The sequence below is a fragment of the Juglans microcarpa x Juglans regia genome, chromosome 8S (genome assembly GCF_004785595.1).
Source record: "Juglans microcarpa x Juglans regia isolate MS1-56 chromosome 8S, Jm3101_v1.0, whole genome shotgun sequence".
Lineage (NCBI taxonomy): Eukaryota > Viridiplantae > Streptophyta > Magnoliopsida > Fagales > Juglandaceae > Juglans > Juglans microcarpa x Juglans regia.
The window spans coordinates 1,148,168-1,220,256 of record NC_054609.1 but is presented as its reverse complement, the minus strand read 5'-3'; the positions used below and the strand labels follow the sequence as shown (position 1 = coordinate 1,220,256).

Sequence of the window (72,089 nt, the reverse complement as noted above, 5' to 3'; positions counted from 1 at the left end):
AAAGCTCAGGTGGGAGGCTAGCCCAACAGCTGTTCTGGACTACCAGGGGCTGGTCATGCAACTCATGGACTGAGCCATGTGATTTCCCCCTGGGATGACGGGGCAGCCTCACCTCAATACTTCTCCTTGATAAGCTTCCTAGTCCATCCCTTACATCACGAAGTATACTTCGGAACGACATCTTCTCCATTATGCCAATAACCACAGATGTAATATATCTTCAATATCGTCACATATATTTTATTCCACTTGCATAAAAGTATGACTAGTCACCACAAACCCATAAGTTCAAGTACAGCTGGAAATCAAATTCATTTATTCAAATTCCAATCACCATGCTTGATAACAAAGAAAAGATAAAAAGAAGACACATAGGGAAAAGCACAAAGCAAGAAAAGGAGATTCTCAGACAAGAAGGAAAGCTCACATGGACCTAAAGCAGCATAAAATACCAGGCTTTTATCAGAGACATCTTTTGGCAAATTTTAAACCGATCCACGAATTCTAAAAAACCATTAATTCAAAAAAACTTCTTATTGGTACAACGTAATTTAAATGAAGAATCCAGCCAAAAGAATTATGCTCACATGGTAAAGCCAGATGCAAATCTCCCCCAATTACCAGAAAGCACGCACCAAAAATATTAAAGCATTTTCTAAACCGCATCCCTAATTATTAAATGCAAAACCTTCACGGCAGCATAGAGATAGACGGAAAAAATTAATGTTAAAAAAAAAAAACATTGCAGGCCCAATATCTAGAAGCCAATAACGTGCGAGACACATACAGTTCTGTACAGCCATACTAAATTAAATTGCTTGAAGTCCTGACATCGTGTTTTAGAAGCAAATGACAGGGTCAAAAAAGGAACCTTCTGGGAAAAAAAACCTTAAAACTTAAGAATCACCAAAAGAGGAAACTGATCGAAGATCCATTCCTCCACTCCTAGGGCTCTCGGAAATCGGTGAAAGCATGCAAAGATCAAGTCTTCCAGGTAGAATTCTGCAAAGGAAAAAACGCAAAATTAGAAATGTGACGTAAAAATGATTCATTTTCTTCCTAATTAAGCATCAAACCATAGAATTCAAAAACAAGAAAAAGGTACGAGCAAATAAATTTCAATTAGAAAATAAAAAACCAACCACACAACAACAACAACAATGTTATACACCCAAAGTCACAGAACACAAATTGAAATGTGATGCTACAAACACCTCGAAGAAAAAATTCAAAAAAGCGAAACAAATGTTTTCCGAATTACAGCATCACTGAGAAGATTTACAAAATTACACTTCTCGTCAGCTGAACAAAGACTATCAGAATCTTTCAAATACCGAGACTTTTTAACACCCTTTTGCCCCTTCTATGCAAACCTACCCACCACTCAGAGAAACAGTGGAATTTAGCCGAACACCCAGCGAAAACACAAAGAACCCAGAGATAGACTTGCCCAGAACCGAAGATTATACATGGCTGACCATCTTTCTTCTCTTGTCCTCAGACTCAAATTCTCCGGATGGTTCGTTTCTTACTACACAGTCTCTCTCCGTCTCCCACAGAGACCCGGACTTAAGGACTTTATAAAATCCAACCACGAACGTAAAAGATCAGCTGATCAAAATTACCGATCCACGGCTATAATAAATAGAGAAAGTGTTCAAACATTATTAGTACTAATTAATTACTTCATCGTTATCTTAATGTTGTTTGTTTATGTCCACTTGAGCCAGAGACTTTTCTTTGTTTTCAATATTACCGTTTTGCCCTTAACAGTTGACCTTTAAGTTAGCCTGGTCTTCGTTTACCTTAACTTCCGTTCCGGTACCTTCGACGGCCCGTGCATTCTACGGTTCTACCTGTCTGAGCTAAGTCTTCAGCATTCGCTTTCCCCATGATTCATGTTATTTTTTTCTATAAAAAGGAAAATATTTTTTAATTTGTTTATTTTCTGATATAATGTCAAGTAATTAATAAATAAGTTAAAAAAAAATACAGTGTTTTTCATACTTATATATATATATATATTATATATATATATATATATATGGGTGATGATCATTGTCAAGGGAGCTTTTGGGGATGTGGAGGAGGTGTGAAAGGCCATGCATGATTCATAATTGCTTCTTTAATTGGGGACGACATGCAGTAGGTTCATGTGAGAAGAATTATGACATGGATCAGCACGCGGCTGTAATGATGGAAGCAGAAGACATGCATACAGAACTGATCTGTAACATGAAGAACGTGTCCACTTTGAGGACTGCATGCATGTCTTTGAATATACATATTGCAAACCCCAGCTGAATAATTTGCAAATGAAAGCTTAATTAGCAGAGAGTAACGAAGATATTTAGGAACTGTTTAGAGCACTTTTTGATCTGATGAAGTTATCAAAATAGTGCTTAAAAGATCTTTCTGGCGGCAGAGAGATCACCAGCAAAGATTATGCAGAAAATAACAAAAATGGAAGTTCTTGAAAAAGATACAAGGATGATGTACAGTTACCGTTAGTGTTTGTCTAAGGGCGAGATTCAGAAATCTTTTTACTTTATTTTAACATTATAATTTTTTAAATTTTTACATAAAATATAATAAACAATTCAACTTTTTCAAATTCTAAACTAATAATAATATTATAATAATATTTTATTCAACTCATTCAAAATCATTTCATTTCATCTTATTTTATCTTATTATTCAAATGACAGGTACTCAAAATTTTTATTTCTTCATTAATTTAGTATTGCAATTGATTGATGTTTGTTGATAAACAAGATATACTCAGACAATTTTATCTGAATTGACCTGACATGCATGCACTGACATGCATATTCTTGTTGGTTACCTACATGCAGCAACAACGCATGCATTGTATGAGGTAGGCGAGTTTCTGCGTGTCGGGATGGAACTTAAAAAATGGGGAGGGGAACTCATTTTTACGAGCGTTCGGAAAATCGATCTGAGATAAATTGGCGTCATGATCAATGGCGTGAACATGCATGGTTTATTCGACTGCAGGCATTCACGTGAACTTTGATGATGTTGACCTTTATTTTATTTTTAAAGCAATTAGTGATGATATCTTAATCGCACTAAAAACTTATAATAAAAAGTACGTGGGTCAGGCAATTCCAGTTTTAGGTATGAACATAGTTGGAGTATGAGGCTTTTGGCAAAAGAAGACCACTTAGAAATAATGAATCAACCGATACAATATTAGATAATGTTAAATATAATTTTAGGATGTAATACATTAATTCTTTTTAAAAAAGGGACGTGAGGGAGGGGCCCATCCCTAAAGGGCCCAGACCCAAAGAGGCTAAGCCGATGAACTCCAAGCTTAAAGATAAAACCTTTTTGTAAGCTAAGAGTCTGGGCCAGAAAATCACGTGCTGAGCCTGTGACTGCAAATCTATTCGGGAAGGCTTTTTAGCGTCGAGCTAGGATATGCCAATGAGATCGTCTCGGGGCTCAACAGCTTACTGAAACCTACTGTAGGATGCCAGGCAAGATGCCCAGCTACACGCGGACGGTTGAACGTGCCCTGTCACAGACTCATCAGACTCAAGGCACGCCATACTCAAGTGTATGTGTCAGGAAACCCGGCACACAACAGTGCACGCCACGTACGAAGGACAGCTCGCACACAACCTAACATCCAACCCTGGTAGAAAGCAACAGGATAGGCCTAGCACGGCTGACATACCACGATCTCCTTCAGCCGCAAGAGCCGCAGGCTGACACATTGTGGTAGCAGGTCTGACACTTGACATGCCAGGACCTCCCTTAGCAGAAGGACCAGAATCAGGTATAAATAATGGGCATCCCTTCTACGGGAGCTCTCTCTCAACTTTTGATTGTTCTTACTATTCTTCAAAGTTGTTCTTATCACTAGAGAATCTTTCACTGACTTTGGCATCGGAGTGACCTCAGACGTCATCGGAGTCCTTTCTTCTTGGTTGTAGGTGGCGCGAGCTTGGCTATCTCAGAAGTGCTTATGTTGCGAAACACAACATTAACACATGGCTGGCTCAATGGTAAGGCCTTTTAGACTATTGCCTAAACCTACTACCCTATGTAAGGCCCCCAAAAATAAAAATGAGGTGTTTAAAATTTTAAATAATTTTTTATAGTTTTCAATGTGGGCAAGGCCCCATAATACTAAATTTAATATTTAATGCAATGAATTTGTTTTTTGATAAGTAATACAATAAATTGTTTATATTTTAAATATTTTTTTAAAAATCTTGCTAAATTGATATACAAAATTGCATTGATGACTCATTTTAAGATGTTGTTGTAAATATAAATTCACAAAAATTATATTTGAAGATTTTAAATAAAATCTCATTTTATTGTAAAGTTTGAAAATATTCCATATAATAATTTATATTTTATTATATTATAATTAAGAATAACTCACTTAAATCTCATCTTAGGCCTCAATTTGTATCGAGTCGGCCCTCAAAAATAGACACACCTTAACCGTTTTATGCAATTACGATCTACAAAATACATAATTTCAACTTCACTTAAAAATTAATTATTTACGTATCTTTTTTATAAGATTCCGATCGAATTTGTCTTTCAAGCAATATGTAATTACATGGATCAATCTTGTCATGTGTTCAAGATGTGTTTCCACCACTTGTTGACCTTAATCGTCAACTTGTGATAAGAAAATACGGTGGTCTGGTGTGCCTGATATGCACTTCCAATGCCTAAATTAGAAATATACGTGTGTTGCCTTATAACGAGAGATCAGGTAAAAAAAGTTACATTGGATCGCCTGCCCTAGCTCTTTATAGACATAAATTCTCACCGATAACGGCTTGATTTCTTCCCTTGACCACGGGACTTCGATTATCGAATCCGATTTGAATGAAGAATGAAGGAGTTACATTTCTTAGGTGGATATACCGCTATTTCCTTAGCAGGAGACACCTCCGAAGGTTACCACTGCTAGGGGGAGCGATTTCCCGACGGCAAGTGAACAGCTTGCCCCTAGATCTTCCAACTTATTGGGCTTCCCGTATAGGCCTTAATCGGTATTGTTGGGCTCGCCTAATGGGGCTGGAAAAGCCTCTTCATCATGCATTAATCAACATTTAACTTGCTATCATATAAAGACGTGCCAGCATACTATTGGCTCTTGAATATATTTATATATATATATATATTTTTTTCTTTTGGATCAACCCTTTGATCATTCAAAGCTTGACAATTTAATTTCCACTATCCTTTGAATATATATAGATGTGACCCAATATATATATATATATATATATATATATATATATACACCTGGCATCTTATTATTGGGTGAATCAAACGGCATGGACCCTGACTTATGTTGGTTTAATGTGGCAAAATTCTGTTGTTGGTACTCTAATATTTGTCGAACACAGGTTATAAATCCGATCATATTAAGATTATACCAACAACAGAATTTTGCACATACTAGCCTACAATAAAATTACTTATTTATAACCAGTTATTTTTAACAAAAAATAATTATTTTTTATCAAAATGAGTCTATTTTATCATAAATAATCGTTATCGTTGTAAATAATTCGTGATTGTTTTACGAGACGGAAGTAAAGAGGGGACACGTACATGACTACTTGTTGCAAAATATTGCACGTACGCAACTTGCCTGGCCTATTATAATATTAGATAAATGACACATACACTTGATATATATAATCACAAGAGGGGGGAAGAAATTAGATTATCAGTGGTGCAAAAAAAAAAAAAAAAAAAGATGTCTGGAATATTAAAGATGGGTGCATGGCGAAAGTTTGAACGAAAAAATATATAAATTTAGTGTGACATATTACAAGCATGAATCATGCATGATCATGAAGTAAATAACACCAATTAATAGTACTGTAGTCTATATATATATATATATTATATGTTGGGTACGTCACTGCAAGAAAACTGTTTATCTGTGATCAGTTAATACCAGCGAAATAACTATTTACAGCTAAAATGAGTCTGTTTTAATCACAAATGATATTTTCACCGCAATTAAATGACTACAAAAACTCATTTTTCTTGTAGTGGTGCATATATATATATATATATAATTGTCCCACTATATATAGCAGCTTGGAGAGTCAAAAGAAAATGAAAAAGTGCATAATTGTGCACAAATTTCTCATTTGGATATGCTGGTAAGTAACCATAAGAATCTTAGCTTGAATTAAGGAGATGTTCGCTTTATGATCTTCCAATGATCAAGTTCCAACTCATGATGGCCGTAGATGGGGTTTAGTTGATCATGATTAGTATATATTGCTTATAAGAATCAGAGTGTTAGGTAAAAATCAAGATTTCCTAGCTAGGTTGTCTCTTTTAATGATTCACTTCAAATTAAATGAAAAGAAAAATGCAAAAGGAAATTTGTGCTTAATTTTCTAAGAAGCCAATCACACTTTGACCTTACCTGACAAAAACTAAAACTCATTAGCTGCAAATGAGTTTACAAAATCTAATACGTTGGCTAAACTGTACGTTGGAACAAAGATATATAAACCCACACTTATAATAAATATTTTATTTTGGTCATAATCAAATCTTATCTTAGAAATGATTTGATTTGTTTCATGTCGTCATCATCGTTTATCTCATACGTAATCAAATCAAATATTTCAATTTGATACTATTTCCATATTCTATTTACATCCACCTACCACCTTCAAAATAAATTTTGTGTAGATATTTTATAAAAGAGCGGATTTGAAAAAAGCGATTTTTTTTTTTTTACACTTTTTCATGATGAGATTCACATTTTATAAAAAAACATGCATGAGACTCGTATATTTAAGATTTGTACAAATCATTACTCTTGCTAGTATGTGTATGTGCATTTGTTTGGAAGGAGACTTTTATATCGATATGGAATTCAGGAATTTAAATGCAAAAAATGAAGATAAAGTAAACTACAAGATCACAGGCATTCGTGGCGACAAGCAAGCACCATGGAAGATCAGGTGAAAGTGCTAAGTACTTCTATGATCAGTTTGTCTGCAATTTTAGAGTGCCTGCAGACTAGCAATTTAGTAAGCAGAAATATGTCGTTCATGACATGATTTAAGGAGGATTTCAATCATTTCAGGAGGAGTATCGTTTTAACTAAGGATTATGAGAAGTCCCACAAGATATGATGGTATTAATCTTTTTCAATCTGCAGTAATACTGCTTCTTTCTTGTCTTTTCTTTTTGTTTCTTCTCCAACTTTAACATCACACAACTTTCTTTTCCCATCTCTCTCTTTCTTTGCTTGGTAGGTAAGCTAAAAGATTTAAAAAGATCTTCCTCAATTGAGTAATATTACATGTAGTCATAAAGTATGTAAGTATTGTGCAGTCGCTTTAAAAAAAAATATAATTCTCTATTAAAAATTTATTTTTCATGTACGTCTCATATTTATTCACTTTTTAAAAGTGATTATATAGTGTTTGTATACTCACAACTGTAACTATTATTTTTCTTCTCTATTATATATGTTGGAGAACCTAATTAGGCCAGCATTATAGGCCCATGAAGAGATGGTACTATACAAATTCAAAGGTTAATCTCCAGGCCATAGTTATCTGCATGTTATTGCAGAGACACTTAAGACCGTTTAGGTAAGAAACATGTGCATGGCCTCAACGCTGCCCCTGCTTAATTACTTGAGACAATTAGTATTAGATGATGCAAACTGCTTAGTTTGCTAGCCAAAATGAATGTAACACACTTGCTTTTGTTCTGATCGATCTTCAACCTGATCACTTCAACTCTTGAAGCCAAGTTCTATTTTTCTGGTGATAGTTACTGAAAAATAATAGTTATAGTCGTGAATATATAAGTGTCGCATAATCACTTTACAATGTGGCCTCCTACAATAAATATGGTCATTTTTCAATGAAAAATAATTTTTACAAATTTCAAATAAATAAGCTTTGCTCTTTATAAAAAATTAGACTTGACCTTAAAAAAATAAAAATAAAAAATTACTCTTTATTAGTAAAATTCACTTTTTTTTAAATGATTTTCACGAAAGTTATACTTGTCATTACTATTTCAGAAAATGTTATCGTCACTCCCACAAGAATGCAGAAATTGTTGCTGTAAAAGGTGTCAGAGTATTACTGGAGTACTGGACATGAATGCTGTGAAAACTTGACCTTCCTTCTAATGTCTGGCCCAAACATGCAGCCTAATATTAAGTGAGCCCAATAAACAGGTTTTCATTAAAACCTGTTTATGCGTGCCATACCAGAGCTAAAGCTTGTCTTTTAGTCCATATAATAGGCGTATGTATGCACTTAAAATGACAATGTATTTTCCTGCATGGCAATGTACTCATGTCGATGATGACGCAATAGCGTAGCAATATTTTCATGTCGTTATCAATTGGCCATGAAAATAGTTATGGATCTATAATTTATGAGTAATGTTAAGTACAAGTTTTAAATAGATAAATTTCATATAAATTTTTTATAAAAAAATATATTTCATTGATCATAATAATTGTTTTTTTAATATGAGATCTACTTTTTTACAAAAATTTATGTAAGATTTGTTTGTTTAAGATTTATACAAATCATTTTTCGTGTGTATATATTATATATATATATATCTTTTGGACAGGAAATTGAACCATATGATTTGGCCCTAAAACCTCGCTTTGACATTCTTTTTATGCCTAATTTAGAAAGAGATTTGCTATACATCAACAAACAGATTCATTTTGCAAGTTCGTTATTACGGGTAGTTCCTACAAAGGATCGGACTAATGACGTATACAATATTTGAATTCTCGATGTAGATGCTACATAGTTGGTTCTCATCCTTCAGATACTACGAGTGTAATAGGAGCATCCGTCGACAAAAGGATCGGACTCTTCTCACGAATTGGATTTGAACCAATATCAACCTACTTGCCCTTTAGTAGATCGTGAGTGGGTCTGTCGTCCTCCTCATTATAGTCCTCCTAAAATCAATAGCATTTCGTCTTTTTCTTTAAAATTCGAATGAGATCAAAAAGGCCATCATTGAGGCAAACAATGCAATAGCTTCTGTTAGAGCAAAGCCCAAAATGGCATAACCAAATGATTGTTTAGCCAATGATGGATTTCGCGCCACGGAATGGATCCCACACTACACATACTTTTTATTTTTTATTTTTTTTAAATGTCAGACAAATTATCTACATCTCTTTCTCTCTCTCATCAGCTCTCTCTCATCTACGTCTCTCTCTCTCTCATTAGCTCTCTCTCATTCTACATCTCTCTCTCTCATCAAGCTCTCTCACTCCTCATGTCTTTCTTTGACCTCTCTCTGTTCAAGCTCCCTCTCTCATTAGCTCTCTCTCCTAAAGATTTCTCTCTCATCAAGCTCGCTCTCTCATCAACTCTCTTTCTCCTAAAGTTCTTTCTCATCAAACCCCTATCTCTCTCTCCTCAAGGTCTTTTTGTGACCTCTCTATCCTTAAGTGCTCTCTCTCTCTCTCACTTCAAACTATCGGTTGATTCAATGAGGAGGGAAAAATTTAAACTGTAAAATTGATCGACACGTAGGTATGAAGTGTGAAATTTGATACAATAACTGATGAGAATATTTTCTCACTCAAATAATGAGTTGAGATAGAAGGATCTGATTTGATCAATTAAATGAGTTTGACTAGATTAATTAAACTTTAGCTGGAAATATGCGTACAAAGAAAATATAGTACTCTTTGTTGTTGGATTCCTTGAGAATAATGACGCGTGTGCCAAAGTACTCTTGTAATTATTGAGGAGAAAGAAGAACAAAAAAAAAAAAAAAAAAAAAAAAGGAATGATTATAAAAAGATCAGTATAAAAAGATCAGTACTGAAACGTAGAAGAGAATCATCATCAATTAATGTGAGTTTGCTTCGCTAATGCCAGATAAACTCAGGTTTTTTGTCCACGTGGCTGCATGATATACATTTATACATACGTACGTACATATATATATATATATATATATATATATTCGGTATTTCAATTAGTGTAGTTTGGCATGATGCCCTCCATGTGAACAACCAGCTTTTTGTCCACATGAAATTTTTCAAAGTATGGGCCAGCAAGAAAGAAATTAGTCGGATCAAACAGCCTCACAACTTATAATGACATCATGAATACCAATTAATGATCTATTGTACTGTACATGAATGGCCAGCTGATCATGGTGATCTTGGAATTATTAATTAATCGTTTTCATGATCTCCAAATTGCGGTGAATAAGTTAGTTTACACCTCCCACAAATTAGTAATAATAAGGATATGATCCATAACTATTATTTATTGTTTTAAAAAGAGATAAGACACATAATATAAATATTCACTATAAGAAAACTACTTATTTACGATCAGTTAATTCTAACAAAATGATTATTTATAATAAAAATTAATTGTAAATAATCTTTTAGTTAATGTAATAAATTGGTCATAAAAGTTAGTTTTTCTTATAGTAATTATAAATATATTTAATATTCTTTGTATAAAATTTTGAGAAAAAATGAACTCGATCTACACGTATATTTATTGTTATATTTATCTCTAGGCATTGAATCATTTAAGTTAAACAAAATATTAGAAAAAAATTATAATTAGTATGTAATTTGCTTGTGTATATATATATATATATATATATATGAAAATTACTACAGCCACAAATATTTCACAAAAATAAACTCACAAATTGATATGACTTTACATCATGATATGTTCGATCTATTTTATAATAAAAATAATTTTATATTCTAATATATCACATTATGTCACGTCAGTTTATGTATTTATAACTTTTGTGAGATGGGATGTTTTTATAGTTAAAATATTTCTCACATATATATATATATATATATATTAATTACCTAGCTTGGGACATCTTCGATCCTTGATAAATATTAATTACTACTTGTAATTAATGGACTCCTTGTAGATTTTACTCCGACATAAACAATCATTTCTTTATTATAATTTTAAAACCCTCGGATAAGCATGAATTATCCATAATTGGCGTATACGTCTAGCTTTTAGCTTAGCCATAATATTAATGGCAGCATACTTATCCGTACGAATAAGTTAATATATCTCTCTCTCTTTTTTTTAATAAATTAATATATCCATATATATTCATCCAACAAAAAGGGTTATATAATAAGTTTAATATTATTGAATGACGATTTATGCATAATATCCAATTGATCGGTTAGGTCCCACTCATTGCATTATAGCTCGGGTTGCCCCCTCCAATATTAGTCTTTCACCTCCATAATTGGGTCAATGAAAATGCACAAACTAATGCTTCTGATGATCATGAATATCATAATCAACCTTCCTTTCTTAACTAAACTACTTTCCCTCGATTGAACCCCTTTGACGTAGTGTATATATATATATATATATATATATATATAAATATTAGAGATTAAGTGCTACAGAGGTCACAAAGAAATTTTACAGAAGTAAACTCACTAAATGACTTACATTCATGTGATATGTTAGATTTATTTTATAATAAAACTAACTTTATAATCTGATATATATATATATATATATAATATTTTTCTTTCATAAAGTCCACCACATGAAGCACGACGTTGTGGGGTCAGCTTGCATGTTCTTGGAGTATGATCAATTAATTTAAGTACAAATTTAGGTATGTGTCATTAATTTACCAAATTATAAAGATAAGCACCGAAATAACAAGAAAAGCTGGCCACTTAATTTCATGAGCAACCAAATTAAGCTGGATATCTCGCCATGAGGGAGTATAAATTAATTTAATTAGCATGCATGGTATCATGAAATGTAGCAATCAAATCAATTATGCCCTTGGAATATGAAAACTAAGTGGAAAGCAATTGAACACACCAACAACAGCAACTCACAATAAGAAGCTACCACGGCTGGCTATGGTCCCGGCCGGAATGAATCTCAAATAATTACAAGAAAAAAATCATCACAAATTATATATATATATATATATATATATATATATATATAAGACCTTAGCCAACGGAATTTTCATTCCCATTTATTACGGTAGGTCACAACCTAACTGAATAATTGGTCGCAACTAGTTCAGTGCATAAATGGTAGCTCAGCTTTCATCTAACTATATTATTACATGAGAAAAGATATTAATTTCCTGTACTATGGTGTGCAAGTAGTTCTACGCGATACTTTCTTTAGAAAAGATAGGTTAATTATTTGAGACTTATATAGAAAAAAATATTTTTTAATAGTACGTAGATCTTACTTTTTTCAAAGAGAGTGAGTGGATTTGTACATCTTAAGGTTTGTTTGGATTGAGAGAACCTCTTATCTCATCTCATCTCATTATTATAATTTTTCTAAATTTTCGCACAATATAATAAACAATTCAAAAATTTTCAAATCTTAAAATATAAATAATATAGAAAATAATATTTTAACAGTATTTTATTTAACTTTCATCTCATCTCAACTCACTATCCAAATCTTTCATTAGAACTGTATCCAGCATTACTCGAGATAAATTACCATAAGTACATGACTTAGAAATTAAAGCAGTGAGATTTGTCAATATTAAGGTTTAGAATTTTGATGCAACATTTATGATGATTGGGAGGGTCTGTTCATAGAGCATATAAACGAAGCTCAAATGAAAAAAAAAAAAAAAAAAAGGGAAAAAAAGAAGTAAATATTTTAAAGAATGAAGAAAAAGAATCCCATATTAATGCTGATGACATGATATTCCAATAAAATAGTAGCAAGATTAGCTTGCATGTGGATAGAGGTCAATGGCCTTCATGTTAGGGGTAGCCAACGGCCACTGAAATCCAAAACTCACCCTAAAAGCAAAGCTGGCCTACAAATGGGCCAACTTATTATCCCCCATCGTCGCTATCTGCAGCTGTTGCCACTGCTACCGATCATAAGATTTCCATTACCCTAAATATAATGTCCTCCCTTCCAAGCAGTACTGCTGTTTTCACTGATGTGATGATGCATATAAGAGAACCCAAGTGAGTATTTTGGTGTTCTTTTTCCCAGCCAACAAAAAAGAGAACAACTATAACGTCTGAAGATTCCATAACTAAGATATTACAGAGAAAGAGAGAGAGAGAGAGAGAGAGAGTTTTGATTTCTCTGTATTTCTTTTCTTTGTTCTCATTTTTAAAAAATTATTTATCTTACTTCCTGAGATCGACCGGCAGATCCCACCCAAATAAACAAAGAAAATCACCCACATGCCTGTCTTCATTAAACCCTCGCGACTTCAGTACTGGCTCTTGTGATATTATTCTTTTTTGCAGCTTTAATCCGTGGAGATCGGCTCCATGTCAGGCGATTCAGGTGTTTTGGCAATCTCTGTTGACGGTGACGTGGTGGCCACCGGAGCTGATCATGGCAATATTGGGACAGATCACGTTGTTGGGTGTAATATTATTTCAGGTGATCATCAAGACGATAACGACGGAGGTGATGATCATGAGACTGGTGATAAAGCTAACGGCGGTGGAAACCGATGGCCTCGCCAAGAAACTTTGGCACTCTTGAAGATACGTTCTGATATGGATGCTGTGTTTCGTGGCACAAATCTTAAAGGTCCACTATGGCAAGAGGTTGCAAGGTGATTTGATTTCCTATACTATGGTTTCTATTGAAAATTATATATGCAGTTTAAGATCCAGAATTATTTTCCACGGAATTTTGTTCTTTTGTTTTTTTTTTTTTTTTTTTTTTTTGTGGACTTAATTTTCTGAGTCATTCACGACATAATTTACTAGGACATGCATTCGCTGGTCTCCTTGAATTTTCATTGCTGATTTTTTTAAATTAATTACATGAAAATTCGATATCCACAAGTTTTGGGTTTGGTGCTCATGTTTCCTACTTAGATAAATTAGACAAACACGTAACCCCTCATGACATGATCAAAACCAGTACTGGTTTCAAGTTTATAATTCTCTGCTTAATTGTTCAATTCTCATGTTCTTATAATTCTAAGTGGAAATTAAATGAGTTTGCTATAGTTTCAAGAAAGATAAATTATTTACAATTAATCTCCATTAATGGTCATGATCATGATTCTTCTTATTCTTACTGATCTCATCTTCTAGGGTCGGCTTTCTTCCTTTATGTCCTCCTTTTACATATATAGTTTTTGGTAATAAATAGTCTTCACGTTTATCCAACACGTAAATCAATGCAGCAGCTTTGTTCAAATAATTAGTAATCTTTCCAAGGGACATGAGAAATATATATATTATGGATGTTTTTTTCTTGGCAAATGTTGTTTTCAGGAAACTAGCAGAGCTTGGTTATAATCGAAGCGCCAAGAAATGCAAGGAGAAGTTTGAGAATGTCTACAAGTACCACAAAAGAACAAAAGAAGGTCGAATCGAGAAGTCAGAAGGAAAGACATATCGGTTTTTTGATCAATTACAAGCGTTCGAGAGTACTGTCCGACAGCCTAAACCTCGGGCTATCTCAGTGAGTACTCCGGCAGGACTTACGGCCTGGACTAGTACTATGATCAGCAGTACTCCAAGTGTCTCTCATATCAGTACTGTTCCATTAACAGCAAACCCTATATTCATATCCCAGAATGCTGTCCCTCCAATATCAAACTCTCCAATTTCCCCAATACCAGCAAAAGTTCCTGTAATTTCTACAGCACAAACAGACAACCCAAGACATGTTTTGCAAGGCGCCAACATGTCTGGAAATCTTTTCTCCAGTACTTCGACCTCGTCTTCAACGGCGTCAGATCAAGAACTCATGAAAGGAAGATACAAGAGAAAGAGGAAATGGAAATACTTTTTCCAGAGGCTCGCAAAGGAGGTGATAAAGAAGCAAGAGAAGCTACAGCAGGAATTCTTGGAAACAATCGAGAAGCATGAAAATGAACGAATGGTTCGAGAAGAAGCTTGGAGGATGCAAGAAATGGCAAGAATTAACAGAGAACACGAAATCTTAGTACAAGAACGATCCACAGCAGCAGAAAAGGACGCAGCAGTCATCGCATTCTTGCAAAAGATATCCGGACAACACCACCCAACACAAGCACATGACAAAAATATTACCACAGGACTGCTGTCACTGCCAATGTCTCGGCAACCACTGCCACCTCCACTGTCGGTGAACAGTTCCGATATTCATAAAACGAATAGCATTGAGAATAGTTCTCTTACACCGGATAAGAGTTCTTCTAGATGGCCAAAAACTGAAATTCAAGCTCTGATAAGGCTTCGGACAGGTCTCGATCTGAAGTATCATGAAAGTGGGCCAAAAGCACCCATGTGGGGGATATCTCGGCAGGCATGCGCAGGCTTGGATACAACCGGAGTGCGAAAAGATGCAAGGAGAAATGGGAAAACATTAACAAGTACTTCAAGAAGGTGAAGGATAGCAGCGTGAAACGGCGCGAGGATTCAAAGACGTGCCCGTACTTCCACGAGCTGGATGCCCTATACAAAGAGAAGAAGAAGAAGATCCATAGCTCGGGCAGTCCTGTAAATGAAGTGAAACCCAATAGCCTAATGGAGCCATTGATGGTGGAACCAGTGCGGCAGTGCCGGCCTCTACAAGAAGACAATTACCATCCACAGACGGCGGCAATAATGGGGGTTATCGATCGTACGGAAAATGGTGAAAAAAATTATGATGAAGAAGACAATAAAGTGGAGGATAGTGATCACGAAGAAGATGATCATGGCGACGGTTATGAGATGGTAATAAACAAACCTTCTTTAATCGAAAATGTTGAATGAGACAAGCTGATACGGAAGCTTCTTAATTATTAAAGCGAATCAAGTCCTTTGTTGCGTCATTATATATAAAGAAAAAGTCTAAATGCTTTGAAAAAGAGTTATTAATTTCCCAAGTTCAATTCTCAATGACTGCATCTCCTGTTATATGTTTTCAGTTTTGAGTCTGAATATTGGGATATATAGCATGACCGTGTGTTTAATATGAATTTGTGGTATTTAAGTTGTTAATATTTACAAAATTAATTAAATAAGTAATAATATTTTTCTATTTACTTAGAAGCTGGGGGCATCAAATAAAGGACGGTTTGGTTTCGTTACACAAAATCAAACTATCTCATCTAATCTCATCTCATATAATCATTACAACTTTTCTAAACTCCCACACAAAATATAATAAACAATTAACTTTTTCAAATCCTAAAACAAAATTAATATTAAAAAATAATATAATAAAAATATTTTATTCAACTTTCAACAAAACATCTCATCACATCTTATCTGAACAACATAACCAAACAAACCCTAAATAGTAGTCATTTTGTTTTTGCAATCGTAAAAACTTTTGCAAAAATAAATAAATAAATAAAAGAGAGTTGTAAGAAGAAATAAATTTAAATATACTTGGAAATTTAAAAAAAAAAAAACTTTCAACCAAAGTGGTTCTTTGCCCACATCTCAGTCTCATGAACAGCCCCGCTGCCCCATTACTAGTGGGGCGAAAGTCATGATCAGTACTAGCTATTTGATTTAGGCTGCATTTGAATGTTGAGTTAAGTTCAGCTGAGTTGAGTTCTTTATGAATAGTAGTAAGTTAAATAATAGAATGAGTTATGTGGGATCCATCTAAACTGGGTTTAAAGTGTGTTTGGATTTAAGATGTGTTTAGTACTTTTTATGAAAAATTAGAAAATATTGTGAGTTCCACGTATAAAGATATTTTAAGTTAAAAAAAAGTTATGGGTCACACGTGTAAAAAGATTTTGAGTTGGAATGAATTTAGTAATTTGAGAGTTGGGTGTTTGGATGTTAAACTAAGATTAAAGTTAGACTGAACTCAGCTGAGTTTGAGAACCAAACGTAGCCTTACACTTGAATACTCTTAGTTCATAACCACGTATTATAATTTACAAATTAAAAAACACAAAATGAAGAACAAAATATATTAAAACTTAAAATTAATTAAATAAAGGATTTTAAAATCTAAAAACTAAAAATGTTAAAATGACTTAAATTTAAAAAAGTTTGTTTGACAAATTTTTAAATAAAAGATTTTAAAATGAAAACTAAGAATTTTTAAAAAAAAAAACAAGTAACTGAAAATTAGGAAATAAATTAAACAATAAAAAAGTAAGGATGTTTCCTTTAATTAACCATATATAGGGCACGAGTACCACTCAATTATACTCAAGGAGCTGGGAAGACTCCACGCCCACGGCTTCAAGGGTACTGGATCGAGGTCACTTCCACATGGGAAGGCCTCCAACCCCACAGACTTCCACCACCCACGTGTGTGGAATCAATCCACCCCCTCAAAGGGGGAAGCAGGGCGCCCCTAGCCTAGCGTGGGGCTGCCCCCTCAAGATCGAGATGAGGTCTCCATGCACCTCAGGCAAGCCATTGTTGGAGGAGCGAGCGCTGGCTTTGAATTATTTAACATGGGATGGATCCATGGGGCTGGAGGTCAGTTGGCCACCTCTTTGCTTGGGGAGGCCTAGCTAATACCTCGAGGATGGATCCCGATCAACCCTAGAATATAGGGGAAGGCAGGATCCACTCTATTTACCCTCTTCAAAGGGGTTACCATGAGAAGATTTAATTATGGGTGTTAAAAATATAATACAACTAATAAAATCTATATTTTTCTATCAGCTTAAACTTTTAGGACAATTGATGATTTTTAAATGATATAAGTCCTGAGTTTGAACCCTGACTATACACTCTACTTCATTTAATTAAATATTTCAAGTGTTGTGTCCAATCATTGAAAGAGAGTCTAATCCACACGTGAGGTGGAGTGTCGAGAATATAATTCAAATAATTAAATATTAATCTTCCTATCAATTTAAGCTTTTAAGATAAGTAGTAATCTCACAAGGATATGGTATTCCTACATGCATTTGTTATAGTGCATAATTGAAATGCTGCAATAAACTTCCCATTATAGAATCCATGTACTTGAAGAGTAACTTTAGTAAGGAATTTTGCTACTCATCATCTTCACACACCACACTTATTTTTTCTTGGTTTTATTCTTCATAAACTAATTGAATTTTTCTACTCATAATTTATACACAACACATTTGATAAGAGAAAAAAATAAAAATAAAAAGAAGTGCTGTGTGTGATGTGTTGAGATGATGAATATAATTTTTCTTTAGTAAGATAAAAGGCTAGTATGAAGTAAGAGATCGAGGGAGTTGAGGCCATTGTTATTGTAGTAAATTTGTCGATGTTGTAAGCTCGAAGCTGCCTTTTATTGTAAAATGCATTGCTATGATCTTATATATAAGCGAGAACTTAGAAATAAAATTAAAGTACCGTCCTTTTTTTTTTTTAAAAAGAATCGTTCATCTTAACAATTAAATTATTTTTACATAATTTATTTATAAACCAGATATTTCTTTTTTACTTGATACGAGGGTGATAATTATCCGGTACTAACCCTTCTCTTATCATGTCTTAAGAGATGAATCAAAAGAATATTATTCAAAGAGAAAAACTACAGCAACAGCAGCATCGCATATATAAATATAGTGTTTTGGGAACTTCACGACTTTAACCCTGGTCCAAATGGTTGTGAGCAGTACCAAATTTGTAGGGAATCTTAGGTTTGATTTGGATAACAAAATCATCTCAATTCATCTATCTTAATATCTAAATATTATAAATATAAATATTTTTAATTTCAAATCTTCAACTTTTTAATTTAAACATTATTAAACTTCTGAATAAAATATAAAAAATAATTCGATTTTTTTAAATTTCAAAATAAAAATTATATTTTAATAATATTTTTATTTAATCTTTATCTTTCATTTTTTAAAATTTTATAAAATATATTAACTTAGATTATTTCACTCTTATTTAAAAATTATTTCATTACTGTTTATAAATGATCGATCTCATCCTCACCTTAATTTTGCGGACCGATCTGGCTAGATTCTGGCATTCTGCAGTACCAGCCATTAATAATGGTAAAAAAAGGAGGCCCAGAATTTGAGAAGTCGTGATCTGGGGAAAAGGAATTGATATCCCGCCAAAAAGTTGGTGTAAGAAACAGATCAGAGAAGCTGATCCGGTTGCCATCACTGGACATGCACTCCATTTCACACCTACTCTACCCACTTCACAGCTAATATCTCTCGCTGAGCATCTCTTATCTGAGTCTCAAGTAGTAGTACTGCTAGCTACTACTGCCTCTAAGTTTAAATTATCATCAGCGCTTTGCATTCCTGGTTAATTAATTTGTGGACGCCGACACGCCCGGTGGGTCGAGAGTCGAGACCAAGGGATTCTTTACCTAGTGTCGTCCCCACCAGCAACTTGTTTGCGTACTGCATTCTAGTGCACAAATGAATGGTGTATGTGAAATTGCCGCCAATTGACATTTCTCTTTTGAATAATATATTAAAGGAGGAGATCAGGGGTACGTAATTATAGACGTAGGTTCCATACTTGGACGTGCTCATAGTAGCATTAATAATAGCACATTTTTTGCTGAGAATCGAATAGAAGGGACTTAGATAGCATGAAGTCACAAGCGCTAGCTGGCTCACTCAAATCGAATTTGAGACATAATTTAGGCTCCCTCAAGTCGGATTTAAGTCATAGTTCAACGAATTTGTGACTTTTCAACGAAAATGACTATTTACGATGAAAACAGACTCATTTTAACTGAAAATAATTATTTCGTTAGAAATAAATAGTCGTAAATAATCAATTTTCTTGTAATGACTCTAAATTAGTTGAATTCATATTTGAATTTGAATCCGAAACCTAGTAGATGAGTTCATATTTGTTGTAGTCCTAGGTGCAGATCGATGGTCGATTTTATGCGTTGTAGAAAAACGTACAATACAATATTATGATCATGATCAAAACGCTAGCTTTGACCACCTGGCTTGTTAATAATAATAATAATAATAATAATTATGCAACATCTGGTAATTTGTAACCCGGCTATGGATATTTTTTTTTAATAATTATCCGTTTTAAATATTTTTTGTAATTAAAAAAGAGATGGGCACAATATATATATATATATGACCTCTTCAAACTGATAATAATAATAATAATAATAATAATAATAATAATAATAATAATAATAATAATAATAATAATAATAAATAAATAAACGGAGGATAAAGTATAAACAATATATACACCATGCATCAATCATTTTTGTTCAATAAATGTAACCATGCATGCCAACTGATCCTTGCAATTATTTTTGCAGCAAGCAGTAGTACTACTGATCCATAGGCTAGCATGCAGAGACTTGTACAAAACTCACATGCAAGTTGCAATTGCCAATCGACTTAAGTACGAACTATATCTATATTTATATATATATATATAAATAGTGTTACATATACTTACAATTTTACTTATATTTTATTTACAAGATTTATTTTATTAGTTTTCTTTTGAAATTTAAATTTTATGATTTTCAACACATCAATAACTGACATGTGAATAAGTAAGTTTTTCTTAACTACATTTAGTATTTTTTTACAAATATATATTGATGTGAGGAACCTCCCCAAGGTAGGACCTTTCGAACCCACTTCTGCAAAATAAATTCCGATTTCGTTTACCGTATTCTTAGAAGTTTCTCAACATGAAACTAATTAAATCGTTGACTTTTCACTAAGAGATGTGATCCTAAAAAATTGTTTACACGCATGAGATGTTGAATCTTAGACTTTAAAGAGAGTGATATCTCAAAACCAAAGCTTTCATTACTTGGGCCAACTTCCTGGGATTTATATATATATATATATATATATATATATATATGAGTTATTATATTATTAAATTGTTACAATTTGATTTATACAATTTAAATTTTGAAATTTATTTTTGAAATTAAATTATATTAAGTAAATTACAATATATAATATAAAAATTTTAGAATAACAGTCATGTTCAATACATATATAAATATAAATAGTCATAATCAATATTGTTGAGACGTGCAATAGATCATATATAGTTAAGTTAAATTGATGTGATGTGTATATCAATAATTGGTACGCCAATGATGTTACGCGAGTCTTTAATTGTTAATTTGTTAAGAGTACTGCTCCAATAAAAGTAGCCTTTTGTTTTTCATTTCAAACTTTTTATTTACTTCTACACGCAAATTGTCTGAAAAATGGGTTGATAGTCTTTTACGGAAGGAGCAAGATCAGGTGCCAGCATGTGGACAAATTCAAGATAGGTAGGAGCCCAACCCAAGCTTCGCCTTTGAAATATTAGGGCCCAACTTTAGTGTGTTCGATTGATTTTATTAATGAAGTAATGATACACGTACAATTTTAAAATTTGAAATTCAGATCCGATAGAAAGAATAATATTAATTTAGTGATAACGGTGATGTTGATTGATTATAAAATCGGTCGTAAAATAGTTGTATTTATATGATTATTCTTACCCATGTTATGTATTTTTTTAATTTCTATCTCGAATAATATTAATTTAGTGATAACGGTGATGTTGATTGATTATAAAATCGGTCGTAAAATAGTTGTATTTATATGATTATTCTTACCCATGTTATGTATTTTTTTAATTTCTATCTCGAATAATGTTAGGGGTATCAAGAATGATGCTCCGCATTATACCGACAAGTGTGATTGACTAACAATAATATGATTCATGCTCAAAACTTAAAAGTTTCATTCGAGAAGTGTTATAATTATAAAAAGATTCTATAAAAGTAAATATATAAATTGATACGATTTCATATAATACGTTAGATATATTTTACAATAAAAATAATTTTATAATTTAACGTATAATATCAAAATCATGTCAATTTATACATTAATTTTATGAAATCTTTTTATAATTAAAGTATTTCTCGTTTCAAAATACTAACTTGTCAAAGATACTGAATTCACAACATGGGCATTAGTGCTCATTTTGTTCTATGGATAATTGTGTCTCTTTCTCTTTCTCTCTTTATTTTATTTTATTTTATTTATTTAGATTATTATTTAATTTAATGGACAATACATTCCAACTACAACTCCATTAATAAAAGCTCGAGTCAATCTGATGATGATAAGTAGTACTATAAACTTTTAACAAAAACGAAAGATCATCATAATAAGGTAAATCATAAGGGTACCCAACTTGGGACGGAAAGTACAAATAAATCCTGAGCCATCTAACCAGATATTGTCTTTGTTTTGTTTATGTTATTAGTTAAAGATCGGCAATCGCGCTGACACTTTAATATTATTTTTTAATATTATTTTTATTTTAAAATTTAAAAAAATTAAATTATTTATTATATTTTATATAAAAATTTTTAAAAATTATAATGATAAGATGAGATGAGATTGGTTGAAAGCCCTCTCAATCCAAACCGAGTCTACAATTTATTTTTTCATCTCGAGTTTTTCAAATTTGAAGATTTTGAACCAAAGAAATTTATGCATAAAGTAGAATTTATAAAAATATTTATTAAATATTTAATATTATTTGATAAGTTCATACAAGTAAAATAGAGTGCACTACAGTCATCGCACGAGAATCCTCTTGACATGTATATTTTTTTCACGTGTTTTTTTAATCATTTTAAACATTTTAAAAAAAATCATAATATTATTAAAAAGATATTTTCTTAATCACTAAAAAAAAAAAATACTATCGAGGACCCATTAATATTGAAATCCCTATCATTTTCCAATGTAGAATTCAATACATATACCTATCTCTTATTCGAGTCTATCCAAATTATGCGATGCGATTGTATTAATGTATATATAATGATCGATTAATTGTCTTTAACCTTTCAAACCCATATTGGAAATATTATATTATATATATATTGGTGTTTAATTAATATATAATTAGGCATTGAATCGTGGCTTAAGTAGCGCAATTATGGACGCGGCTGGCCGCGGAAACCCAATTAATTAATAAAAGGCAGGCGATCGAAGTCAACTAAATATTGGCTGGACATGACTTGGATTATTCCTTGGCCTTGATAATGATACCCTTATGATTATTCCTCATGTCGGCCTTTCTTACAATTAGCTTAATTGATTATCTCTCTAAATATATTGTATACAAACATCTCATCAGAGTAAATTGGATTTAATTATATATTTAATTTCCTTAATCTTAAATACCTGATCTGATCTATATATATATATATATATATATAATTCAAAGAGAAGTACTATGAAATAATGAGTAGTGATAGAGTTACTATCTTCTTACTACTAATTTACTATTTTTTATCATTTTCTTTTAAGTATTTTTTTAATATCCTTAATCATTAAAAAAATTAAAAAAATATATAATTTTACTAATAGTCACTTCATTAATCATTAAATAAAATAAAGAATTAAAAAATAAAATACAGAAAGAGTAGTAAATGAGTAGTAAGAGAGTAGTAACTCTATAATTTTCCTTTCAAGAAAATAAACTTATAAATTGATGTACTTTCATATAATTCTTTAAATTTATTTTATAATAAAAATAATTTTATAATATGATGTATCACATTAAAATACGTATATTTGTGAATTATTAATGATGAAATAGTTTTATATCCGGGTCAGAATATTACCCAATCTTTTTGTGGTACTGATCATCATCATTCATCACTATAATCATTAGTTTTAGATACTTCTCTAATCATTAATTTTTTTTTACAATATTGGATCATATATACATATATATATATATATATATATATATATATATATATATCGAGCGATCCTTCTCTAACAATATATATATACACCAACATGAACTACTACTTTGAAAAAAGAATAAAAAATTTATGTACAATCACTTTTACGCATTCTATTAATGTGATTGATTGCGTCATTTTTTTTAATATAAAATAATTATTTTGACTAATAACGTTAGTATAATACGTAAAGTAGATGTATATAACATAACTCTATTATCTGCACTTCTCAATGTTCTAGTCATATATAAATATAATATAGTTCAACCTAACATTAATTATATAAGCTGATGACATGAGAGACCCATAAAGAAAAACAAGAAGTACTTTATAGTGAAATTGCTAAGGGGAATTAAACGTCGTATCTTTTGAGGTCGTTAATTAATGATAACGAGAAGATGATCATCAAGAGATGAAGACTTCCCCATATACATGCATGCTATTGCTATATATAGGTCGTACGTTGAGCAACCTCAAGAACAAATATATAGCTAGCTAGCTAGCTAGTTTATAGCTTTAACTTGAATGTATATATGTATAGGTTCTTTATCAAGAGTGGATCAATGTCTTGTTCGTAGAAATTAATGTGTGTAGTTCGTTTGATGGATCAACATGATGATTAGGATGTTAATGAATTTGTCCGCGGAATTCATTCAAGCGGTTGGTCGAGATGATTGGGACCATATAATTGCCATACATGCGTGTCTCGAGCAGATAACTTTGTCAGAGAATAAATGCGCATGAAGTGGTTTCGATAGGGGAACGTCGACATACCTGCAAAAATGACCGGCAACTGCATATGCACGCATCGACTCATAAAAAGGCCGGAGTTAATTGGGAATCAGATCAAGCCGCGGCCAGCTTACTAGGAGATATTGATCATGACTTAGCATTGTCCGTACGTGCATGTGTTTTTGGCGATCAGTCTCTGTTGCATCTTCAGTAATTTGCCTGGCCTGCCATGTTTGCGTCCCTTGGGGGTACGTATCTCATGTTGTGTTTATCAATTATTTATTTATTGGTATCTCAAACGGTGGCGTAGTCATGTATATCTTGGATGGCGTAGTCATGTATATCTTGGATTTGGTGAAAGATATACATCCCTTGGGTATGTACGTGTGTATGTATGTCTATGTCTCTCTCTATATATATATCAATTGAACTGAGTAATATTAGATACACTCATAAATTGTGTAAGCGTCGTATATTTTCTTTAAAAAATAGTGGAGTTCAGTATTATTAAAAATTATTATTTCTTCATATAAGTCTTATATTTACTCATTTTTAAAAAAATGATATGCGATATTTGCACACTCTACGCAAATATCATTTATTTTATATTGTGAGGCATATTGAATCATGTGGAATGAGCATAACACACGTACGTCAGGTGTAAATTTGGTCAACATCAAACTTGAATCTAAATGTTTTTTTTCCTTCTAACTTAATTATTTTGTCTTGTATATTGTTAAGATATAAATTAAATAATAAAATTTACATCTTTTTACTAGTTTAAACTCTTGGGACGAATGGTAATTTCACATGGTATCAAATTAGATCGATGTCCTGAATTCGAACTCTGACTCTACACTCTATCCTATTTAATTAAATATTTTACGTGTTAGGCTCACTCATTGATGGAGAGTGTTAATATATAAATTAAATAATAAAATCTACATCTTCTCATCAGTTTAAACTTTTGGGACAAATGATAATTTCATACGTCCTATATATATACATGCTTAGATTGGTAATTAATTAGCTTAGATTACTCATCGTAATTAGGAATAATCAAATCAAACCACTATATATACTTAAGTTTCACATTGAAGTTAGAAGTTAATTGTTTTTAGAAATACTTTTTCTTTATTCTGAGTTTTTTTTTTTTTTAAATTCTAGTCACGTCTTTTGATTTCAAGTGATTTTTTTATTTAAACAGTTAATTTATGAAGTGACTTAATATATATTAATACATCAATTACCCTAATATTAATCCAAGACATATAATTGTTCTTTTTTAAATTCGTGTTAAATAATGATAAAATATTTTTTTATTTTGTAAAGACATATAAATTAATGTGATAAACTCAACGGATCGATCGAGCTGATATTCTGATCATCATCACCGACCACTTTTATTATAAGAGGAAGATGGAGTATACTACTTTTCTTGCATGATCATCTAATTTAATTTATATGTGTCATGGAAATAGGTGCCTTAATTTATGTCATATACTGTGAAATAGTACTGTAGTATCTATCAGAATATTTATTCTTGTCGATATATAGATGATAAACGTCCCAACCAATTATAATCAATTTTGTGGGACACTTCTAATTTATTGCATAAAATATTTTGAAGTATTGTCACGAGAGTGGACAAAAATGTAGAGCATATATATAAATATATATATATATATATATATATATATATATCCATGTACAGGTCAAAGATAATATATGCACCATGCTGATCATCCTCAAGATTATATATGAAAACCCCCCTCTACTTAACAAATTACATAAAAATTTATTTTGAATTGGCCCCATAAAATTGAATTAATAGCACCTCTAACCCCTCAAAAAACTTATATATAGTAAGTACCCGTAGTTTTTTTTTTTTTTTTTTAAATATGAAAAAACAAGAAATGTATTCAAGCGTTTTGTTTCTAAAATAAATTAAGAATTAGCCTTAATTGTAATATAATCTGATTTTTTTTCTTAAGACTTTGAAATTTGACCTTAAAATTTTGTAAAAGCCAAAAAATATCGCCTTTTCTAACATTCATAATTTTTTTCTTTTGTTGTACAAAGCAAAAATCTTATTACATGATTAAGAGAGGAAAAAATAATTACTAAAACTATTGGGTCATATCCCCCAAAGATGGATCTGGGACTGTGCCAAATGGCCGACATGATATATTCTAGTTCCTTGAATTTTAATGAAAATTATTCATGTCTATCTACTTTAATTTATTTGATCATTGTTAAAAACGATTTGCTCATGAAATAAACGGATTGCTTTTAATTGTTTAAAGGTTTTTGTTTTGGGTTATTAAACACTACGACTTAACTCACTCGAGTTATGAGGAATGCAAATTATTTTTTTATTTTTCTTTTCAGGCAAGAATGAGGAATAAGAAATTAAAAAAAAAATACTTTAACTTAAATCATGGTTTAATTGTTTTGATGTACCTATTTGATATTAATTATAAAATAATTTATACATCTTCCTAAAAAAAAAAAAAAATTAGTAATAGAGATTCTATAAACTGATGTAGTTTGATCATGTAGTACGTTAGATTATAAAGTTATTTTTATTGTAAAACAAATCTAACGTATCGCATAAAATTATGTCAATTTATAAATTTATTTTTATAAAATTTATTTACAAGGGTGACCTTTCTAAAATTATAATAATGAAAGAGAACTTCAATTGAAATTGTAAAAAGGCTTATATTTAGAGTGACAACTCAACATCTCCAAATATGATTTCCTTCTCTAGAAAGAGAAGCTCTTTCTTCTCTCTAGAAAGCTCAAATCACTTCTAGTGCCTCCGCCAGAGAGAAGAGTGAGAGCTATGTGAATATGCTTTCCACCCTCTCCATTTCCATTTCCTTTCCATTATTATTGTGTGAATATGCTTCTATGGTAGTGTGTTTTTTCTCTCCTGCCATCCATCGGTTTGATTTTCGTCAGATCTACTGCACTCCGACCACCAGCAATCGACACACGTCCCACCACGCAACCCAACTACGGCCAATCTACTGGGACGAGGCGGAATAGCGCCAAAAAACTCAACGCGTGGCCCTCACGCGTATGGTCTTTACGTGCCGCTGTGTCCCAACGACTCCATCAACTACACGCGCCGTACCAATAGATTCTCCACCTCATGATCTTTCAGATCTACCCCACCTCACCTCCGAACCATCGACGTGTGGTCTCCACGAGCCACCACATAGGCGCGGGAAGACAAATGATCCACCCTAAATCAGTCAATCTGATGCCTGTCTTTCTACTATATTATCATTTTTCCTAACCGATGATTTTGAAAAATAGATTGTGGATCTCTCTAAAAAAATTTTTTATAAGACCACAAACTGTAGTGTACCTACAACTTACACCGCCTCCAGTAGTAGCTTATTTAAAAATCATCTTTTAAGATAACGCATTCTTTGGAGGACATGGGCGTGGACCAAGAAATTAGTCTTAAAATCCGTTTTATTTTTTTTTTCTATCACTTTTGTATTGTGGTTATTGTATTGGCATGTATGTCTTTCAAAAACACCACTCTTTCTTCCTATATCATCTTTTCATTTTTTAATAAAATTTGCTTGCCTAAAGGAAAAAAAAAAAAAAAAAACTTATATTTTGTGTGTTTATATAATTAATAAAGAGAGCTAATTATTTTTGTACACATCACAGCAATAATAAATCCCAGTCCCCCCATCATTTTCTTTGTACTGACACCATCATGATCCTGAATTTAATGAAAACCAATTGTTCCTTGTACAGAGAAAATTAACTGCGTGTGCAAGTTAGGCTTTATGGATTAAGAAAACTTAGAAGATTCCTTTAGTTTTTGGTGGACCCTATTTTTGTAGGGCTCATGAATTCATGCATGTGAAGTTGGCATTTTGTGGTAAGCTCTGTGGCTAAGGGCAGGCATTGCGTCCCCTCCCCCTCTCATATCAAGCTCTCTACTGCACTAAATATCCATATCAGACTCCCATCATAGACATTTTCTGCATTTCTCTGCCAAAACCTTTAGATGCCTTTAAGAGTAAATAGATCCTTCTGCCAGCACTTCTAGTTTTCTTTTTTTCCTTTTTTTTCCTTAAATTTATATATATAAAAGTATAATTAAGAGAAGTGATACTTGTAATTGTTTAAATTATGTGCATTCTCTAATTTGAAAAAGTGAATAAATTTAAGATTAAAAAATAATATTTTGTAATGATTTTATTTGTTTTCAAAAAAATGTGCAAGACTTGTCTACTCTAAATACTGTAAATAATATAAATTAAAAAAAATTAAAGATAAGAAATGACAAAAAACAAAACTAATAACCATTTCTCACATTTACACCACCATGAAACAAACATAAACAAAAAATACAACACCAAACTCTCTCTCTCCCTCTCTCTCTCTCTCTCTCTCTCTCTCTCTCTCTCTCGATAATATGAGCTATTTATTTAACCCAAAAATAATAATAATATATGAAATAAACATATAATCCAACTGATCATATGCGCCCCCCCCCCCCCCCCCCCCCCCCCCCCCCCCCCCCCCCCCCCCTCCCAAAAACCCCCGCCGGAAACAAAAAACGTGTTTGCTGTATATTTTCAACGCGTAATTCCTTGTCGATCTGTAATAATTTGATCACCACAGCCAGAACCCGGTGGTCCACTTCCCGCCCGACAACCCGTGCAAACCCGACCCCCTAATTCCTTGGACTTTCTTTTCGATCGATCAGCCATGTCTCACTCAGCTGCACCAATATTGGAAGCAGGTTTACTTGCCACTATCTCAAAATTAGCACTCCCCTCTTCATCTTCCTCCTCCTCCTCGTCTCCATCCTTATCATCATCATCATCCTCTTGGTTTTCATCCATTGGTTCGCTTTCCGCATCTTCCATTGCCGTGTCCGATGGCTGCTGATCCTGCCGAGGTGGCCATTGCTGCTCCGGCTGCACCATCAATGGCACCATGTTGTTTTCGGGCTTTACTTGATTCGAGGATACTGGGTTTTCGAATTTGTTCTTTTCTCTGTATAAAGCATCTAGCTGGTGAAAGTAGGGACACGTTTTTGAGTCCTCGGGCCTCTTTTTGTTGCTTTCCTTGACCTTCTTGAAGTACTTGTTGATGTTCTCCCACTTCTCTTTACATCTCTTCGCGCTTCGGTTGTATCCAAGCTTTCTCATGGCGGCCGAGATCTCCTCCCACAGAGGGCCCTTTGGCCCACTGTCTTGATACTTCTCATCAAGATTGGTCCGTAGCTTTATTAAAGCTTGAACCTCGACTTTAGGCCATCTCGAAGAGTTTCTCGGTGTGAAGCTCCCCCCATTATTATCGATCTTCTGGATTCCCAAACTAGTCACCGTTTGTGGCAGTACTGTTGCTGCTGCAGTCGGGGCCGATATTGGTGCCGAATGTTGTACTGGTATTAATGCCGGAGGTGGTGCTGCTGGTTGTTGTACTGGCTGTGGTGGCGGCAGATCAAATTGAGCTGCTTGATCCGGGTTTTGCTGTTCGGATATCTTTTGCAAGAATGACATCACCGCTGCGTCCTTGGTCGCCGCTATCGATCTTTCCTGGGCTAATATTTCTCGTTCTCTAGTGATTCTCGCCATCTCTTGCACTCTCCAAGCTTCTTCGCGAACCATGCGTTCGTGTTCGCGCTTCTCTATGGCCTCCAAAAACCTCCTATGCAGCTCCTCTTGCTTCTGTATCACCTCCCTCATTAGTCTCTGGAAGAAGTCCTTCCATTTCCTCTTTCGCTTGCGCCGCACTTCCAGTATTTCTTCGTCCGAGGAAGTCGAGGAAGAAGAAGTGGAATTGGAAATAAGATCAGCAGAAAGATTCGGGAAAGAAGATGGAATGTTTGCGCTAATCTGAGAAGGGTTTGTCGCTATCGGTGGCGTTGGGAGAATCGTAGGGTTTGTGGGTGGGAACGAAGGAATTGTAAGGTTTATCACCGGTGCGGCAATATTCATACTACTATGCGTCGTTGATGTAACAGTGATCTGTGGAAGACTAGGAGGGTTAATGAATGGCCGCATTACTACTGTCGCCGGTACCACTGCTGGTGGAGCTGTATGATAAGACTTTGCCGGCGTACTGGATGATTGCAGGGAATTAGGATGATTGTCGAGAGCTTCCAGTTGATCGAAGAAACGATATGTCTTTCCATCAGGTTTCCCCGTGCGGCCTTCTTTGGTTCTTTTGTGATATTTGTACACGTTCTCGAATTTCTCCTTGCATTTCTTGGCACTTCGATGATAACCAAGTTCTGCTAGCTTCCTGATCATCAAAACAGATCCATAAAATCAAACCCAGAAAAAGAAAGCAAAAGAAGAGAAAACTCTCCGTTTCTGTTTCTTATGATTCATCCGCGGCCATGATAAAAACAAAGCTGTATTCCACATAAAAGAAACATGAAAATTTCTGTCATCATCATGAAAGCTGGAAATAATTAAGAAGAGCTCAAAAGTACAAGGATCGAAATTAAGAAAACGTATAGCTCAAGTTGGGAGGATTATGATCATTCTCCGTTTTAAATTTCTAGAACCAAAGTACTGAATGAGATCATAGAGTAATATGTAGAAGAAACAATTCATTTTCGTGGACTGGAACATCTTTATTTTCATATCCTTTTTGGGATATAGGAAAAGGCAAATGCTAGAAGACAAAAACAAACCCGAATTTACCTAAAATCTAGAGTCTACAGCTAGCTCAGAATTTTCTTTGCTGATGCGGAATTCCCGCAACATGAAGTGAGAAACTAGCTGGGAACGCACTGGATAAATTTTCTTAGAAAAAAATAGACGGCGAAGGAAAAGAAAAGAAATTTTTATTGGAAACACTAGCCCTTGAATTCTGACAGCGAGTGAAATGCATGTGAACTGCCCGCAAGGGTACAAATTAAGTACTGTGAACTACTGAGACAATTAAGGCGCAAAAAAGAGCGGAAAAAATATATATACAGATCTGTACCCAGCAACACACACAGCTCAAATTCCCATGAAAATTCACAAAAGAAAAAACCCAGTACCGTATCAGAAACCTAGCTATAGCTGTATGTATGATATAAATAACCTGGAAACCTCTTCCCACAAGGGACCCTTAACGCTTGCATCCCTGAAGGTCACGTCCATGTCGGACCGTATCTTCAAGAGTGCCAAAGTTTCCTGTCGTGGCCACCGGTTTCCACCGTAACTTCGGTCACCCTTATCTTCTTCACCTGAGTTTGATCCAACGCCGCCAACCTCGGCGCCTTGCTGAGCTGTCACGGCCGCTGCCATGGCCTCAGCCGCATCGTCGGAGCTCTCCAACACCCTGCTACCCGAGTCCCCACCCAGCATAGGACTCTCTCTCTCTCTACAAGCAATTACAGTCTAGCTGAAAGAAAGACAGAAAAATAAAAATAAAAATACCAAACAGAGGAAAAAGGTGAATTCTCGACGATTTTATGAAGATAGATAAGTGTATGGTGAATTTGCTAATTTATTATGGTGGGGATCTGCTTGTCAATCTCAGGAACTTTTCTTTTTTCACAATATATATATATATATATATATATATATATATATATATAATATTTTTCTTTTAGCCGTGGAATCTTCAAATTCTTTTTTCTTCTTTTATAATTTTGCTTTGTTGGTCTGTGACTGTGCCGTCGAGATTAAAAAAGAGATAATTGTGGAGGAGGCAAAGAGATTTCACAAATTAAATTTATAAGCCGGTATGATTTTATGAAATCTATTAAATTTATTTTATAATAAAATTAATTTTTTATGCAATCTAATGTACTATATTAAATAATAAAATTTACTTTTGTATAGTCTCGTTATGATTAAAGTATTTTTCTAAAAAAAATAAATAACAGTAGAAAATAATAAAAATTGGCACAGAAATATACATAAAATCTGTACTGATGGATGTAAAAATACAAAAAAATAAAATAAAAAAGTTTTGCAGAAATATTTGAACAGCTGCACATAGAGACGATAATGATAAAATGTTAGTTTTTGTCTGTCCAGCTAAATTGAGTTAAAAGCCGGCCCATGTAGGTCACCTTTTTTTTTTTTTTTTTTTTTTTTTTTTTCTTTTTCTCTTTTTTATTTATGATTTTTTTTCTTTTTTATTTTTGGTGGAGATGAGCTTTGCTTTTGTGACTTGTGAGGGTGTTTTGGAATTCAATGGTAGGTGAAATGACCGGATTAACCCTAACATGGATACCATTGACCTTTAATCATGAAAGCTAATTTGAGATGATATTTTAATAAATCATCCCGTTTATGATCTGGGTTTGTCTGTGTACTTCAGGTTTTTTTTTATACGGGGGTAGTTCTTAGTACTCAAATTACCCCTAGGTTTGAATTTTTGACAAAAACAAAATTTTAAATTTTAAATTTTTTTTCTTTGAAGTCAATATGTAGAATACATACAATAAAATATTTACATGATATAATTTAATTTGAAAAATAAATTTTAAAATCTGAATCTTATAAATCAAATATACTGATCATTTAAATGATGCACTGGATAACATACTCTATATACCGCCTTGAAAATAAAATAATTTAAAAAAAAATCGAGCTTTGATTTTCAAACTTGTTGAGTTGGAGTAATGTGGTACTGATCTACAATTTGGCGTAATTGGGGGACAACCTTTGATCGAGACCATAGTAGTTTTGACAAATTGATGTATTCCGAAAATACTTGAGTTTATAAAAAGAAAAATTTTGGTAGTGGGATCCACTGTTGAATGAAACGGGTTAGATGTAGGGTCATGTTTTTAGGCAAAGCCATTTATGAATAGAAGTAAATGGTAGGCCAATTCTGTTGGATTCAAACCTACCGTAATAAATGGTTTCAAAATTTCCATGCCTGTGATGTTGTATATATAATCATCCATCAAAAACAACTTATTTGGGATGTTAATTTGGATGTTTAGCTAATTATTCAGAGAAATATATTGTTATGAGAAATACTCTAACTACAAAGTGATTACAAAAGTAATTTTATAAACTGATGTGACTTAATGTAATTTGTCAGATTATAAAATTACTTTTATTGTAAAGTAGATCTGACGAATCATATTAAACCACGTCAGCTTGTGAGACTAGTACTATATATATGTTGTACTCTCATCTCGCTAATGTTCCATTATAATGTATGGAACATTTAAAAAAAGTAAGAACTCATATAATAGTTTTATTAATATTAATGTTGCATCGATATAATGTAAGAGAAATAAGATGAGAATACAGTATATATATTTTTACTTTCAAGCCAATGTGGAAGATACATACAGACCTGATCCACAGTATTACGTACTAACATGTCAAGATTTGATTTGTAAAAGAAGTTTAAAATTAAATTCTTTTAAATATCAAATCATGTTATGTCAAAAATGCGAATGAAGTTAATTTCTACACCGCCTTCTAAATATGATTAATTTTCCTACGGGATCACTCTTCTTTATATAAATACCTCATGACCTTGTGGTAGCCATATTGTATGCAATTTTGGCAGGAGAGCGTGTGTGTGTGTGTGTGTGTATATATATATATATATATATATATATATATATTGTTTACTATCTCTTTTCAAATTTGAAATTGTAGGAGCGCTTGCAATTGAAAATGACCTCTTTTTAGTGAGAAGGTCATGGCTTAAAAGAAAATTTTCGTCTTCTTATATACACCTATTATATATATATATATGGGTGGTTCTAAATTTTATCATGAGTAGAACGAATAATTTCTTTCACTTCTGATCACTAATAATGGCTGTCATCTTCGATTACCTTATCCAAAAATTGTTTAATTTACTTAATAATCCTTGTAATTATACTTGTATAAAAAGGGGCTCCGTAGATTGGCATAGATGAGCAAAATAGAGAAATGATATTTGCAGTCGTGAATGTACAAGCATCGCGTAATCATTCTGAAAATAAATAAATAAATACATGACTCACATAAAAAGAAAATTAATTTTTTAATAATGAACTCTACTTTTTTTTTTAAAGTGACTGTATAATGTTTGCACACTTTACAACTGTATACAAGATTACTCAATAAAATATCCAGTCCAGCTTGTGTCTTATCCATTAATTTCTACAGTGTCTCCCGTTTCCCTCTCTAATTTTTCAACATATATACGACAATAGAATAATTAATATGAAGTTCGAATTCCTCTTTTTAATTAATTAATATCGTGGAGTGTACGTACCTTTTATTCAATAAATCATTCCACTACAAACTCAAATATAAATTTATAATACTCTTATAATCATATGATTTATTAAATTGTAAAACTATTTTGTGGATGAAGCATTTATAAAAAAAATAATAATCTTATGATATATGATTGCGTGTGATCATATAACAGTAGAAATAATTAGCCCTAGATGCATGGTTGAAGTAAAGATAGAAAAAATAATAATAATAAATAAATAAATAAGAGGTGGAGGAGGGGGAAGGGTCTGTGAAATGAACAGAGGGTTTTTGTTTCCGTTTGCCCGCAATCAATTTCAGTATCTCAATTATTGGCAGTCCAAAACCCAAGTGGGAATGCCCAACACACAAAATAATAATGCAACGGGGTAGGACCCATTCAATCAATATGTCATTTAATGCACAAATCATGAAAGATATATAAAACTTTCATGTGAAAGTATACTATCATGCTCAAGGTCAGGTACAAAATTCAAAGAGATCACAAAAATCATGACAATCATCTATTATAAGGGGCAGTTTCGTCAACTAAAATCATAACTCCTTAAGGATATAAATCAGGTAAAACATGCATGGAAAAACACTGAAATAGATAAAAATTATATATATATATATATATATATATATATTATATTACTCTTTATCTCTATTTTTGTAATCGAAAAAATTTATTTACAAGTCATTTTCATTACAAGAAAATTAAACGAGTATTTGTGATATATAGGTTATTTGCATTTGAAAATAGACTCATTTTAATAAGAAATTATCATTTTCGTAGCATATATATAACTGGTCATATATAAGTATTTTTCTTATAGTGTTTATTAATACTTTAATTAAAATTAAAAATTATTAATTTTTATATATATTATGAGTCTCATAATAAATATTAGTGTGTTAATTATACACCGAGTCGTAAGTAAAAAAATCTAACAACAAAGTATGAGTTTGCAGGCTAGGGCGACTTATATACAGATCACAGAATATATATATATATATATATATATATATATATATATATATATATATATATAAGTCGTGAGTTCTGAAGTGATCATAATGCATGGGAGCAGCATCTATTCGATCGCCTGCAATGTTTGAATTAGAATTAAGTAAAACAGAGCATATATATATATATATATATATATATATATATATATATATATACTTCGTAAATAACATGAGAAGTGGGGATATTGCTGCATGCATGCAGCACTGTCGACATGATAACATTGTTTTCTCCTTTTTGCCCCAAGGTTTTAATTGCTTATATATGTATGTATGTACGTATATGTTGCTTGTCTTACAAAACATTAGTGTTTTTTTTTTTTTTTACTAGATAGCTAGGGTTTTTGTTTATGTCGGGTTGCTTTGCTGGCACAACATCTCAATAAATAGCTGGAATTATATGTGTATATATATATATAGGGATGTATATCATGCAGGCTGGCATTGTACAAGTTAAATGCAAAGGAGTCACATGGTAGATTTGGATAGGTAGCTTTGAGAATTTCATAAAAGATGATATATATATATATATATATATATATATATATAAATATATATATCAAGTTGACAACAAGATATATGGGACCGCATGCAACTAGGTTAAAAGGGAAAATGATATTCTCTCTTTCTTAAGTTTTCTTGGACAACCACCAAGAAACCAATACAACAGTGATGTTTTGAAACTTACAATGAATCGAGTGATGAAAGTCTTGGTTGATCATGTCAAGCCGTGTTAAGATCGAACAGTGTCTCCTTCATTATTTATTGTTAGAGTAATACTATTCATTAATTCTATGATGTGGAATCAAATGATTTGAAAATTATTTGGTGACAGATTTAATATTATTATTATATAGTTTCATAAGATATGTATATTTATCTATAAAATTAAAAATCCAGTACTCTTTATATAGCGCTAGCTCGCATCATGTGTGAGCTAATGATCTATGTATTTTACAACACATGATTAATACAGCCTCATAGAAATTAGCGAGTGCTACCTTTATATTGTAATATATTTATAAACTCAAAGATTAAAAAAAAAAAAAAAAGGGAAATACAATTCGTAGAGGTGGCTGACTTTATTTTACAGGAACATGTATATGAAAAGTTTACGCGTACGTAGACAAAAAGGTTTATTTCACATGGATGAGCATGTGATGTGAATGTACATCTTGTCTACCATGTGGATTAACCCCTACCATTTTCTCTGGCACCAGCTCAGCAGCCCCTCCCCCAACAAAAAAAAAAAAAAAAAAAGAGAGAGAGACTTTCCTAAGGTAATTAAGCACTTGAGTATGGCCCAAATAAATGTAAACTAAGGGTTGGTTTAGATTTGAGATGAGATGAGATGAGATGAGATAGTTTTAGATGAAATATAAAAGTTAAAAAAAATATTATTAAAGTATTATTTTTTAATATTATTATTGTTTTGAAATTTGAAAAAATTAAATTGTCTATTTGTGTAAAAATTTAGAAAAATTTTAATGATGAATAGACTTGGGCCAAAAAATACGGGTTGGCTTGATCTATTAAGCAGACGACACCGTAGCCCCCAATATCTCATCTTTCTCCACACAAAAAATCCTAAGCCTCGCTCTCTCTCTCTCTCTTCGACCACAACTCCATGAAGTTACGAACACCTGTATCTCAATTTTTGCATCAGCATTTCTTCTTTCTTTTACCAATAAGATCAAGTGAGCAATCGATGTCCTCAATCACGATGATGGACTTAGCAGTAGTCTCAATCAAGCCTAATGATGAGATGAGATGAAATAAAACACTTTCCGAATTCAAACGGAATCTAATATTACATATACATATATATGTATATACAGTTTCCATACAAATATGGAGTTTATCACTTTTCTTAACTATTCATTCCACATATTTCTCTCCATTTTATTTGAAATGAAGAATTTGCATTTAGTACTAAAATAAAAATGGTATTTTGGTTATTTTACTCTGTTGACAACTAAATAGTTCAAATTACATTGAGTGGAAATTTTAAAGAATAAATTAAAGAGAAATTATATTTACAAGCCGGCACAAGGGCTCGCACACCCTCTATTATTAGTATTGTTATTATTATTATTATTTAGAGTTGGGGCATTATCAATATAACCTTCCATATATAGTGGCTTGCATAACTCAAAATTTTAATGATTTTTATTGTAAGAATCCTTCATATGTACGTATAACTCAAAAAGAAAGACTCGCCAAAAGAGAAAAATACAAACTAAAAAGATGGATATAGTGGGAGTGACTTGCAAGCAATCATAACCACGTGCCAGAGATTTTGGTAATGGTAATGTTTATGTTTAAAGCTGATCTTCAGGAGTTATGCTTACATGAATGGCAAAACGCCGCTTCTTAAGGTTGTGCGCATCATTGGAACATGGAAGCATGTGCACACCCACAAAACGATGTCACACGAATTCAAGACTCAAAAACGATCCCGAGGATAATTATGCCTAATAAAACCTAATTACATGAACAATTACCAAAACCCATCTCCACCCCAAGACCAAAGTACAAACCTTTATATAATATATATATATATATATATATGCAAAAGGGTCATTGTGGAGGGGACCCCAAAAGAAAGCACTCAAAAAGATGACACTGAACAAGAGAGGGTGGAGAGGCCCCCATGTGCCCATAAACAACAATTTACAATGGGGAAAGACAGATAGATCTGTAGTAACAACAAAAGACCACATTCTTCTCCCGTCCACTTCTATGCTGCTTTCTTCTTTTTTAACTTCTGTCCACTTCTCTGATGTGAGACTCTCTTAAATGGATAACAGGATAAAGCTTTGTCCAATGATCATTTAAAGTGTCTTGCAACAAACTTTGTATGCTATCTTTACAAACGCCCCATGTGGTCAAGACTGTAATCCCACTTCACTAGTACCATGTAATAACCCAACCAATAAAACCGGTTTTATAGTAATACTAGGAGTGATGATGATGATGATGATGATGTGTTCTCTAGCTGCAGAAACAGAGACTGAGAAGGAGTACCTCAATACCACTAAAGTGATTTGTGAATCAGTCCGGAGGAACCCAGAAAACAGATCCTCAAACAAGATATCGACGTTGCTCCATTTTATGGCAACCCAACCGGCGACAAACCTACAAACAAGGCTTCAAAGATTTAACTGAATATTAAGCCCAATGATTGGCAATAATAATCAGTATGCATTATGTATATCTCATGAAACTTTAGAATAGTAGGTGATTATAGGTGCGATAATTGAAACCAATAAATACAGATTATACCTCTATAGTGGGCAGAGTCTTCCCTTTCGGTGTCCTCTAACAATCTCCTCTAGGAGAACAGAAGATGTGAACTGTCAACATTAATTTGTCAGTCATAACATATTAACAATAAATAGTAAGGTACTATCAACTATGGATACTATCAAACTAGAGTCATAAATAGAGAGGGTATTGTATGAAGATTATCAAATAGGATGATAGCAACTCTGCCAAGAAAAAGAGTGTGATAGCGTCAGAAAACCAATATATGTGGCTGTTCAAATACAAGAACTAATTAATGATACTATTTCACTTATCAGGAGGCAGTTATTTGCTTGAGGCTACAGGCAAATATGCACGTCCGATGGGATTATAATACTTTAGTTTGCATAGTATCCTAAAATATTAAATCCTATTGAATCATAAACTCTGATTACTGAAAACTTAAAGTGACATCCAATAATGACCAGCACAAATAATGATTAAATCCTTACTAACAAACAGAAAACTGATACGTATAACGATTAAGTGCTTATGTTCGCTATGTAGAAGTATCCGGAGGTGGCTAATCTTTAGCACTCTACTCTTTTCGACCCTAATTTCCTTTCAATTCATCATTTCGCACGTGTAAAAAAAAGCAGGAAGAGAAACTCTAAATTCACATGCTCAGATCCAATCAAATATTTCTATTTGAATTGTAGTTCTTGATAACTAGTGAACCTGGATTTACCTGTTACTGCATAAAACTGAGAGGATTCAAGATTAACTTTGCCGACAGACCCACCATCTCAGCCGAGGTAGATTAATAAAAATCGGCATTCTTAAATAAGTCTTTTTCAATCAATACATGTACAAGGGATTTATGCAGTTTGCACTAATTATTTGTATAATATATTCAGAGGGGGAACATCTTCACCCCAACCCTCTCTTCATGCTCACAGAAAATACAAGGCAAACAAAAACAAGCCTCTTACCGCTAAAATCCACATCAGCTGGGCATCATTAATTGGTCCAATTCGCATCTCCTGCATATCAACTAAACTAGGGTACTTGGCATTTAACAACATTCAATATCCTGAGAGTGATAGCACAGTGGAAATATGTAATTAAGCCACAATTTCCTACCAGGAATTACTCGGGATATGAAAATCATTGAATAGACACCATGATGCCAGTTTAATTTCATATATGAAAAGAATTGGATAGACACCATGATGTCAGTTTAATTTCAGACGTATCTTTTGGAGAAGATAGAGAGCAACGGATATAACTCTACCTCAATTCACCATTCCAAACCTTATACAGAAGGTTTCTCTGTACCAGCTTCTCCTACATATATCGCTGTCGGCAATTGTCGATCAATTAAGGCATAAAAAATAAACCTTATAACTACCAGTTGTAGTTTGTAACAACACAAATATTAGGTCACCCTTGAAGCATGTAACAGGTGATAATCCAAAACAACCAGATGAAAACTGAAACTTTCAAGAAATAGAGATATATCAGCTATTTGGCTGATAAAAGAGTGGCAAGCTTTCTTATAATCGATGGATTAGTTCCAATTTGAATGCAACCAATATTTAAACCAATGATCAAGCAAACCCCAATTTTCATAAACTTTTCAGTATACTTACCTCTCTGCTACTAACCACAGTTTGGAAAAAAAGTCAGTACATTTTAGAGGACCGTAATACCTAGTTGCATGAAGTAAGATACAAGTATTTGAAATAAACTTTTCTGCTGGTATGCTGTTAAATTATCTGCTACCAGTAAAAGTTAACTAAAAAAAATATAAACTTTTACTGGTAACAGATAATTTAACAGCAATATATATCAGCACCTGAAGGTACATGATAAAAATACATCCTGTACAAAAGCGCCAGTATTTGCACTGCGTCCATTACAAAGATTCCCATTTTGATAAAATCAAACAAACAAGTAAAGCACAAAAAGTATACTCTTGAACATTTTCACTGCAAGATAAGTTTGAATGGTAGTTCTTTATTTTGCAGAAAATAGCTCAAAGACCTCTTTGCCAAGGAATTAAATTTGATTTTTTATAAGTAAGGACAAAATCAAAAATTAAAACTTATGAGCAGCATAATACACATATATAGGGTCCAGACAGCAGTGACTTTAAAAAGAAATGAACATCTACAACTAATGTACAAAAATAAAAATGCTCTCCTTCGACTATTTGAGAACCAGGATCGACAGTCTGATAATCAGAATGAAGGCCAAACAAATGACTGCATATTATATAACATAAAATTACGAATAAAAGCAACAAAAAATATCTCACTTGCTAATCCTTGGAAACCATCCAAGCATAAATATTTCCTGCAAGTAGTTGGCAGAACATAGAAACATATTTTGTAGAGATCAATCAAGACTAGGAAACATAAATTATGGACAGATCGCGTTAATTATAAGCCATTCGCTTGCAAGCCTTTGCCAATTTTAAGTAAAATTGAGTTCCGTACATTCTGATTGCTCCTCCAAATGAAACATAATTACCTGATAAATCTGAGGAAAATCAATTTTTTGCTAAAATTGAGTTCAGCCTTTGCAACTTAAAACTTTCCATAATGCAAAAACTTGCTAAAAATGCATGATGAGATTTGCTGGAAAAAATTCTTCTACGGGGAAGATGTTACCAGTAGGACCCACACCTTTTGATGTTAAGCAAACACCAGGAAAATGTGGGAAGTTTTTAATTTTAATTTTTCTTTCCTTTTCCTAACTGAGAGTTCGCACACAAAAGCCACATTCCAGAAAAAGGATCATTGGCTAAAGCCATTACATACCATTTGCAAAATCTATTCTCTATACAATTTTGAAATGCCATTTTCACTTTCAGAATCAAGAGAGAAACCATCAATTTACATATATAACAGATGCAAGATAAAGGATGGATTAAGGAGTGCATGTGATTTCTAGCTTCTTGCCATTATAAGAATTGATGAAGACATTAACAAGCCAATTTACAGCTACAGATAAGCATGAGTTAGCACGCCTAGGCATCACTCTTGTATATGTCCCGTATACTTGAGTTTTTGCCTACTCTTTTGATCAATAAAAATTTGTTTACCGATAAAAAAAAAAGATAAGCATGAGTAGATAATTGTACATATAGTTCAACAGAAAGAAGTTCAAATGGCAATTGAGTCATGCTCCAAGACCAAGCAATTCAAACAGAAATTGAGTCAGGATCTGAGGACATGCATCACAGGGACTACCTGAATGCTGAGAACAATTGTTATGAAAGAACAACTTGAAATGTTTGAGAAAATCAGAAACCAGTCTGGAGTTAAGCAGCAACATGTGGGCAAGTTTCGGTCATTAGTATGCATATTAGGCAACACTGCAACCCAACACCCTGACCAACTGGTCCGGCATAATGTTACACCGACAAATTGATGTATAAATGCAAACCTTGTGATAATGGTAATATGACGTCAGATTAGATTATAAAAAACATCACATAAATCAAACCAGACAAATGGACCATTTAAAGAACATTATGAGCCTTATCAAATGATCAAATTCATTTCTTTCTTTCTAAACAGTTTTAACTTACGAAATTACAGGGTCACTACTCTATGACTCTGCTCACCTGAATTCTTATACCATAAGCTAATCAAGATTCTATCCTATATAAGGCTCACAGTATATCAATGATCATAGCTGTCAAGGGTCATCTTATATATGTTATTGCATGGCCTCCTGTTCAAATATCATAAGCTATATCATAACAGCTTGCAAACCCAGCACTGATTAATCCTTGGACCCATAAGTATATCCTGTCTTTATATATGCACGCAGGTAAAAGCAACAATTTAATTATAGTCGTCTTAAATTGCCACAAAGAGACATTATTTTACAAGTAAATGAAAATATTGCAGCATTTGACAAAGAGAATTATTCTAGCACTAAAAACAAAATCATATTAGCTGAGTTTCAAGAAAGGGACACCAAGGTAAAATATTTAAAAATCCAACTTAAAAAAATATTAAAAAACAATGCTAGCCACAAAACTCTTCAACCATAGACAATACCATTTCCCTTCAGGCAAAAGAATGAGAATTAGCCTATGGTATTGTCACTACTCTACTATTACACAAAATAAGTAGGCAGCATTGGTGACAGCCAACAAGGTTCCGCTGTCCAATATGCAATACTCCACTCAAAACCAACTGCAGTCTACCGGCAGCAAGAGGAATTATATCAAGCATGTAGCTATTGCAAGAAACTAGTTAAAGCCAGCACTCATTTCTTTTCGCTTCAATTCTAGTGCCATGCGCTCATTCTCAAGTTTCATCCTCTCATTTTCCAGCCTCATCTTTTCCAACTCATGGTCTCTTTTCCCGCTAAATCTCTTCCATTTGAGTCGCTGTTTCTCCAATTCCAACATCTCAACTTGAATTTGGAGCTTCTGTTCTTCTAATTGAAGTGAACGGGACTCAATCCACTGCTTTTGTAACCAAGTTGGTCTCATGGTTTCAGGCAAGGCTTGATTCATATCAGCTGGGGCAATTTGAGAATGAGAATAAGGACTTTTGTTGTAGTCCTGGGAATTCAAGGAATTCCCAAAACTAACATCTTCATGGGAATGCCCTTGTTTCAATTTCTTTGCAGACCCTAACACTCCGTATATCCCATGAGAAGTGTGATTTTCTTCAAAATCATCACGATCATCAGTGTCCAAATCTTGATCATCTTCATCCAGATCATCATGTTGGTGCCTCCTCGCATCATCATTATCGTGATCATCTCTAGTTCTAAGAGCCAAATGCAATGAACGCTGCAGTTCTGGATCATGAGGCAGGTGCAATCTGTTACCATTGTGATAAGAACACATCTCTTCATAGAATAACTGCTTTGAGCTTAATATTTTCCTAACATCATCCTTCTCCTTCTCTGTCAGATACTCTATCATATCCAAAAGCGAAGGGTTCTCAACAACCTGGCAAGAAGTGCCCCTCCCAAGCATATCATTAAGCCTCTTATATCTTTTGTTTAGGTCGTTGAATTTATCCTCACACTGCTGAGGGGAGACATGATAACCCCTCTCAGCCATGACCTTCGAGATAGATTTCCACTTACCCTTCTTTTGTAGGGCCACAAATTTTCTTCTCCCTCCACCACTACAATCTGGAGAAGCATCCTCACCTATATAAGAAACAGCAGTAATCAAAAGCTTCACCATCTTATCCGCCCACTTCACACGCTGCCATGGGGACCCCTTCTTCCCTCTGTTTCCTTCATTATGACCATCAACGCCCTCTTCAGCAAAACTTGGCTCATCCTCATCACTCATCGAGTTTTTGCTTCGCTCTCCCTTGTTGAAATCTGCCACTGGAATGGTTTGATCGCTGTTTTGTACAGTTACCATTGTGAGTGGAAAACCCACATGAATCGAGGGATGCACTGAAGAACCTTGGCGAGCACGAGATTGATGTTGGTGTCCTGGATGAGGGTGTTGTGCTTGATGATGAACTCTCATTGAACCTTGCAAGTCAAAGCCTCCAAAGGAAGCCCCACCTGGAATCAGACCTCCTTGTGGTAGATTTCCATCCATTGCTTGTTCCCAACAATAATTCAGATCAGACCCTTAAACCCCATCCCCCAAAAACCCTAGATTGTGTGTTTTTCCCGCTCTGTTGAAGCCATTCATACAAGCTTCATACACTATCCTTCCCAGAGCAATTTAAATTCCTCCGTCAACCTTCCTGGGACTATTCAAATTATCAAGCAAGCAAACCCATTTCCCCACATAGATCAAACCAAATTGGAAACCCACTTCCAAAATTTCAATACCAATTAGAAACTCCACAAAATGCATAAAATCTTCACATGCCCACATAGACACACACCCAAAGCTTCACCAAAACTAGCAGCAAACAAAAGTACCCAATAAAATCAACACAAACAAAAACAACCAATCCTTAAGAGTTCATTCAAAAACAAGCAAAAAGCTACTTATCTGCACTAAACTCCAAGTTCCTGAACCCCCCACAAAGTCATAACCACAACTCCCTGTAATCAAGCCGAGAATCCAGGCTCCATGATCACGAAAAACATCTTCTACATCCGGCGCAATGGCGCACAAGCGAGCAGAACAAAAAGAGAAGTTACAAAGATGTGGTCTTTTTTTATATATATGGTCTCCTATATTTTAACGAGGAAGCCCAATGGAGGGCTTAGCTTCCGTCAGCAGGTTCAATGTATGGGGTTGATGATCAAAAAAAAAAAAAAAATGAATGGGGTTGATTCGGTGGGTCCAATGTAACACATGTATTGGTGTCTACCTCTGTCCCCACCTAATAAAATATTTTCAGTAAAGATAGTAAAAACAAAATTGGAGTCGGTCCCAATGTTCATATAATATGATATTCAGAAATTGGAGTGGCTACCTGTTTAACAAAGAAAAAAATCTAGTCGTAAGCGATTCTGTTTATTAATATGTGCATTTATTCAATATGATTAGTTAGAAAGTAAATTTTATTAAAAATAATCTTAATTTGAATTTAGAATATGAAGATAACAGTATTAGTATACAGATTAGTAAATAAACTTATTTATACATAGTAAAACTCTTAATAAAATGGACATCTAATGTCAAGTTCCTGAATTGTGATCTACTGGCTCCAATTTATTATGTTTATAAGGAACATGAAACGGTGTGTTTTAACCATTCTCTCTTTTTTTTTTTTTTTTAGCATGTAGATCTCAAACTGGAACTTGATTATTCGTCTTAAAGTATCAGATGATGACGATAAGATGATCTGCCTCAATAAGTCAAGAATCTACTAAAATTTCGCTCAATCATATTTACTTGGATTTAATATTTTAATTTTAAATAATTATTAGATGACATCGTTCAAGAGTAAACTAGTCAAAGTTAACTCTTGATTTTCTACACTCGTTTGATTTTGTAATTAACACTGGTCACAATAAGATAATAAAAAGTATTATTAGAATGAAATAATTACAACAATAAATTTATTTCCCCTTTCTTAGAGAATGTTTACCAAGTCCCCATAAGTGGCTCATATGAAATTAATTATTATCTCGATTTTTTGCACCAAATGACTTATCTTTCTATTTCAACCAATATAAATTGCTTTCCCTTGTTGGAAAAAATGAATTAAATATTGATTTTCCCTTTTTGAGTTCCTTGTGCCATTACACTTTATTGTTCTCTTTCTTTCATTTCCCATGTGCTTAGTCTTCATTTAATATGGATTTTTATGTGCAGTCAAAAAAATATATATAGATTTTTACATTTTTTTATAATTAAAAAATATATATAATTTATTAAATTCGTATTATTTAAATATAAGAAAATCTAGGTTTTGCTACACTAAACTCACTTATATATAGGGCTATAATCGAGCCTAGCCTAGCCAGTCTTTGGCTTGTCGAGCTTAGTTTGACTCAAAATACTCGACTCAACTTGATAAGCTAAACTCTTAACTTAAGCTTGGCTGAGTTCGTCCCACAAACGAGCTCGAACTTGGCTCGAATTGTTTATTTTTTTATTTTTTGAATAATATTTAATAAGTAATAAATTAGATTAATAAAAAAATCTAATATTGAATTTGTACAACTGACAAGTAGAACTTCTATTAAATTATAATATTTTAAAATTTTATAACTAATTAATATCTAACTAGTTGATATTTATCCATAATAGATATGCCTACATATATTATTAATACATAAGCATAGTATGATAGTATATAGCATATATCTATTTCATATATGGTTCTCATATACTAGTATATGAAATTATTAAATTTTGTCGATTAATTATTGTACAAATTATAAAATATAGCTATGAAGTATATTCAATATATAGACGTAAGTAATTAGGCTACATATTATATATTTAATTATAAAAGTGTTATGATTATATTATTAGCTAATACATATAATATATATATGTATATATTCGTAGATGTATGTATATATTTATCAATATATGAATGACATTTAATCCACTCGACTTTGGCATAAACGAGTGCGCCTTAACAAGGCTTAGCCGAGTTGAATCGAGTTTTATCGGATATGTGTCATTTACTAATAGAGTAGGTATCTGCTTTCATGGGCAAGTTTTTTTTTTTCTTTCTTTTCACGAGTCGAGTTTAGGGGTGATATCTGCATGGTGTGGGGCGGGGTGGGCCCTTCCTCACAACCCGCACTGCACCATGCGGGATAGGGGTTTTCAACCCCGTCCCTCGCCTGGGGGCAGGGGTGGGATCAAATCTACACCCCACCCAAGCCACAATCCATTGGGTCTAAAAAAAAAATTAGACCCAAATGATAATATAATTTAAACTATATTAAAATTTATTAATAAAAAAACAATTTAAACTCATTAGAGTTGAATTTTGTATTGCCTTGACATCCTAAGCCAATTTTTATATAGGAGGTAAAGACAATACAATAGTCATACTTAAGCAATGTGAGATTTACTCGCCCCCGTTATGGGACTTCAATGAGGGGGCGGGCCCCCGCTGCCTACCCCTAGTCGAGTTAGATTCGAATTTAACCGGATAAGTGCCGAGCGAGCTATTAAATAAACTGATTTATTTACAGCCCTACCTATATACATTTTACACCGGTCATTGTTGCCAAAAGGTGTGAAGTGTCCGTTTGTGGGCTTCCATAATCCTCCATGGACCAATAAATATATATATTCAAAGCCCATCACAAGAATAAGCAAGCCCAAGTTTGCTAGAAAGAAATGATAAATAATATTTTGGGAAGTCCATACCCTCAGACCGAAATTAACATGGGTTTTATAAAAGAAAAAGATTTTCTACTCAGCAGCCCTAACAGTACACTTGCTGATTTGAGTCTTTACTTTGAGTTCTTCTATTTAGCACCTGTATATCACACATTTATTAAAAAAATAAGATTATACTCCCAACTCTATATAGAAATATTAATAAGACTAAAATATCAAGTATTAATGAATTTGGATGTTGAAAAATTAATTTATAAAAGTAAATTAATATTGAATGAGTAAAATATTACCCGATTCTCCACAAATCTCTCCACATTATTCATGGATTCTCGAATATCAATTAGTGTTGATAGATGTCGCAACTAATTTTGAGCACAAATAAGTATCTCAACGGTTCTCAGAACCAACAAACTCAAAAAAGATCAAGTACACAACTTTCTATACTAAATATTGACTCTGATGCAATCGTGAAAAAGGGCATGGCTAATAAGTCTTATGCAATCCTCACAAGTAGGGATAATTATGCTCATTAATTTTCTACCAAATCAACAAGTCAAGAGATGGGCTAAGTGTCTCACAACCATCTGATAAATACTATCCATCAATGTGTTAGCAACTGAAGATCCAATGGTGGAAAATGCTTGATATCACTCATAAAATAATTTTAACTCAAGATTTTCTTCACTATCATTTGTGGTTATAGATGTCCAAGGGGGCTCATGTTCCCGATAGTCGAGATAGAATCAAACTTAGCATTATACTTCGCGTACAAGACTGCTAATAATTGTCTCACACTTGATACCAACTCTTCAACACGAGTCTCGTCATGAATTTTTTTCAAGTGAAAAATAAGAAACCCTAATTTACTACGTGGATCAAGCATAACTGCAATAAAAAAACAACAAATCTATACTATTTAATGAATCTTAATACTTATCATATTTCATTATCATGTTTATGGCCATATTCATCAAAGAACTATTATCACTTTAACTATGTCTAATCAACTCTTTTTGGAGCCTACAAATCTCCCAAACAATTGGTGTTTGCCGTCATATATAAAGACCAAAAAAATCGATTAGTGACGTCATAAAACATTTTCAAAAACTTCACAAAAATCTGCATTATTTCCCACTCTTCAGCTCTAGGAGACCCCATGTGTCCATCATTAAACTAAGAGAGGAAATTGTAGTCCTCACTCTCCATCCACCTGAAAACTTTTCTCAAATTTTGCAGTCGCCTCCAACATCATATAAGTTGAATTCCATCGGGTTTACAAATCAAGAGACAATATTTTTTGACAATCAAATTTCTCTTATCTGCACATCTCTTAAACTTGCCCAATCTTGCAGGGGAGAAGCGCACATATCTAACTGCATTTCTAACCATTGTGATAGCGTTATTGCACTTCTTTAGACACTCATTCATGATAAGGTTCAAAATATAAGAACAACATCTCATGTACATATACTTTTCTCCCAACACATTCCCTGTCAAAAAATACCTCAAATTTGAAATTGCAATATCATTCAAGCTAGTATTATTAGCAGTAACAGTAAATATCTTATCAATGTCTCAATCAAGGAGGTACGAATCAATATATCTTCCAATAGTATCCCTTTGATAGTTAGGGATTAAACAAAAATTAATAAATTTTTTTGTACTTTTCAATTATTATCAATAAAATGTTCAGTTAGACACATACAATTAAGATTTTATACCGATATCCATGTATCATTAGACACATATGCAGAAAGGTTGATTAGAGGATGATATTCATGTCTTGAGAGTACCTATGATTTGCCAAGTAAGAAATGTTGTCCAACTTCGAAAGTGAAGGCACCTCACATAACTCGCAGTCAATGTTGAAAGTTAGGCACTGATTTTCATAAGATGTGAGTCCAATGGGTCTAAATCAATATGGAATAATAGGTGCTGATGATGAATGTTAAGTTCCTGCATTGAATATTCAAAGTCGTTCATGCATTCTACAAGTAATTATTTATCCTGTCGTACACGTAGATGTGAAAAAGTTTTTAATCAGACTTTATTATGAGAAAATCACATTTTCTAATGGCCCTATGATTTGGTGCATGAGATTGTTGTAAATATCCTGAAAACTGAGGGACAAAATTGGAATGCCCGTCCATTTCTGCTTCTTCCCCTACCTTGCGTAATCAGAACCCAAATCCTCAAAATTCACTTTTGCTCTCTGTTTCGACTCTCCTCACTCCGATGCCCTACGCTGACGCCACGGTCACCACCTCCACAATCCACTCCGTTGCAGTTGGAGCAAACGCAATCAACTCTGTTGCTCAAATTCATTTTCTTCTTCGGTCTTTCTTCCAGTCTTTTTTGAGGAACAAAACTAATTTCTATAGGTTTCTTCCTCACTCCCCGAAGTATCATATTCTTTTTATGGGTTTTTGGATTAACTTATCTAAGTTTTTCATTGTTCATTTTATGTATATATGTATGTATCTTCTTACTTATAAAATATATATATATATATATATATATATATATATGTATGTATCTTATCATAGGGCAGAAGTTCTCCTGCAAGCACTTCTGTTCAAACGGAGTCATTACTGTAATATATAAAATCATTTCATGCTCAATCTATGCCTAAAATGTTCATCCATTAATGTTTGTTGAATGGTCCATTTTTTGGTCAGTGGGATTCAATTTTTTAAATTAAACATTTCGGTTTTGTTTATGTGGGATTCAATTTTCGTCACAGAATTTATTACTAGTAAAGGGTCCATTTTTTGGACACTTTACCTATGCCAAGGATTGCATTCATGGTACTGAAATTACATTCTTCCATCTCTCTCTACGCATTTCAAATACCTTCTTTCAGCACGATGTACATCTTGAAAAATGCAGAGTGACTCATGTCCTTCCCTGCTTTATGCTCGTGAGAAATTTACGTATCCATTAATATAAGTTATCATTTGTAGAGGAAAAAAGGGTTCTGCAGTTTGTTGGTTGCAATAAGAGACTAGATAAGCTCCATGGCAAATTAAAAGGGATTATGTTATGTAATTTGGGGTAGGGCCAGTTTGACCCATTTTCCAATCTTGTGAGTTAGTTATGTGAAATTTTCATTCCCTTTTCAGCCATGGTTTTGTCGATACATCTTTTCTCTATAACAATTTACAACCTTTGATAACTAGCCCTGTCAATTTTTTTTTCTTGTATTTTCTGTATCCTTTAAATTCATGTTCTCTTGTTTTCTCATCTTACATATTTTGCATGGTCACTTATTTTATTTCGAAAGCATCCCATCAATTATTTTTGAGAAAGAAGATGAGTAAAAGAAAGCCATAGTGATAAACTGACCAGAAAATGGTAAATTGACTAGACTTTTTCAATACCATGCTGATGTTGATGATGAGGGTGGTGATTGTAATGAAAATATTTTGATTAACATTTCAAACTTTGATTCTTATTGTCTTTTAGAGGGAGAAGAGTGATTATTTACTTAACAGTTGGATTGAAAGCTTAGAAGTATTATTGAATTTATCATACTTGAGTTTTTAAGACTTTTATTGAGAAATATTATTGAGTTTTTCAATTATATATATTTTTAAGACTTCTATTGATGTTATTTTAAAATATTATTTTTTAATATATAATTATTTATATATATAATTTATTCATATAATAATTATTCCAAAACAGTATGCCAAAATATATAGGTGCCGAACTATTCAATTTTAATACCTTAAACGTAATGGTTATCAGAATAGAATTCAAAACTTTGGATAAAACCTTGATAGATACACTTTTTATCTCTTATTCTTATTTTCTTTTTTTGAATTTTTTTTTCTCGTTAATAAAAAAATAAGAATAATATTAGACTCAATCTTAAAAAAATGTGACATTTATTCATTCATTTTGGAAAAAAAATTGATGCACAGTCAAAAAAATAATTTTTTACGTGTGAATCTCTGATTTACTTTCGCAGACTTGCTCGTCGATAATTGACTTGCTTATCAATAATATTATAATTATACAGTACCCTTTCCCCAATAAACCCTAGCAAAATCCCAGCCCCTCCCTCCCTCTGAAATGGAGAGCCAAGAAGACCAAGCTCTGACAAACCCACCTGTCTGCGAGGAATGTGAAGCAAGCCCGTCAAAGTACAAGTGTCCGGGTTGCTCCATGCGTTCTTGTAGCCTTCCTTGCGTCAAAGCTCACAAGCAACGCACCGGATGTACGGGCAAGAGGAGCCAGACCCAGTTCGTCCCACTCTCTCAATTCGACGATAATCTGCTCCTTTCTGGTATTTTTCTCTATTTTCTCACCGGTACCTGTTTTCATGGTTTCGTAGAGTTATGTATGAGTGGGTTACGATATGCTTGAAAAAGTTGTTTAATTTCTTTATGGTAATTAGCCGGAGGAGAATTGTTGTTATTCTTCACAGTTTTGGTGCCTATTTAACAATTTATTGAGTTTTAGCAATACTCTGGATTTAAGGTTTTCATGTATGTATAATACCATAGTCTTTGGAAGTTTGCTCTTTCAGTGTCTGATTTTGATACCCTTTCATAGTGTCGAATAATTTTTCACGGGGCTGCATATAATTTTGTTGAAAGAGTATATTCTCTCTCTTTATCAGATCGGGAAATTTCTTTGCTAGTTTCTTAAGCACTTTATTAGTATGTTGTAACTTGGTTGATGAAGCTTGCTACTTTTCTTACATGTATTTGCCGATATTATATTTTTCTTATGGAATATTATTTGTAGATTACAATTTACTTGAGGAAGTGAAGAGGGTCGCTGAATCTGCTCAGAGGACAAGAACTAAATTGTGCGGGTATGCTCATTCTAAGTTTCCATTTCATCTTAGAAGCCTCTGGAATGCTGCAGCAAGGCGAAGGACAAAACTTCTATTTCTCTCTAGTGGAATGTCAAAAAGAGAGAAAAATCGAACTCGATATGACCAAAGGTTAATATTAGTAATTTCAGAGGTCTCTGGTAGAATTATTAGATGATAAATTTCTTTTTCGTGTGTTAACTATTTGTTTTCTGTCGTTTTGTAAAATTGTGATCACTTGTCTGGAAGTTTGATAGGCTTTTACTGCTATCTTTTTGCTGCTATTTCTTCTCTAGAAGAAATAGAGAAGAGAAAGTCATGAAAATCAAGGCCATTAAAGTCTACAGATCTGGCCCAAGAAAATAAAGTGTTAACAGTATACTTCGGGTGTACCTGGGCTATGCCTATTCTATTAATATATTATAATCATATACTTATAAAAAAAAATCTTTTTGCAGAAAACTTATTTACTTCTTGCCATCTATAAGAATTAATTGATTATGGAATCTCTCTGTCTCTGTCTCTGTCTCTCTCTCCCGCCCCCCCCCCCCCCCCCTTTCCCCCCTCTCCCTATGTGGTGGTATCTGGTCAAAAGATGAATGCTTGTGGGTATCTTCTATACATATATAATTTCATATTGGTACCGGAGATGAATTGAGATTCCAATCATGTGCTGGTGGGTATTTTTTTAATCAGATTTTACAATGCCTATTAATGATTATTTCAGGAAAAAATCCATCTTTTGGACCATTGAATGGCGGTTTTTCTCAACAGACATTGTTTTACATGATCATGGGTGAGCTGTTATACGAACTCTTACACTCGGGACACTTTTTTTCTCTGCAATAGATGGATTCTCTTATCCTATTAGACAAGTTGGTGTAACAAAAAAATGACTCCGGCGTCAATTGGTTTGTAACTTCATAGAACAGGACTATGTGATTGTTCAGAGAACTGATGCATTTAATGTCGGTGCAGAGTGAATGAAAATACGAACCTCTGCTCCATCATTGTGAATCATCTGAAAACTGGCCCATGGAATCATCAACTAAGGCCATTTTGCGAGGAACAGCTGGACTGTCTCAAGTTTTTCATCCGTAAATATCCAAAGGTTTGTATCTTTTTATTTACTGGTGGTTTTGTTGAATAATTAGTCATGGACATCTGAGCTAGCAATATCTAGTCTGCCAGTATGCAGCTAAGTTGAACCATGGGTGAATATAATGGCTGATAGGATTGGATTGGATTATATTTGTCAGTCACTCTGGTACTGAAACAATTTCACTTGTGCGTGGCAGCTGTAGATTTGCCCCCCCCCCCCCCCCCCCCCCCCCCCCCCCCCCCCCCCCTTCTTTGTTGATTAAACTGCCAAATGTTTGTTATGCAGACGTGACCTATTATTTTGAGTTTTGCAGGGCTCCGTATCACCTTTCCGGGAGTTAGATGTGAGGGCCTCAATAAAGCAACAATTTTCCAGTTTAGTTATATTGGAGTATCCTGTAATATATGTCTCCCTCCCTTCACACAGCTCTGATTTTGAGGTTGTTAAAGATGCCAACCCTGTTACTGAAAAACCAGAGCCAAAAGATTCTGAAAGCAATCCAAGCCCAGTTGGTGCCCCTTTCAAGGAGGAGGAAATAGAAGCCAACAATAGCTCTTCAGATCCTCGTGATTTTGAACTCATGAAACATGTGAGTTCAAGTCCAATGCCTCGATCCCCCCATTACAACGTGAGGACCGAGAAAGCGATAGATAACTCATCAGAATGCCCTTTGTTCTCAAGGGTGGCAACAAGCAACAGGTCAAATTCCACCTCCAATACCAATGAAGCAGGAGTGTCTCAAATGATGGAGTTTGATTTTGATCAGGGCTTAATAGATTCGTACTCAGAGCTCATTGCACAAATTAACCCTGATGACTTTCTGGATTTGGAATTTGAGTTTGCTGAAGAGCTAGATGCAGAAGGAAGAAGAGATCTCTCGGATCTCCGTGCATATTTGTCAGCAGACGAGGAATTAGAGGAAGGGGAGATTCTTGAATAATTGATAGTGATGGTATCCTAAGGAAGAACCAAAGATGGGGGGAGTCTAACAAGACCATCTGCCTGGAGTTGTGCAGATTCTGGTCTGTTTGTTCTTTGGCATTGTGCTCTGGTCACTACGATGATGAAATGAAAGTTTCCAAACATGTTTCCCAAATAGGTGTTCATTTGGATCAAGTGTAAGGAGGGTTGTGAATTGTCGATGGCATCTCTTGCACCCGTTGGTATGATAGTAATACTTTGGTTGGTATTGCAACCTCAAGTTTTTCAATTTCCCATTCTTTTTGTTGGTCTAAGCAGGCCTTTTCCTAGAAGCTACACAGGAAGGAGGCACTGGAGTGCTGCAACTCTCTTTGCATTATTAGTTAAGAGCTTTGTCATGTTGATACATTGCCGGAAACTAAGCAAATAATGTATCTAGTGAAACCTATGCTAAACTGGTTCTACTAATTGATTATTTTTACTGCTTTAGAGCGCAAAATTTTATTCTTCTGCCACCAGTTAGTTTAGAAAGATAATGAGAATATTGAAGAGGATGATTGCAAATAAAGGCGGGGGTTCGTTACCCACGCTGTGGCATCCCAGTTTACTTGCAATGTTGGTTTCTTACATACTTGGCAAAGGACCGTCTACATCTAAAATTTCCCAGATTATCTCTGTAGCTTTGATAAAAAATAAATAAATAACCTTGTAGCTTGTGTAATTAGTTCCGGTAACGTCTAGGTAACTACTTTAATCTAATTTCAATTAATAATCTTATTACTATTTATAAATTATCTTAATTTATCTAATTTCACTATCCAAACGGTCCATTCTCACGAGAGTTCTAAAAATTTCATTCCCTAATTTTTCTCTTAATGGCATTTTCAAGAACTCCGTATTTAAGGTACGGTAGAAATTTGATAGTTTTACTTGCCACGTTAATTAGTGAATGAATATAATGACGGAATGGAAACCAAGAGTAACGATATTTATTCCCAACTAGGATTTTTAGAAATTTTTAAGATTGAAAATGACAGACAGAGCGCTAAAGCCATTCTCATAAAAAAAAGTTAAAAGCCATCTTAACGTATTTCATATATTTAAATATATATATCTTAACTTATTTATATTTAAATATATCTCAATAGTACTTACAAAATTACTATTTATAGATTAATTAAGATCATCTTAACATCTAAAAATAACCTAGTTTTCAAAGTATAAACCCGGGTCGTCAGCTGACGGTGTAGTTGCAATTCAACTTTGTAATATAGGTTATAATTTCAAAGAAACCGTACGTGCTAGGACTTTCTTTTGATTGATTCTGAGATATAGATAGGGTGGTTCCTCTTTCGTTGGTTTGGCTAACGAATTGAGATGAGAGAGTAATGGTATAGGCAAACACCAATGTAAACTAATATTTAGTTAACAATCCCATTAAATCTACTATATTGGAAGAGCCAAATTACATTTCAACTTACAATATAAGTTATAATTTCAATGAAATCATGAGTGCTAGGGCATTCTTTCTGATTGATTCTGAGATACAGATAGGGTGGTTCCTCTTTCGTTGGTTTAGATAACAAATTGAGACGAGAGCATTAGCAATGGTGTAGGCAAACACCAGTGCAAACTAATATTTAGCTAACATTCCCATTAAATCTACTATATTGGAAGAGCCAAATGCAATTTTTTTGCTTACAAGTTATACGTCTCTACATATTTGGATAGGTAGAGTTCACCATTTATTTATTATTTTATCACTTATTTATCTCTCCTTCCACTCGCTATCTCTCTCTTTCTCAATAGAGGACAAGACAATAATTTAATTAAGTTATTAATTAACATATAGTCAGTATAATTGTAAAATATGAAAAAAATTAAAAAAATATTATTCTTAAAAAAGTATATTATTATTAAAAAATAATATATTATTATTATTATTTTGGCTAATAGATGGATAATAATAGAGAACCGCTTCTAAGCAGTCCGACTGATTATTAGAGAAAAATAGCCCACCTATCAGAACGTGCCACGTAATAAATCACACCCCAAGAGAAATGAACGCACGCACACAAGATTAGAGGTCACATTTCGGCAAAACCCAATGAGAAATGCACAACCCTTGTCGAAACTCATCTCACTGAGACCACATCCCTTCCATCGGATCTCTTCCCTACATCGTTGCTGAAACTCATATTCACCGAGACCCTGTCATTTATTTTGTCTGAATCTCTACCATCTCTTCCGTCGAAATCTCACCGAGACTTGCTCGCTACATGCCCACATGGTTGTTCACATTCATGGCTGACAATATTTACCCTTGTCTTGCTGAGTTTTTGTCCAAAGCATGATGATATTTAATTTCTCACGTATTTGAAATCTGGTAAAAAAAACTTGATGGAATTCGATTTTTTCATGTTCGATTTTTGGAAGGTCGTGCAAGTTTTGAAGGCTATTCAATTTATGGAAGCTTGAATTATTTGATTTCCATATTTCATTTTCAATTGATATGTTACTAGGTTGGAAGCATACGATACCAAGCTCTGTTTCTGGGTTGAAAGTATTATTTGAAAGCATTTTCGATTTCTGGAATGATCAGCTCATGTAAAATTAGCAAGCACATGATTCAAAAGGGAGAGAATCAAAGAGAGAGAGAATCGAATCGAAGAAGAGAGAACCATTACTCGGTCTAGGGTTTGGTTGTAATGCCCGTCTCCAAAGCCATGGTCGCAAGAGCGGGCTGGGTCTATCCGTCTCCTTGCCACCGTCGCTTTTGAGGGTTCCATTTTCGCCAGTACAGTCGCGAGAGGGATCGCACATGCTCTGGCTTCTGTGAATCGCACGGAGTCTATCGCAAGAATGAGGGACATAAGGTTTTCGCATAGGCTTTGGCTTTGTTTGTTTTAATCGTCTAATCGGGTGAGACACGGTCACAATTTTACTAAGATGAAATGCGTACATGGCTATAGATTATTGAGAGCTGTTTTTAGAAGGTTATTAGCCTAACCGGTGATAAGGTTTTCTCATAATAATAATTTATTATCCAATGTGGGAATTTCTCTTGAATGACAAAGGCAAAACATATGATTTTAGCTAAATTTTATCTTTGCCTTTGGCTATACTATCGCTAATGCTCTGAGATGAGTTGAGATGGTTTGTGAATAGTAGTAAGATATTTAAGTTGGGATAAGATGAGATAGAAATGATTTGAATTAAGATGTTTAATGAAATTTTGGAAACAGAGAGAAAAAAATCGAATAAAAATATTATAAATTTAAAATATTGTTAAAATATAAATTTTTAATATAATTTTTATCTTGAGATTTAAAAAAGTTAGATTGTTTTCTATGTATTTTTCTGAAAATTTAAAAAAATTATAATAATTAAATAATAATTAGATAAAAAGTTAAAAATTTGAAATTAAAAAGTGTTTAGATGAAAACGTTAAAGGTTTAAAATTGAAAAATATTTATATTTGTGATATTTAAATATTGAGATAACATGGAAAGATCTCTATCACGCCTCAATTATGTTCCGTTTAGATAGTGAGATGAGATGAAAGTTAAATAAAATATTATTTTAAATATTATTATTATTATTATTATTTTAAAATTTGAAAATGTTGAATTATTTATTATATTTTATATAAAAATTAAAAAAATTATAATGATGAAATGAATTGAAATGAGGTGAAACATTTTCAACCTCCAAACGGAGTCTTAAGATTGAATGAATGATACCAATAGGGATACAAAAAGCATCGTATGGACCCCCAATCACAGCAAAACCCTAATCAATTCCATCGCTTTGCTTCCTCCGATCCGATGCGGCGATGCCGATTCTTTATATGTGAGAGCTCACTCAGAAACTCAGAAACTCAGTCTCTATCGCTCTCGCTCTCTCTCTCTCGGGATCTTAGGTTTTTATGCTATTTTGCTAATACTTTTTTGTATTCGTTTGGTTAATTTTATTGGGTATGTTTCTGCTAGTTGCATTTTGCAACAACCATCGAGATGTAATTTGCCCGATGATGTACAACTCTTACTGTATTGAGCGGTTCGCGTTGTTTTTCATTTCTAGCCTTTACTCATCAGTCATCACCACCACCTCCAATACCCATTCTTTATACATACACACACATGTACATACATGAAATTTTTTTTGAGTTCCGACAATGGAAACCGATTGTTTTTTTTATTTAATGATTTAGATGTTTTTTTTTGATGATTTTGTGAATTTTTTTAAAATATTAAAAGGATTCAAAAAATGCATGAAAAAAAAGTAAAAATAAAAAAAAGAAGAAAACATCCAAATGATCTTAGTAGTGACTTTTATCATAATGTAGTATACTGCTACACCCACAGCACGATAAAAGTCACGACAAGGCCATTTGAGTGTTTTTTTTTTTGCTTTTTTTTTTATGTATTTATTTATCACCTTAACATTTTAAAAAAATTCACAACATCATTAAAAAAAATACTTAATCATTAAGTAAAACAAAAAAGGACAATCGGGACCGATTGTTCGGACTCAATGCATTTTCCTATATATATATCCATATTCTCACTCGGTGGTGGTTTGTAAAGGCTTTTGATGAATATCATTCGCTTTAAAGACCGTGGATGATCTGGTTTAAAGCTATGAGATCTGAGGGCTGTTACATAGCAATGATTTGACACGCATTTGTTGCAAAAGTAGAGTCTTTCCTCTTTGTTTTGGATAAGTGCTGGGGCTGGTTTTGCAATGGGTTTCTGGGGTTTCATTTGGGGTGTATATAGTGAATGATGATATATGCACTGGGCTCTGAGCAGTTTTTTGACTGCATTATTGATGGTAATGCAGCCTAGAAAGCTATATCTGACCCATTTGGTATGATTGTGTTTCACTTGGATGCCCATCAGTGTCAGTTGTAGCTGGTACTGGTTGTTGTTGTTTCCATTATCTTTTAAGATTTGGGAAGAGTCTAATAGAAATCATGCAGATACAGGATCTGGGGGCTTCACCAACTCCTCCTTTCTTCTCCTGAAAATTCACACTATATGAATTTAGTGGTGTGAGAAAAGTACAAGAAAAGGAAATGTTAGTTAGGGGTTCAACTCTTTATTTGATAAGAAACAATTATTAATTTTGTATGAGCTACAATTCTTTATATGAGTAGGATGATTGGATTTTTATTCCAAGTTTCTCTCTTATATTTTTTCGCTTCTTGCTTTTAATCATTTACTGTCTAAGTCTAGAACCCATCTTTCTCTCTTTCAGTCTTTGGTTTTTGCATTCTTAGTTCTTCTGTTGTGTGGATTTGATGCTGATTGGTTTCCTAGCACTCACTCTGGTTTACATTAGGCATCCTACATTTCTATGTTGCCCGATGATGAACAGATGATCTTTATTGAGAGGTTGCTTGGATTATATTTATCACTAGCCTTTACACACTATCACTGCCTCCACCTCCACCTCCACCTCCACCACCTCTTCTTCTCCAGTATCAATGTTCATATGTGTGTGTGTATGTATGTATGTGTGTATATATATCTCTGGTGGTGTGCAGAGGCTTCTCGGTGAATGCCATTTGCATTGAGCCTCAGATGATATGGTTGAAGCTATGAGATCTGAGGGCATCATACACCATACTAGTTTCTATAGTCATCAGCATCTAGATTAGTCCAACATTAAGGAACACTATACTAAAGATTAGATTTTTTGTTGCATGAATTGTGGTCTAACCGTCAAAACATGAAGCAATTTGCATGCTTTCTGAAATTGAGCCGTGCATCTGCAGTTGATTGTAGTTACAGATCCAAGAGATATGATTCAGGACTAGGCGATGAGATTCGATCTCAGTTGCCTCTTTTACTGTTTATATTGTCTTCATTTCTTATTCACGATACTTGTTGCAAATATACTTCTGGGTATTGCAGGGACTGGTTTACTCTAGTGATATGATCAGCTTTATCGAATTGCATCCAGTCATGGCAAAATTTCGAGCCACATGAAAGAGTTTAAAGTGAGCTTATCCGACGAGGGACCATTGAGAATATTACTTTCAGAGAGTTTTGATAGGAATGTACATCCACAGAGTAAAAAGGAGAAGAGAAAAGGAGGAAGAAAGGATAAGTGAGGAATGGAGAGGTGAGAATGGAATGATCTATGGGGAAGTTCCCTCGATTGCCCAGAAGATGGAAGGCTTCATATAATTTCTGTACAGTCCAAAGGAGAGTTTTTCCTCTTGTGCTTGTACATCGCGAGATTAGTTTAGCTATCTCCAGACACTGAGTGCCGATAAAAAAAAAAAAGAAAAATCTATGTACAGTTTATGATTGTATTGTTTTAGTTGTGACATTATTTGTAGAATTGGGGTTTTATTGAATGAGATTTTATTGCAGAAAATTGTTGTTGTAGAACCATTTGTGCTTCAGTTGTAGCATTGGTCTGATTTGGAACTGATTCGAACACAATTTGAAATTTTTGCTGTTTGTCAAGACACTAATGACTGATGATGAGTTGTTGCCAAACACATCAAAATTTTCTCTGAAATGATTGTGTGGAGAACGTCAACCTCTCATCTTCATATCCCAATTTTTTTTTCTCTCTCTCTCTCTCTCAAGCATGCATTCCATATATATGAAAATAACAATAAGGTTTAGGGAGAGTCCTTTCCACTATTAATATACAAAATACTAGTTGGAATATTAGCTATTGGTACGCTACCCAAAACAGTGTTGATAGCTGCCCATTCTGCTACTTAGTGTTTAAATCGATTTTGACATCGATCAATTTTTTTAAAGCTCCAATCTCTATGAGCTTCTATTGTTTTTGCAATATCTCCTGTGATGGGATGATGCCAATCTGTTATTACTCCATGAGTCGAGGATATCACCAGCTACGCATTTCCTCCTAGTAAAATTGATGGCGAGTTTAGATGCTCAGCCATTTTTATGATTAATTTTGTTGCTAAAGCTTATGCAATCACTGGGACCGTGGTATTGATTTCCTCTGTCTAGATCTCGACAGCTCTAACTTCTGAGTTTCTACAAACTGTTGAGGCTACCGAGAAAGTGTTCCTCACTGTAGCATCGAAAGAGATGCTAATCTTCATATCCCAATTAAGCAGTCATATATGTTTTGTACTCTAAAAAAAAAAAAAAGAAAAAAAAAGAGCCTTACTTTGACTTTGGGAAGTAAAAAAGAAGTCAAGCATTCTAATGTAATTAGTTGTCATTTTTTTAAATATAAAATAATTATTTTTATTAATCACATCAATTAAGTGGATAAAATTTAAAAGATACGTAAAAAAAACTATACGTAATGTAAGTCTATTTTTTTAACACCTGTCCAAAATAAAAAAATGACCACATTATGACCCCTAGTGTGGCTCCAAAGCAGAGAATGGTTGGGGTAAATCTCCACAGATATACCTTCGGCCTTTTATGAAACTAATCACATGTTTAAGGAATCTGACCTGTAAAATTTTGTGGTCCTCTTTCTGTGTCAGGATTTATAGGAATCTTTCACGGTCAAGGTCAAGAAACCTGGCAAATAATGCATCTGGGGTGCCCTCTTGTTGGGAGGTAGAAGGCCTGATAAATAGGTCCCATTGCTGAGTTCAGCTGTTTAATCAGGCAAGCTCACCTATTGCCAATTATCAAACCCACCTAATATTTATTGTAAAAGAGAGACACGTGGATAGAGAGCCCGAAGATCCACATAGTGGGCCATATATATTACAATAAAGACCACAACTTAAGAGGCCTAACTAGCATTTGAAGTTATCATGGGTGGTCACTTGTGCTAAAGACCACAAAAAAGGGAGGTCAATCAAACTCGTCACTTTCGTGTATTAAATGTTTACATTTCTCTCGCATTAAAGAGAGAGAACGATACGCATACAGTTCTTTTATAATTATTTTATATAATCAATTTGAGATAACAAATTAGTAGGGATAACAAATCACATAGATTTGGGATTCGGACACATGTTTCTTGGCTAAGCTAAGGACATGACTGCTTGTAGATGGTTTGTTGCGAGGAAAATGATTTATACACAATATTTTTTATAATATTTTTTGTAATTATATTTTAAATAAATAATATTTTTATAAAATATCATATAAAAATAATATCATTATATAAAAATACTCCCATCTTGTAGTTTTGAGGTCAAAGAATCCAACAATGTCATACTTTTGATAATTAGAGTCATGGATACATGGTAACATGTGAGCTTCACGCATAGGTTGGATTACGACAATTCTTGACTTATGTTGATCTAGGAGATGTTGTGGTACGAGGCGTGTACGCTTTTGAGTGGTTGGTAGATTGGTAAATTCAAGATTGTTCCAACCCAATAAAAATAATAGATAATGAAGTCTTAGGCAAGAAAAGAAAACGGCAATAAGTCCAAGAAGATGGAGAGAGAGAGAGGAGGCATAGGTTACAAATTTAACATTTTATTAAGAGAAATATTTTAATTATAAAAAGATTCTATAAAAATAAATTTACAAACTGATGTAATTTGATGTGGTACATCATATTATAAAATTATTTTTATTATAAAATAAATTTTAACGAATCTCGTAAAATTATATTAATTTATAAATTTATTTTTATGTAATCTTTTTATATCTATAACAATTCTTATTTACTAAAGGGAGTAGAATCACCAAAGGTGTATCATCTGTTAATGTCAACACTAAAAAAACACCTCATCGATCTATCCATATCAACGCTAAAAAGTGCCATCTCTTTATCGCATTATCACCAATTATTAATTTTCATATGATCCGATATTGGCCACACATCTTTCTTTTTACCAAGAAAAGTTGCAATCCTATATAAATCTCATAGCCCTAATAGTTGAAACCTCGTACTTCCCTCTTTGAAAAGAATAAAACATTATAGGATGATTACATGAATTGGAGAACGATTACAAATTCAAGTACTCTTGTTTTTCTCTAAAAAAATAATAAAAAAAAAAGAGAGAAGAAGCTCCATATAAATGCACATTAAATTTAAGACTTGATTTGGATCTTATCTTTAAAATAATAATAACAAAAAAAAAAAAAAAAATAGATCTTTTACATAAAGGATGCCTATTCTCTTTAAATCACGACGTGGATGTATTCCCCCCAACTTAATTTAACGATAAGAAAGCTTGATTTGATATATTTTGTATTTAAAGTTAAAAACAAAAGAATTGATTTGATAGTTCTTTTTCATTTACTCCCAACCAATACTTCTGATGGAGACACAACTGGTCCTTTCTTCTTTTATTTTTTTTAATATTTAAATAAAAAAATAATAAAATAATAAAACTTTTCACGTATCAAGATCCTCGAATATTTATATTAGAAGAACGATGTCAATTACTATTTATTTTTATATTTTATATTTATAATTTTTTTATAAGATGTAGAGTTATTTTTTTATTGAGTAATACTATATACAAGTTCTAAATAGATAAATTTTTTATAAAACAATAGGTCATACTAATAAATAATAGATTTTTTATACTTTTTTAAAGTGATTTCTACTTTTTTTTACAAAAATTTATATGTGACTTGTATAATATTTGATGATAAGAATTTTTATATTTTATGTATATTTATAAAGAGTTTTACTTCTTATCATTTTTATATATTATATACTATATATTTTTTATATTTATATTTTTAAATTTATTCTTCATAAATTTATTAATTTTTTTACTTATCATTCATATATCATATATTTAATAAAAAAAAATATGATACGTGACGTGTAAAGATGATAAATAAAATTTTTTATTTATAATTAAAGCCAAGGTGTCAACAAATGAAAAAGTCAAATATTGCTCGCTCTAGGGGTATTTTAGTCTTTTTAGGACATGTAATTCTGGTTGTAGTATTCTATATTTCTAGAAGAAGAAAGAAGAATCAGACCAAGTCGCTCTCCATTTTACGCGCCAACGACGACCCAGTTATGCCCGCCACGTCTGCATCCGTCCTTCTCCTCCTTTCACACTACACACTTTTTCCGCCATGATTTTTTACAGTTTTTTTGAAGGCTATTACCAAATAAATAAATAAATAATTAAATAAAAAATATTGACATCGATATATATATATATATATATTTTGTTTTAGTGAGAAAATAAGGATTATAATTTCTTAAAACTTTGTCTAAATCTCAAGATCATGAAAACGACACTTAAAATAAAATCTATGTAATATAATTTGAGGTGAGTTTGGTAACCAAACGAAGCCTTAGTCTTAGATAATATTAAAACATAAATGTTTTTTCTTTATATTAAATCTTATTATCTTTCCATGTTAAAAGTAATTAAAATACATGTAAAAATATGATAAGTGTTACATCTATATATGTAAAAATATTTTATGATATATATTTTATAAATTAATATATCATATCAAATCATATCAATTTATTATTTTATTTTATTAAAATCTATTTGTAATTAAAAAATTTTCAAAAAATATATGTATTGAGATATTTTAGACTCTCTTTTTGATCTCTAAAGTTTAGAAAGAGAAAAAAAATACACAAAATTAATTTCATAATACTAGCATACTCAATAAATAATGTAAAATATAATTTCTATTTATATTTGTGTCACTCCAAACAAGAACTAAAAACCAAACCAAAAAAGTGTGAAAATAAAAATAGAATTGTTGGTATAAAAATGCTAAACGAGGGAGGGAGCAGTTGAGAATTAAGAGAGGGAGGCGTGTGCGGGACGTGTCTGATGCGCGTAAAAAATAAAAATAAAAAATAAAAAATAAAAAGAAAATAGGAGCAGAAAGAGAAGAGGGTATTTTAGGAAGTAAAGTGTGGTTAAGGAAGTTAATTAGTTAACTAAAATGATAATAATGGGAGGGGCAAAGGTAAAATCAAAGAGGCTCCGTACGCGGTCCACAAATCTCCCCCACGCCCATTTAAATCCCTCTCATTTCTCTCCAAAAACCCTAATTTATCCACCCCCATCTCTCTGTCTTTTGTCTGTAAAGCTTCTCAACCTCAAAATCTCGACTTTCATTGAATTCAAGCCTTTTTGATTCAATTGCTTTCAAGGATTCGAATTCAATTGTGGGAATTTTTTGGGGGTTAGAGGTTTCTATTTGTTTATTGTCCATGTGAGAATGCCCGTTACGGACTACCAAGGTTCTTCTTCTGCATTCGATCTCGGACGTTCCATCCTCAGCCTCCGACGTGATCCGGTCGTCCACTCCATGGAACCGGCCCGCGACGCCAGCAGCTTGGAGATGGACCCCGAGGCCTTCCAGAAGCAGGTAGCTGACCGGTTCGCCGATTTGTCATCTGCCAGCGCCGACGAGTTGCTTTCCCTGGCTTGGGTGAGGAAGCTTCTGGATGCGTTCCTTTGTTGCCACGAGGAATTTAGGATTATTCTGTTCAATCATAGGGCTTTGGTGCTGCGGCCCCCTGTGGATCGGTTGGTTTCGGATTATTTTGAGCGGAGCGTGAAGGCTCTTGACGTGTGCAACGCAATTCGCGATGGGATTGAGCAGATCCGCCAATGGCAGAAGCTGATCGAGATCGTTTTGTGCGCTCTCGATAACCGCAAAACTCTCGGCGAGGGCCAATTCCGTCGCGCCAACAAGGCGCTCATCGATTTGGCTATTGCCATGCTCGACGAGAAGGACCCCAACGCCACGATCTCGCACCGGAACCGATCGTTTGGAAGGAGCAACAACTCATCCTCTTCCTCGACGACGGCTCATCACCATAGCCACCATCAAAACCGTTCCTTGGGGCATTTCCGGTCGCTGTCGTGGAGCGTATCGCGGTCGTGGTCGGCGGCGCGGCAGCTCCAGGTGATTGGGAACAATTTGACGGCTCCGAAAGGGAACGAGCTCGTGGCTACGAACGGCCTCGCTGCACCCGTCTTTACCATGAATTCGGTGCTGCTGTTCGTAATGTGGGCTCTGGTGGCGGCTATTCCGTGCCAGGACCGTGGTTTGCAGGTGCACTTCAATATCCCGAGGCAGTTCTTGTGGGCGGGGCCGATCCTCTCACTGCACGAGCGGATTCTTGACGAGTCAAAGAAGCGGGACAGGAAGAACGCGTGCGGCCTGTTGAGGGAGATTCATCAGATTGAGAAATGCGCTAGGGCGCTTAGCGAATTGGCGGATTCGGTTCAGTTCCCATTGGTGGAGGAGAAGGAAGGGGAGGTGAGGCAGAGAGTGGAGGAGTTCTCTCAAGTTTACGAGCCGTTGAAAGTGGGATTGGACCCATTGGGGCGACAGGTGAGAGAATTGTTTCACATGATTGTGCGGAGCCGAACGGAGGGGCTTGACTCTTCGGGTGGAAGGCCCAACAATCCTGCATAGAGGAAGAAGGTGATGATTTGGTGTTCAATTTCAAAATGAGGTAGACTTTTCGAATTTGGTGAATGCACAAGAAGATGATGACTATCATGAAGAGGAAGAACACGGGAGGGACAAGAGGACAGGTTACGATTCGATTGAGAAGAATGAGATCAGTGGTGTGTCAGGAATAAACTGGGTAAGGACTAAGGTGGACAAGTTTCTGTATTTATCACCATAGATTTTGTGTAAAGCTGGAAAAAAAAAAGGGAATGGACCCCTTCTGTCCATGGTTATCTGCATTCTGGGTTTTGTCTTTGCTTATATTGTATAATCGAATTGCTAGGCGAGCTGTTGCATCTTCGTGTTGTAGCTGATTTTCTGTTAATGAACACACATGTGTCTCTCTTTGAGCCATGGTACATGAACTTCTGTTGTGGAAATAGCCTGTTGTTGTGGAGTTTTGTTATTAGAGCCTTAATGCATTTCAAATTTGTAGTGCGGAAAATGGTGTTGTTTGTGTACAAATCTCTTTGGAGAAGGGGTTATAAACGGAGAGAATAACTGGAAACGCAAATTATATGGGAGTTTTTGCATGGAATTCATTCCCATACTTCACCGGAAAGCTATTTTACACGAGTACTGGTATTTCTCTCATGGTGACTATATTTCTATCTAATTCCATGTACTTTTTGCGAGTGAAAAGGAGAACCAAACAAAATAAGAGTTAGCTTTCCTTGGATTCGTTCTGACACTACCAAAATTACTCAAGAAAATTAGTTGTCTGCCAGCAATGTCACCCTGTCTGCCTAGTTTCCACTACATGGTCAAGCTTCAACTCTGATTTGTTCCTAGAGAAAGAAAGAAAGCTGTTTTGGTGCTTTGTATGCTAAAAGGAAAAAAAGAATTGAAATTGTCTCTGCAGCATAATAGATGGATTAGGTTGTATTTTATGTCAAGCTTCAGCTAGTGCTGATTGAGGTTTGACCTTGACTTGGTCCTGCGTGAAGTTTATAAAATTGATGTATTTCGACACACTGCGAGTTCTTGCAACAAGAAATAAAAAAGTCTGCAACATGAAAGTGGGACGAGATTTTTATTTGTTGGTCAGCGCGCAACATCTTGACCAAGACTCGGTGCACGCCCATGATAACTTTGACTTCTATTCTATTGACTACAAGTATTCTATCAGGAGTCTTCCAAAGATGCTATCCTTTTCTGACTTCTCTGTCTTGGGTAAATAAAACATTTGCTTTCCTGCTTGTAACCTTGCTTCTTGTGACCGTCTCAGGAGGGATCAAGTGGGAGACCAAGTTGCTGTTTCGCAATCAGATGACCACGGTGAATTGAGTCGTTTCAAGCTCCTCTGCCTGACGTGGTTGCTTTTTATCCAACGGAGATTGATGTGGTTATTTTAAGGTTATATAACTTAATTCCTATGGATGCAGAACAGTGTTTTTCTGGTCCTAGTTTAGGACAGATTAATTGTATTTTGACTGCCTAGGGTTCATTGTGTTTGTTTGACAAAGTCCTTTGCTTTTTAAAGCTTCCCTCTCTCTGATAAAACGATGGTCTCTGTTCTCTCGGTCTTCTCTGTGATGCATTGTCTATCTGCTGTACCCAATTCAGCCAACAAACTTGATTTGCAATTTTCTGACTCCACGTCTATGTTTCTCTTATTCTCTTCTATGATTATTGTCATTTGGACTTCTATTTGGACAATCTATCACTTTGTTTTAAATCGTCGTCAAGGAGGACTTCCACATCTGTTGGCATTACAACATCATCTGGTTCGAAGTCAGACTAGCAGCCTTTTGCATGCATACCTACCAAATGAATTGAAGACGCTGCCAGAGCAGTCGCCTTCCTCATAACTCCTTGGCAGCTGTCATAAACATTTATAGCTTTCAATGCCAAAAGCCTTTTTTGTCGCTTGCTGGTTGGAGTTTTAAGTTTTCAACATGTGCAGTATAAATATCTGAAGAATATTTTTACAGCATGGACTATGGACGGGAATGGGATGCGGCAGAAATGTTAATTACATTATGGGCTACCAAAATCCTTAATTACTATCTTAAATTATCGCCATAAATCTGATTAGCTTTGAAGAAGTTTCATGTTCAGCACCGCTGGCTGCACTTTCTTCAAGGATAATGTCAAAAGGGTCGCTTTCTTTCGAGTTTACCTAACAATTAATGGAGATCAAACACCATACACACGTTCAACACTTGCAGAAACCTTGTACTGGATGATGTTGCTTTTCTTTCGTTCTTTCCTTTTCATTTGGAGGTATAGATTCAAAGATCGGGATCCAAATAGTTTTGTGGTAATTGAATTCAACGCAGAAGGAGAGGTCAATTACGATAATCTGAGGAACAGGCTTTGTCAGATGCATGTGAGGAGTGAAACTTTTCTGTCGTAACGAACACTGGCCAAAGTTAATTGAGCCATGGAATAGCGAGGAGTTCTTTTATTCTTTGGCTGTGAAAGTTTTTTAAAAAACAATCAGGTCACATATTCAAGAGTGATTCATTCTCAATTTTATTAAAAAATTTTATTTTTGGTGGAGAAAAACCGTGATTACAATTTTAAACTCAAATGAACCAACAAAAACATCCCAATACCAAGTCTCTACCCAGAATACGTTATTGATCTAATAGAAGAGCATCCGCTTTTATCCAAACGGAAAATACCCCTAAGAAACCGAGGTAAATCTGAGCTATTATGCCATGTTTTATTAACACCATCAGCACCAAACGAGCAAAGCCATCAGCCAAAAAATTACATTCTCTATAAACATGTTGAAAGTGGCAAACCAAACCATCAAGTAACCTTAACAACTCCTCCCAGTAGTCTTCCAAATACCAAAGGCCAGACCTTTTCTTCTTCAACCAATCTATTACTAACTTCGAATGCATCTCAATTTCCACCCTTTGTAAACCCAAAAATCTTACCATGTGTAGTCGTTGGAGCAAACCCATAAATTCAGCAAAATTAAGACTGTATACCAGTATTTATAGCAAAACCAGAGATCAAATTCCCCTTATAATCTCTGATAGCCCCTCCTGCACCCGATGCATCCGGATTCCCCAGTGAACTGCCATCAACATTCAACTTATACCAACCTTCCTCAGGCTTCGTCCACTGCACTATTTTAAAGTTTATAAACTTTCTTTTCTTAACAGGGATATTAAATAATAGCAAAATCTCCTCATCCCGTCTAGAAAAGTTGGAGGACACCTTAAGGTTTTCTCCTACTAAAGCCAATCAATATGTAATCGAACTCCAAACCGATTGGATAGACTCCTGCTTACCCTCCATTCTTTCTGTACACCGTCGAGTCCAGAGTCTCCAAGTAATAATAAAGGCAAAAGGCCAATTAATTGACCACTCTGTGAGGACTGCTTTGCACGCCTATACCAAACTTCAATTTTTTCCTTCCATGTTTTACCTTTCAATAAAGGCATTCCAAGCTTTATAGAACAAGTGCGCCAAATCTGTTCCGCAAAAGACCCAAGTGCAAAAATACCGTTCTGGTCCTCGTATCTCCCAACACTACAGCAATCACACTTTGAGACCAATGGGATTCCTGCTCTGCGAACTCGATCATCCACAGGTAGACAATTGTTTTGAGCCTTCCACATAATTAAAGACATTTTCCTTGGTACTGCAGGATGCCACAACCAATGTACCCACTGCAGTTTAGGAGCACGGGTTCGAATACAATCCCATGCTGAATGGGTGGAGAAGCTTCCTTGAGCACTCGTAGCCAAATGAGCACCTCTCTCTCCCCTATTCACTCTACCCGGTTCTTCTATAATCTGTGAAAGTTGCCTATACCTCTTACTACAGAAAACACCTAGAAATCATTAGATGCACCAAACTTTCTTCAAGTTTTTTGTCGTCTCAACATTGATCTCCTTGTTAATACCCTAAAAAGGTGCTTTCCACTTCTCTCATTCCGTTGGTACCACATCTATGCAGCATCTGAATTCATAAGGTCAAACTGGTTTGACTTTTGGACTCACGAGTTTTAGGCATTTTTACTTCGTAATATCTGTCAAGAGGGCCAACGGTCTAATGGTACCATCACAACTCCAAAACAACTGCCAGCTGTATGAACTATATCTACTTATGACATGAAGTAACAGCATGCATATGGCATACATTAACGATTTTTTATCTCTCTTAGTTATATCTCAAGGAGAATGACCATTTTGTTGATAAAGTACTTGGTCTATTGAATTGGACCCACTATTTATGATCATTAATGCAGGATTTCATCCCTCAATAGGAGCTTTGCTTCTGCTTCGGAAATTATGTGTAATAGAAATTATATGTTATAGATTGTAATTTATAGCAGTGGTTGGTAACAGAGAAATAAAGCAGCTAATGCACAAATTACTTTCTTTTTGTAGCTTTAATTATGTGAATAACAAAAGCTATAATAGAAACCAGTATGGCCGATCCTGCAACAACACAAGGAACACCGAGATTACACCTTCTTGAAACGGGCTTCTTCTCCGGAGTTGCTCCCTCACCAAGATCTTTCTCTTGTTCCGATTCACCTTCTTTCTCTTGAAGGCTTCCTTCGTTACTCGCTTCTTGAATTTCGTTTCCCAAACTGTTAGTTTTCTCTGGTTTTGTAACTTCATCTTTGCCAAGCTGCTCAACAGGTTTCTGTGGTTGCAGAGTTTCTACTTGTTCTGGTTCTTCTTGATCAGCTTTTGATTTTGTTAACTCTTGAACATCTATATGTGACATCAGATCGTGTGGTTCTCGAGGAATTTTATGTTCTGCTAGACCAGGTTCATCCTTTGTGCTCTTTTCTTCTTCCATTCCATTTGCTTCTACTTTCTCTACCTCTTGAATCTCCTGTTTGTTTGTCTGCTCTGTCCATGCAGGAAGCTCTTTACTCCAAGTTTCGATCGTAGGTTTCATGGTTCCCACTTCTGGATGTTTAGAGGTTAGCACTGTTTCTAGATTTTTGGGATCAGCTTCTCCCAATTCTCTTTCATCCGTAATCTCCTTCACTTTTTCTGATGTTTCAACAATTGGTTGAGTTTCTTTTGCAATTTTACTCTCGGGCTCTTGGGCTTCTTTCTCTCCTTTAGGCACTTTTTCAGCTACAATTGTCACTGTTTCTGGTTTCCCTCTCCCAACCTTTTCTTTCACAACCCCATCAGTTTCGTCCACCTTTTTCATCTTGG

At 34.0% G+C, this 72,089-nt stretch overlaps 7 protein-coding genes, 2 long non-coding RNA genes and 1 other non-coding gene across 19 annotated transcripts in view; 5 read left to right on the top strand and 5 right to left on the bottom strand.

Moving 5' to 3' along the window:
- LOC121244500 (tubby-like F-box protein 8) overlaps positions 1-1,704 on the bottom strand; it is a 6,129-nt gene extending 4,425 nt beyond the window's left edge. The window contains exons 1-3 of one of the 10 annotated variants that reach the window (XM_041142590.1): positions 1,451-1,704; positions 889-1,002; positions 1-298 (exon numbers count right to left, since the gene is read on the bottom strand). The exon at positions 1-298 is cut by the window's left edge and continues 167 nt beyond it. In XM_041142590.1, the coding sequence (XP_040998524.1) occupies positions 1-190 (190 nt within the window). In that variant the 5' untranslated portion in view covers positions 191-298; positions 889-1,002; positions 1,451-1,704. Of the gene's footprint in view, positions 299-871; positions 1,003-1,282 lie in introns of all 10 variants that reach the window. The other 9 variants (XM_041142589.1, XM_041142591.1, XM_041142593.1 and 6 more) reach the window with 9 other exon arrangements.
- Positions 1,705-12,898: 11,194 nt separating this feature from the next.
- LOC121244867 (trihelix transcription factor GT-2-like) lies at positions 12,899-15,990 on the top strand. Its single transcript, XM_041143095.1, is given in 3 exon segments — positions 12,899-13,641; positions 14,315-15,315; positions 15,318-15,990. Coding segments are annotated over 3 exon segments (1,761 nt in total). The 5' UTR covers positions 12,899-13,348; the 3' UTR covers positions 15,785-15,990.
- Positions 15,991-29,032: 13,042 nt separating this feature from the next.
- Positions 29,033-31,954, bottom strand: LOC121244450 (trihelix transcription factor DF1-like). Its single transcript, XM_041142525.1, has 2 exons — positions 31,536-31,954; positions 29,033-30,740 (listed from the first exon to the last, which is right to left on the bottom strand). The coding sequence occupies exons 1-2, from the start codon at positions 31,799-31,801 to the stop codon at positions 29,201-29,203; spliced, it is 1,806 nt and encodes a 601-aa protein (XP_040998459.1). The 5' UTR covers positions 31,802-31,954; the 3' UTR covers positions 29,033-29,200.
- A 6,498-nt stretch (positions 31,955-38,452) lies between these two features.
- Positions 38,453-40,698, bottom strand: LOC121244023. The gene is made up of 2 exons (XR_005936365.1): positions 38,975-40,698; positions 38,453-38,827 (listed from the first exon to the last, which is right to left on the bottom strand). It is a non-coding gene; the product is annotated as an uncharacterized LOC121244023 (long non-coding RNA).
- Positions 40,699-42,880: 2,182 nt separating this feature from the next.
- LOC121244645 lies at positions 42,881-45,159 on the bottom strand. The gene has a single exon (XM_041142806.1). It carries the CDS (start codon positions 44,532-44,534, stop codon positions 43,206-43,208), a length of 1,329 nt encoding a protein of 442 aa, XP_040998740.1. The 5' UTR covers positions 44,535-45,159; the 3' UTR covers positions 42,881-43,205.
- A 6,563-nt stretch (positions 45,160-51,722) lies between these two features.
- LOC121244785 (box C/D snoRNA protein 1) lies at positions 51,723-55,045 on the top strand. The gene is made up of 5 exons (XM_041142994.1): positions 51,723-51,999; positions 52,464-52,665; positions 53,261-53,329; positions 53,512-53,644; positions 53,949-55,045. Exons 1-5 carry the CDS (start codon positions 51,786-51,788, stop codon positions 54,573-54,575), a joined length of 1,245 nt encoding a protein of 414 aa, XP_040998928.1. The 5' UTR covers positions 51,723-51,785; the 3' UTR covers positions 54,576-55,045.
- A 3,090-nt stretch (positions 55,046-58,135) lies between these two features.
- LOC121244559 lies at positions 58,136-60,946 on the top strand. Its single transcript, XR_005936452.1, has 2 exons — positions 58,136-58,408; positions 60,478-60,946. It is a non-coding gene; the product is annotated as an uncharacterized LOC121244559 (long non-coding RNA).
- Positions 59,337-59,423, top strand: LOC121245162. Its single transcript, XR_005936569.1, has one exon. It is a non-coding gene; the product is annotated as a small nucleolar RNA snoR118 (small nucleolar RNA).
- A 4,518-nt stretch (positions 60,947-65,464) lies between the features above and the next one.
- Positions 65,465-68,536, top strand: LOC121244396 (protein ROH1-like). Its single transcript, XM_041142461.1, has 2 exons — positions 65,465-67,078; positions 68,171-68,536. The coding sequence occupies exon 1, from the start codon at positions 65,695-65,697 to the stop codon at positions 66,901-66,903; it is 1,209 nt and encodes a 402-aa protein (XP_040998395.1). The 5' UTR covers positions 65,465-65,694; the 3' UTR covers positions 66,904-67,078; positions 68,171-68,536.
- A 2,660-nt stretch (positions 68,537-71,196) lies between these two features.
- LOC121244519 (zinc finger CCCH domain-containing protein 13-like) overlaps positions 71,197-72,089 on the bottom strand; it is a 2,121-nt gene continuing 1,228 nt past the window's right edge. Inside the window, exon 2 of the mRNA XM_041142625.1 lies at positions 71,197-72,089. This exon is cut by the window's right edge and continues 651 nt beyond it. Coding sequence (XP_040998559.1) covers positions 71,281-72,089 — 809 coding nt within the window. The 3' untranslated portion in view covers positions 71,197-71,280.

Bases quoted from the DNA above. Each gene is read 5' to 3' on its own strand.
- LOC121244450 (XM_041142525.1), bottom strand. From the start codon at position 31,801: ATGCTGGGTGGGGACTCGGGTAGCAGGGTGTTGGAGAGCTCCGACGAT. The intron at 30,741-31,535 runs GTTATTTATATC...TTTGATGATCAG, and splicing joins TTGTGGGAAGAGGTTTCCAG to GAAGCTAGCAGAACTTGGTT.
- LOC121244645 (XM_041142806.1), bottom strand. From the start codon at position 44,534: ATGGATGGAAATCTACCACAAGGAGGTCTGATTCCAGGTGGGGCTTCC.
- LOC121244785 (XM_041142994.1), top strand. From the start codon at position 51,786: ATGGAGAGCCAAGAAGACCAAGCTCTGACAAACCCACCTGTCTGCGAG. The intron at 52,000-52,463 runs GTATTTTTCTCT...TATTATTTGTAG, and splicing joins CGATAATCTGCTCCTTTCTG to ATTACAATTTACTTGAGGAA. The intron at 52,666-53,260 runs GTTAATATTAGT...TGATTATTTCAG, and splicing joins CGAACTCGATATGACCAAAG to GAAAAAATCCATCTTTTGGA.
- LOC121244396 (XM_041142461.1), top strand. From the start codon at position 65,695: ATGCCCGTTACGGACTACCAAGGTTCTTCTTCTGCATTCGATCTCGGA.